The sequence below is a fragment of the Protopterus annectens genome, chromosome 2.part0 (genome assembly GCF_019279795.1).
Source record: "Protopterus annectens isolate FY-2018-M chromosome 2.part0, PAN1.0, whole genome shotgun sequence".
NCBI classification, from domain to species: Eukaryota; Metazoa; Chordata; order Ceratodontiformes; family Protopteridae; genus Protopterus; species Protopterus annectens.
The window spans coordinates 1,057,771,860-1,057,843,948 of NC_056728.1; positions in this window are offsets into that span (position 1 = coordinate 1,057,771,860).

The following is a 72,089-nucleotide window of genomic DNA, read 5'->3' on the forward strand; positions in this document are numbered from 1 at the left end:
TCTTTATAAATAATGATGTCAGCACCCTATAAATACTGCAGGAGAAGAATAAATGCCCAGTAATTCGAATAGCGCACTCCGCTAATGCATTTCTCTCAAGTGTCGTAATATAGTTAGGTAGGGGTTTGAATCCTGCAGATGCTTAGTGTGTATTTGGGTGAAGGGGGTTAGTGTGTGTGCAAATCTGTGTGAAAGCAATGTCCCTTTTGGCAATTAGAAGAACACACTGCATGATGCACATTCCTCTTTCTAAACACTGATGATGTCAGCACCCTATAAGTATAGCAGGAGAAAAGAAGCCTTCCAGTGATGTGAATAGCATGCTCTGCTAATGCGTCTCTCTCAAGTATCAAAATATAGGTAGACAGGGATTTGAATCCTGCAAATGCTCAGTGTGTTTGGATGAGGGGAGTTAGTGTGTGTGCAATTCTATGTGAAAGAAATGTCCCTTTTGGCAATTAGAAGAACACACTACATGATGCACATTCCTCTTTCTAAACACTGATGATGTCAGTACCCTATAAGTATAGCAGGAGAAGGAAAACCCCCCAGTAATGCAAATAGTGCGCTCTGCTAATGCATCTCTCTTAAGTGTCATAACATAGTTAAGTAGGGGTTTGAATCTTGCAAATCCTCAGTGTGTGTTAAGATGAGGGGGGTTAGTGTGTGTGTGTGTGAAAAAAATGTCCCTTTTGGCAATTAGACGAACACACTACATGATGCACATTCCTCTTTCTAAACACTGATGATGTCAGGACCCTATAAGTACAGCAGGAGAAAGGGAACCTCCCAGTAATGCAAATAGTGCGCTCCGCTAATGCGTCTCTCTTAAATGTCATAATATAAGTAGGTAGGGGTTTGAATCCTACAAATGCTCAGTTTGGGTAAGAGAGGTTAGTATGTATGCAATTCTGTGTGAAAAAAATGTCCCTTTTGGCAATTAGAAGAACACACTACATGATGCACATTCCTCTTTCTAAACACTGATGATGTCAGCACCCTATAAGTATAGCAGGAGAAAAGCAACCTCCCAGTAATGCGAATAGCGCGCTCTGCTAATGCATCTCTCTCAAGTGTCATAACCTAGTTAGGTTGGGGTTTGAATTCTGCAAATGCTCAGTGTGTGTTTGGGGGAGGGGGGATATTGTGTGTGCAATTCTGTGTGAACAAAATGTCCCTTTTGGCAATTAGAAGAACACGTTACATGATGCACATTCCTCTTTCTAAACACTGATGATGTCAGCACCCTATATGTATAGCAGGAGAAGGAACCTCCCAGTAATGCAAATAGCACACTCTGCTAATGTGTCTCTCTTCAATGTCGTAACATAGTTAGGTAGGGGTTTGAATCGTACAAATGCCTTGTGTGTTTTTGTCACATAGTTTGTCCATGTGTGTGGGGTGTTGCTCTTAATATTGTATGACATAGATTATATCAGTAATGTCAATGCACACATGAGGTATGTGTGTGCCACATAGACTTATGTACCTGTGACCTTAAATAGTTCCCATGTCTGAAGCCTGCCTCATGTGAATACATGGAATTTGCATTACACACCTTTATGACTGTGGTTTTCTGTGCAGGGGCTGCATTTGGTATGTGAATACACAGTGAGAGTAGTCTATGGTGTCATCTTACCAGTGAGGGATACACTTCTGGTCTGGAGCATATAGTACACATGTTGGTGATGATCAGGTGCAGCATGTTTTCCCCTCTTGTGGGAGTGTTAACAAGTTGTTCCATAGCAATTGAGTGTATGGATTCTAGGAACCTTACACCTAGGGTGTTGGAGCTACAGTCTATGCGTGGGTAAATGAAGCTGTCCAATATATTGTTGTTTGGAGACACCTGCAGATATTCATGTATTCTTAAGTAGGCCAAGTGGGTTACCTGGGTTTAGGAGGGTGGTCCGTAGCAAGCTATGAACTGGAAGTCAGTTTAACCCACTGTTAGTTGCATGTGGATAGTCTGTGATGCGTCACACTGTGGCAACAACCTGGGCATGTGGGTATAGTACATAGTTTCATAGGTTCATAGGTTCATACTAGGCTATCTGCCCTAGGGCATTTATAAGCCAAGCCAGAGTGTGTTTGGCTTTCACCACCCATTTTAGATTAATGTTGTTATGCCCTTTTCTGAGGTTAGTATACTGTGCCTCTGTCTAAGATTGACACAGAAGTGATACACGGGGTACACCTACGATCCCCCATCCACGCATCATGATTCCTCTTGAAGAGAGTCAATGAGGGACTCTGCCTAACCTGGACTGGGATTTTATTCCAGAGTGAAGGGAGCCTCTGGGTTATGAATCTGTCCCTCCAGTATGTCCTATTGATGTCAGTGCTGAGGTTCAAGTCTCTCGAGCGCAAAGCTCGATGGGAGTTTGATTTTCTGAGGTGCAGCATGTCCATTACTTCCGGGTTGGACATGGCATTATACATCTGGCACAGATCGCCTCTGAGCAGGCGGTATGCCACTGAGTATGGAGTTATGTTAACCGGGCAGCATATGGCATCTGTTTGAGCCCTTTGGTCCTCTTGGTGAGGTACTTTTGTGGTCTTTCCAGTTGCTGCAGGTGTCTGGTAAGGTAAATCCCAAAAGGGGCATTGTACTCAATTATGGTCCTGATGAGGGATGAGTACAGAGGCACGATGACCTCCCATGATCTAGATGTGAATCCTGTCATGATTAGGTGGGCTATATAAAATGTTTTTCTAACCACTTTGGCCATGTGGTCGTCAAATGAGAGATTGCTATCAACTTCGGTCCCCATGTCCCTAAATACTTCTTCCGTACGTAATGGATTACCACCTATGTGGTCATTTGTGGCCACTTTGTTTTTGCCTAAGGGGATGACTATACACTTTGTGGAATTTAGCTTGAGGCCATGGCTCTGGCACCAGTTGTCTGTTTCTATGAGGCCCTTTTGGAGGATGGTTGTGTCGGCTGGAGAGTCAATTATAGCACCCAGTTTGCAGTCATCCGCGAACTTGGTCAGCCACAGTCCTTCCATGTTGGCGTGTACCTCCGAGACATATATACCGAACAGGAGAGGTTCCAGGACTAAGCCTTGTGGGACGCCACTTGTAACTGGTTTGGAGTCTGACGTGGCTCCAGCAATTCTAACCATGTGGGTTCTGTCCTTGAGCCAGTTTGCAACCTATCTAGTGACATAGGGGTGTATATTTAAGCTGGTGAGCTTATCTATAATGCCCAAGTGGGGCATTGTATCGAAGGCTTTTGCGAGGTCCAGGTAGGCTGTGTGGATCACTTTCCCCTTGTCAATGGCCTTGGTGACTGTTTCAAAGAAATCAACCAGGTGTAAGAGGCAGGATCTGCCCTTAAAGTCACACTGGGTAGGATCCAGTGTCTGTAGGTCCCCAATATCTTTATGTATGAGGTCCATGATGATCCTTTCCATAGCTTTGCAGACCAAGCTAGTCAGGCTTATGGGGCGATAATTTCCTGGATCCGTTGAGGCACCACCTTTGTGGAGAGGGACCACTGTTGCTGTACACCACTCTTTGGGTACATAACCTGTGGTAAGGCTGAGATTGAACAGTAGTTTTATGTTTGGGTTTAGCTCATCTTGGAGTTCATGTAGGATGCAGCCCAGGACACCGTCTGGTCCCATTGATGATGTGATATTTGCTTTGGAGAGGGCGGCTCTTATCTGAGCATCTGAGATGTCAGGGGGGCAGCACTCTGCTGGGATAGATATTTGCCCTTCTGGTGGGGAGGGGGGGGAGATGTTTGCACTGAACCTGTCAGCTAGGATGTTGGCAATGTCTATGGATTCGCTGTAGTTTTTTGTCATTTTGGACTAATTCTAAGCATATCTGGGAATTCCCACCCAGGTTCCTAACATAACTAAAGAAAGCCTTGTGATTATCCTTAGTGTCCTGTGCATTTCATCTCTCGAAGCTGGCCTTAGACGATTTTATGAGTGCCCGTAGTATTTTGCTAACACTGAACAGAGATGCCTCCCCTTTTTGGGATTTTCCTCTATCATGTAGTAGCTTCCTCCTTCTATTGTATAGTTTGTTTATGGCTGTGGTCCACCAGACAGGACGTCTGCCTTTGTAGGATTGGGTCTTGTTTTTATTTGGGATTGCATGATCCATGCATTCCTGAAGGTGTTCATAGAATGAGTTTATAAAGGATTCTGTGGTCCGGGCCGTATTTTCCATAGGCCCAGGGGCTTTGAAGGATTCCACCTTGGTTTTGAGGGGTGTGGAATTTGCTGTAGAGAAGTTTTACACTGTGGTTTTGTGGGCAGGGGGTGGGGTTGGGATGTGAATATCCAGTGAGATTAGTTTATGGTCTGATCTTACCAGTGAGGGGTACACTTCTGGTCTGGAGCATAGAGTCCCCATGTTGGTGATGAACAGGTCCTGTATATTTCCCCCTCTTGTGGGAGTGGTAACAAGTTGTTCCATAGCATTTGAGTGTATAAATGCTAGGAACCATTGAACTAGGGTGTTGGAGCTAGAGTAATGCTCCCAGTCTATGTTTGGGTAGTTGCAGTCCACCAATATAATGGTGTTTGGAGAGACCTTCATATTTCCAGTGTTCTCAGGAAGGCCAAGTGGGGTTCCTGGGTTTGGGAGGGTGGTGTGTGCCAGGCTATGAACTGGAAGGCAGTTTTACCCACTGTTCGTTGCACATGGATAGTTTCTGATGCTTCGGGCTGTGCCACCAACCTGGAGGTGTGTGTATCTTTGATGAATATTGATACTCCCCCTCCTGTTCTGGTTCGGTGCAAGTTTTGGGGCCGACAAGCATGGTATGAGGTATAACCTGGCAGTGCTGGGGTGCTCTTGGGAGCCTTGAACCAGGATTCTGTTACTGCACAGATATTGATGTTCTCCATGCTAAGAACAGTTTCCAGTGTATGCATCTTGAGGTTTACACTGCTGGCTTTGAGTAACATTACTATTAGCTTCCTATCCCTTGTGATACCTATGGAGGTGGTTTTGTCTTTTGAGCCTTGCCTAAAACAGGCACTATGGGGGTAGCAAGAGCCTTTGCCAATATCCGAAAGCCCAGGGGTGACAGGTGCAAGCCGTCCCTAGCAAAGCATCGTGGCTTGTCGAGCATGTCATCCCAGGCTGACAGGCATTGGATCCCCCTTTGAATGACACCGAAACTTAAACCAATTGTTGAAACTGATCATCTTGTCTTCATATTGTGGCATCATTCTTGGTGAGGGTAAAATGCTACTCAAGGTCAGGGTCATACCAGCCTGGGCCACATGCTCAGAGAGCTCCTCTATGTCTCTTATCATGTAGTCCAGGGAGGTACGTCTCAGGTCATTCACACTGGCATGGACAATGACTGAGTCATATTTGTACATGCCTTGGAGTGACCTGTGTGCTTGTGTTATGTGGTGGATCATAGCGCCTGACAGGCATCTCACCATGACCTTCTCCTTGTTCAGCCTGGTAAGCGGGACGTCAGTGTGCCTGACGATAGAGGCACCTATTACAAGTGTATCAGGTGTGCTGTTTAGCCTTAAGGGCTGTGACTGTTCGGCACACTGGCTTTGTGAGCTATGTGTTGCATGTGATCTGTTCTGGGGTAGCGGTTGCTTGTGTGTCTGCTTTGGAGGTGTCTGCTGCTTAGGCAGATTTTTATTTAGAGACTCCAAGTATGTTTTCGTGTGTTTATGTGTTTGGATTGCTGTCGTGGTAGGTCTATGTGAGACTGGAATTGTAGTGTCTGGTTTCCTTCTCCTCCTGACAGGTTTCGCCAGTACTGAGTTGAGAGAGCTTAGCCTCCAGTTTGGCTATATGGTTGCATCTCTCACATGTGTTGGAATTTGTTGGGAGGAGGAGAGGGTTGTCTGTGTACATGAGGCAGTTGTAACATTGCCTCAAGATTCCCAGATTCACCAGCTGGACCGGAGAGGAGATTGACAACTGACCTTTGGACATGCTAGAATAGTATTGGGAATTCCTTTATAATTGACAACAAAAAGGGCCAATGGGGAACAAGGTACTCAAGGTGAGTTTGTGAGGGTGTAGTGCTTTTAATTTGTTAGTGCTGGCATATATAAATGCTTTAGTGAGCAAGTGCCAGGTAACTCAAATGCAATGTGTTACAGGTAACTTAAATGAAAAGAATGACAAACAGTAACTTTCTTTCATGTGAAACAAGGAAATAAGTACAGTAAGCAATGCAGATGTCACTAGGGATCCACAGAGGTGCTGTAAAGCTGTGTTTCAGGTGGAATTAGTGTTTCAGGGAAATAACAAGCAAACAAGCATACAAACAAACTACATTCAGCAGGCCTGGATCTAGTCTATGCTACAGCAAACAAGGTGTACCAGTTTCAGTAAGAAACAGTTCAAATATGCAGGCACTATAAGCCTTTAGCCAGAAATTCCCAGCTCAGACGGGCAGAGTCCAGCCTCTCCTCCCACAAGAGTGCAGACCATGAACCTTCGTAATGTAAAATAACTGGCCTGAAGCCCAAGTGCTTAAATCAGAACTAATACACATTTAGAATAACAGACACTGAGCCCTCAATCAGCAGTTCCCAACTTAGTAGGATGTAAGCTACCTTTCCTGCCACCACAGTATCCTTGACATTTAATGAGACTCACCCTCATGTCATAGTTAGTTCTGTGTTTTGGGGCTGTCAAGCATGGTATGAGGTGTAACCTGGTAGTGCTAGGGTGCTCTTGGGAGTCTTGAACCTGTTGTCTATTACTGCACAGATATTAACATTCTCCATGCAGAGTAGAGTTTGGACTGCATGCATCTTGCGGTTTACATGTCCATCATTGAGTATCATTACTTCCATTTTCTTATCCCCTGTGCTACCTATGTAGGTGGCCTTCTGTTTTCAGCCTTACCACTAGAATGCAAAGATGTGCAGACATTACACTATGGTAATTAATAGGGGTGTACCAAACAATACAATGACAATCATACTGTTAATGCATCAGACATGCTGGGATATACCCACAATGATATCATTACACTGTACTGTTGACAACATGATAATATTACTACACTTCTATGTAGTCACCTTGTGCATCAGCACCATGTTAAACTGTTCCTGCATCAATGTTACAGATTGCAGGAGGTGGCACAGTTTCATCATATGCACAGGGTGTGTACTTGGTATGCCTGAGTCTGCCACTGATACAACCAATTGACATGTATGTGTGTGTGTGTTAGTGAGGGACAACAGTACAAGATGGGGCAATGTTGATGCGGTGTGTGCGTGTATGTGTTAGCCCTAGGTGTTAGCATTATGCATGTGTGTATGCATGCACACAGTTCCATCTCATGACTGCCATATACAGGTGTTTGTGGACAGCCACAGACTGTACCTGCCAGGTCATACAGATCACTGTCTCTGGCCATGGACACGGTACCTGTGCCTGGCAGGGGTGCTACAGACAGTATCAGGTACTAAGCCGGACTGGGTACTGTCATCAGAAGCAGTTGGTTGATGTCTGGAGACATGTCCCTGCTGGGACTGTCCAGAGCCATGTGCACGTGGTCTCCTATGGCGGTCTGATGGCAGCACAGACCCAGCATTGCTGGGGCTGTTACTGGCACTATGGGAGCGGCCGCGGGTTTGTTGTCGTTCGCGACAAATGCCAGCTGCTGATATTGCTGGCATACATCCACGCCGACACCTCAACTGTCCTGCATTGCCCTGGCTCATGGACATGTAGTTGTGGAACAGATCTAATGTGTCCCCCCAATGTCTGTCAATGACCTCGGTGAAATTACGGATGGCAGCCGCAACGTCACGCATAGTGTCATTCATAGCAGTGAGATGTGCTCTCAGCTCCCTCAGACCCTGTCTGGTGTACCGTTCCATATGTGACTGTGCCTGCATTACAGCCCGGAACATAGCTGAGGTTGAAAGACCTCTGTGGGCACGTCTGACAGGGGCAGTATGACCACAGATGCTCCCACGAGAACCCCTGGACATCTACCTGTGTGGTACCATGTCAGGACTCTGGCCATGGCTGCTGTGAGGGGATGCATGTGCCACTGATACCACATTACCCTGGTCAATGCTCACTGTATGCTGTCCATCACCTAGGGACATTGGTGACAATGGATGTATTGGCAGAATGACTGTGCGCATTGATGGGGTTGACAGCTGTGTACTGTCGATTGACTGACCAACAACAGACCCTGGCCCATCTTCCTGTGCCATTACACAGGTATCATCATTATCACCATCCCCAGCAGTGGATTCAGGTTCACTGCTGCACACCACCAGAGCAACACCAGAACCTGTGAGAGGAAGACAGGAAACACAGTTTACAATGCGTACACATTGTTACCACAGATGCACACGGGCACATACACACATGCGCACATGTGCACATGGGCACATGGGCACATGCACACATGCACACATGCACACATGCACACATGCGCACATGTGCACATGGGCACATGGGCACATGCACACATGCACACATGCACACATGCACACATGGGCACATGCACACATGCATACATGCACACATGCACACTCCTCAGTACATGAGATACAAACACACAGACACAAACACACCTGGAATCAAACACATAGCAATACTCTTTGAGGGTATCATTACTATTATTATCATTAGTATTAAATGTATTATTACACACTCACCAGCATGGATTGGCTGCCTTGCTGTTACACCAGAGGGACCTGCACAAATAAGACATTTATTGTCAGTGGGCACAACTGTGCCATTGATACTGTGAGTATGATACAGTTCAGTAGTACAACAGTTGGCTTTCACAGGTCTACTGCTGATATTGAGAATATCACTCTTGCACAATAATTAACAGGATAACAGCTACAAACACAGTACAGACCTCACACATGCATAAACTACCAGTGTAGAGAACAGTCTACTATAGATATGGCATGTTACCTGCATGCTTCAAGTCCACATGCTGGGTGGCTCCAGCCTCCATCATTACACATGTCTGCAGATGTTGTTGTTGTTGGGCTGGAGCCACAACATTTAGGAGGAGCCCCTCCAGTCTGGTGAGGGGGTGTGTATAGCCACCACACCACCTGTGGCACGCTGTTGCCTGTGGATATCAGACGCCTGCTGATGGACATTTCTAATTAAATCACTGCAGTGATGGCGTACCTGCTCATATGTCCGGTTATGCATGCCTATGTCATTTACCCGACGGACAAGGTCTTGCCACAGAGCAGCCCTCTCCTGCTGGTTCTGGCTGGTGCGGGAAAAGAGTGTTGCAAAATCCCACACCAGGCTCTGGTGTATCTCCTCTTTTCTCCAGAGTACGTGGGGTTGCGCTGGTGCACCATCGCCCTGGAAGGAAAAGAAAAATATGTGAGCAAGTGATATGGCACACATAATACTCTACTGTAGTGATATCACTGAACTGCCATATATAGCATCTGTCTGTCTATTGGGGGTTACACATGTAAATGACCACATATCAGTGCTCAGCCAACAACTGTGTGACAGTGCCTGGCACACTCCATACAACAAACTAGTATACTCCAGCAGTCGGCACACTGTTTGAGGTCCAGTGCACAACCTCACACTGGGGGTTTGCATCAAGGTAATGTATGGGGAACATTGTCAACCCATGCAATGCATGCAATGCACAGTAAAACTTTCACTGGTAATGCACCCTAGTCTTTGTTGCCATAACCCTACCTACACCGCAGTCACATACAGGGAACCACAGCACAACATATGGCAATGTAGTATGTTTGTATCCCAATACCTGACACATCTTTTTCTGGCCTCACACCAAGGACACACACTACCATGACAGACACAAAGTCATGCTGAGCAATCATACCATTACAGACCTTGCACACAGTCAGTGGCACACTCATTTCACCTCACATAGTTGGTATTGCAATGAGTACATGTGTGTGTGCATTGTGTCATAGGTAGGTAGTATGCTATTGGCCCTGGGCCTACAGCAGCATAATGTTATGCTACCCTGCCCCTTGGGACACATGTAATGTGATTGTACTTGCTCCTGTCAAACAGTTACACAGGGTGACTCATATGGCATATTACCTATCTGCATAACATTCAACAGGAGTATAGGGCCCCCTTCAGTCCATACAGGATTATGTTAGTTAATAACATAGAGACTGAACCTCTGTTTATGGCTCTAGGAAGATAATAACTTGTGCTGTTAGGTTTGAGGTATTCTACCATCGAGATGTCATTTATGCACAAGCTACTTATGGTTTTAATGTTTTAATGTATTTTGCTATTTGACATTATTTTAGGAGATGATTCTCTGATATATTTATGTTTTTTAATATATACTCTTTATCTAATGAAGGAATATCTCTTTAAGAGTCTGTGGCTGTTTCGCGCCAAAGATTGTATTTAAACATGTTAGTTAGGTTTATAGTTGGTCTGATGAAGCTATAAGCGAAAGCGCTAACCAACTGCTGTATGTGCACGCAATAAAGATACACATTTTTACTGAATCCTGTGGACTGTTGCCTGTGGTGTTTCGTTCTACATGTTTGGAATTTATGCGAGTTTGGACAGAATTGTTTAAGCCATCCTCTGCTTTGCTCCTAGTAATTTTCGTTACTTGCATTCAACAGGAGTATGTCTGACATCTACTAATGGGGAGCCTTGCTTCTTAATGCTGGGTGGTTTACTCCAGGGTATGGCTTATTTGTGGGTAGGAACCTGTACCTCCACCATGTGCTCTTTACTGTGGTGCCAGAGATGACAGACATAGGTCATTTAGGCTGTGGATATTGTGAGGTGTTACCATGGTTGTTGGACAACTGTTATAGGTGTGACTTAACTATGTATATCCAGCAGTGGTAACCTCTGTGTAGGTAGTATGAAAGGCACTCTATCTGTGGTTTTGTCAGTCACTCTGCATAGGTAATGTGTTTGAGGGCATTATCACTGTTTGTTAGGTATGACTGTGTCCTTCTCCCTTTCTGTAGTTGTCATGGGAGGTACATACCGTGTAGGACATTGTGAGGTGTAGAGGGGTACAGTGACCTACATTTCCCTAGCTGACACACCATTTCTGCTGACACGTACCATGTACAGGTATTACAAGACTAGTGTGCCACTGTGAATATCAAAGGGGAGGTTATTGTACACTTGTTTCCCTTGTTCCCTCCTGACACATCCAGTAGTAGGCAGGCAACCACCTATGTGGTGGTAAGTGGTGTAAGTGTTTTGGAATGGGGTATGGTACTCCAGTATCCACACTGGTGTTCAGTCCATGCCTTTGTTACCAGGCACTTATTGCAATACATCTGCACACATGTGCCTCTCTCAGTATATATATATATATATATATATATATATATATATATATATGTGTATATATATATATATATATATATGTGTATATATATATATATATATATATATATATATATATATATATATATATAGAGAGAGAGAGAGAGAGAGAGAGAGATATTCGTATACATACATATCTGTAGACATTCATATCTGTCTGTATATGTGTATGTATCTATATATATCTATATATGTATTTGTCTATTACATATATATGTATATACATATTCTATCTATCTATCTATATATGTCTATCTATTTATACATCCCTCTCTATCTATGTATACATATATGCATATTATATATATATACATATATAAATATACATACATATACATATATATATATATATATATATATATATATATATATATATATATACCTTTTTATTTACACATACGAATACACACACTAACATACTGCTAAACATCCATTACTGTACAACCTACATTGTACGTTGCACTACAACCTACATTAATATGTGCACATAGCAACCTTCAAATACATATGTATGTCCAGCCTTCACTAACAGTTGCAGTATGTCCCCTGCCCTATGCACATCTTCATATATATATATAGATACAGACTGCTAACACATATGGAGGGTTCACAGTATGTAGACTATTAGATCATTAGTTTACATTACCTTTGTTTGTCACTGCTGTTTGTGATGGCTTGCTGCTTGGTGGCCTGCTGCTGGTTAGCTTGCTGGTTTTTATTGTTTTTTTTTTTTTTTTTGGTGCCTCTCTGTGTCTCTTTTTCTGTTTTTCTCTTTTTCTGTTTTTTTTTCTCTCTCTCTTTCTCTCTCTGTCTCTCCCTCCAGATGTTGCAATGAAAGTATTGCATGTGTGGACTGGGAGTACAGGCTGCTTTTGTAGGTATATGCACATGTGCATGTGATGGCCTCTGCACCAATTGTTAGCCAGCATTTACTAATTGCATGCAGCCTGCTGTGTGGTAATTGCAGTTCTCACTGTGATTTCAGGACAGTGCTATAAAATGTTAGGTTAGGTAGGAGTAGCCCTTTCAGATTTTCAAGGTGGGGACCATGCTGGTATGCAGTGGACACTGCTCTGTGAGTGTAAAGGTTGGTATGTCTCTCATATTTCAGGCTGTGTTGTAGACACTGAAATGCATGTTGTACTGAAACCTGACTATTGCTTCCTCCAGTTTATTCTTCTCAGTGTGTATGTTAACTGACACCTAATAATACTAATACTGTTTAAATGGGAGTATGTGCTTTCCTGTGGGACTTGTGGAGTAACTGGTATACAGCAGTGGCTCTTGCAATTTGTTGCTATGGCTTCACTATTTGGCCTTTACATTCACTCCTTGAATGCCTGCTAGGTGTCTTTACTGGAATGTGTTGCTATGGCTTTCCTATTTTCCATTTACATTCACTCCTTGTAATGCTTGCTATATTTCTTTCAGCAGCAATTCCTTATATGTTTGTTGTGGTTTGGTGGTACTGCATGCAGTCTGGTCTGGCCAAGGTGTGGGGCTTGACACCTACAAGGGTATTTTATTTTGCTGCTGAGCAGTAGTGGAGCCTTGTACTTTGTACTAACAGTTATGGATAGCAGGCACATGCAGCGCTTGTAAACTGCTATACTGTCCTTATTTTATTAGTTGGCTACATCCTTTGATATTTGTGGGTTGTACACCTACATGTGGGTGTGCTTGTGGAAGCTATTCTACAGCTATTCACAGAGTGTGTGACAGCAGACAGAATGATATACCTGTGAGTTTGTGACACATGCAGGCCTCAGATACTCTCAGGGGTATCTTTTATCAGCCTCAGGGAATGGTACATATCAGTGGGATACACCCGTGATATAGTTCAGATATTCTGCAGTTGTGACTGTGGGGTATTTTGAGCATATGTACTACTACACTATTTCTGACATGCAAGTAGTGCATACTTTCAGTAATTGACAGTTACCATTACGTGGGATAAAACACCTTTCTGCCTGCTGTTAGTACATTTCACAGGGAGTCAGTGGGCACAGTTAACATTTGTTTTCAAATCAGGGACATCCCTGTAAATCAGTCACAGTTGCGAGGTCCGGCCTCTTACCTATTCAAATATGGCAGTGTTTATCCTGCTCTGATAGTGTGTGTGGTTTGCAAGGTGCTACTGTCACATTATTACCTACTAGCTACCGAATAGCATGGCTGTTTCTCTTCTCACACTAATGTTATACAAATCCACAAGAATTGCCAGTAAAGATACAAGAAAAGCTTTGTGTAATAGCCTTCCTATATTCCCTTTACATTCAGTCCTACTATTTCATGATATATTGCTTTCAGCACAAAGTTCTTGTATGTCAGTCATGGCTTAGTGGTAAGTCATGCAGACTAGTGTTTCCCAAGGTCCTGGGTTCGAGACTGACAGAAGAATTTTATTTTGCTGCTGAGCAGACTACAGGTCTTGTCATTCAGAGTGACTAAGGCACTTTTAAGCAGTTGTAAGCGGGTAAGCGCTGGTTTGCGTGGAGCTCACGCATGCACACTGTCGCTTAGCTTCGCGCACACACACTTAGCTAAGCGCACACAAGCGCACACCCGCTTACAACTGCTTAAAAGTGCTTACTCTCACGCACACCCACGCTAATTTCTTTGAAATAAAAGAAAATGGGGAGATAGGAAAGTGGTGAAAAAGGGGGCACAAAGAGGGTAGGACAGTAGGAAAACAAGCTCGGGATTTGCAGGAAGGATGTAGGAAAGGCCCATAGCTGCCCATTTCTTTTTCAGCAACAGCTGTGCATATGTCTGTAATTTGGTGTGAAATTTGAAACCTTCTACCCCTGAGAGAGGGGTGAGGACAACAAAATATGTTGTACAGCCAATTGTAATTACCAGTTCACATGTCCAGCAGACATGTCTACAAAATGGGCAGCTATGTATGGGGCGTAATTGTTTTGTGGGAACAGAGTGCCCTTTTTTATTTTTTTTTCAGGTGATAGTGGAATGTGAGGTACAGGAAGTAGGTATATTTGGGGAGGTAGGTAGGGGAGGTTAACAGACAAGACATACAAGACGCATACAGGGGTGGAGTATGACACATGTGGGAGGGAAACAATTGACGTGGACAGATGTTTGGATATCACGAGCCCATGAGCCCACAGATGGCAACAGTGGAACTGAGATCCCCACCCATGGGCAGTTGCCACTGTGCCTTCACAGCCCAGGACAGGGCTGTGCTGGGGGTTGTGTAGGACGGGCAGCAGGCACACCCGTGAGTTGTGCCACCCGAGATTCAAGCTGGCGTAGGGGTTCAAGCACAGAATGCCTGATCTCGCTACGCACCACAGACCGGACACTTGGAGGGTGAATGGACGGTCTCCTCCAGCCACGCTTGCAGAGGGGGGACGAGCCCCATCCCTTGCAGCACTTCCACCCGAAGGTGGCACAGGGCCACCAGACGAGGTTCCGGCCTGGGCACTAGGGCCAGGTGCACTCGCCAGCTGAGGTGGGAGAGGTGGGTCCGCTGGAACCCGCCTTCCCTGTTATCCTATGTTTAGCAATATTTTATGACATTTTGGGTTAGTAACAAACAATACCACTCAAAATTTGTTGTAACAGCATGCATCAGTATTCCCATTAACCAAACACCCATGAATTCCAAACATTGAACAGCAAGCATAACACATGCATATTTTGAACAACAGTACACAATCCAACAGCATGCAGGGCTGATTGATGGCAACAGGCCATCAGGTTTGGATATGTGAACAGGCCACATGCAGCAACATACGTGCAAATATGTTTGAACCAACAGGACAAATGTCCATAGGAATTAATTGTGAATACACATACCTAGTTTGTTGTGGAATTGCATTATTTGTGAATATAGGGAAGGGTGAAGAAATATTTCATTAACAACTTCAACTAACTATACATATGCTGTACATCTCTAGTAGCTGCAGATATATATACCCTACAGGTCTTAGTACAGTTTCCTATATGTAACCTTAGGAATGTTGGTGATGGGACTGTTACTGCTACATTAATATACATTGCATTTTTATTCATACACGTTCATATCTGGCTGTGTTCAGGTACAGCATCCTGCTACATTTGATTTATATGGCTCTAGACAACTGTGGATGTTCATTATTTCATACAACCATACTATCTCCATATTGCAAGGGTACAGCAACATATCCAAATTGTGGGACAGACACATTCCAGCTTCAGTACTTTATTTCAAACATTTCACGGTTTGGTTGTGGCTGTCTCATTCATTTCATTATGTACTGTCTGCAGTATACTTTATTCAGAAGTTATAACAGCTTTCTTGGTCGAGTCATACCTCTTTCTCACACTCTCACTTGTTTTATTTTTACAATTCAAGATGTTACTTTATTCTAGGCGTTATTAACATGTCATACTTGGTTACAACAATCCTTTCCAACAGACTCACTTGTTTCATATGGCAGATTTTCAAAGGGGATGTATTTGACACATGTCTATTGTCTTTAGCTTGTTTACCACTAATTTTCAGGCTGCAGCAGGTTATCTGATATTACAATACAGGTGGGAAATCTCTATTTCAGACTTGTTTAATTTTTATTTCTGGATTACAGGCTGCATCACTTATCTAATCATACAGTACTAGCAGAATGTTTCTTCTAGTGTTATTTGAACTTTATTAATATGTAACTACACTGAACTCTTTTACAAGCTGTCTCAATTATATTGTATAACAATTACAGAAAAATAATTACTAACCTGCCTGGTGGCGCAACCACTCCAGCCTATCACCATAGGCTCGCCGATTCGCAGAACGCACACCTGCAGTTGTAATATAAATGAAGTAATATTGGAACATACATCTCCATAATATCAGCTAGGATAATTCCTTACATACGTAATTACATGGATACTTAGTAGTGGGGCATTGGGCATTTGCCGGGCCTCCTGGATCCAATGGTTCAGTTGGTCCTGCTTTCGTCTCTTCAGGTCCGCATGGTGGTGATGGACCTATTCACCAGTCCTTGGTATGCCTGTGGCACTGGTGAGATCATGTGCCAACCGGTTCCATGCCTCTGCCTTGTACGCTCCCCACAGAACCTGGCTCTGCATGAGTTGAGCCTCATGATCATGGACTAGGAGCCAAACCATATATTTGGACTCCTCAACACCCCACCTCTGTGCTTGGAAGCGACTACCCTCTTCTACACCTGCCATCCTGACTACAAATAGGTTCCACAATCAGTTATGCTGTGTATTCCCACCTATGGGGCTTATATATGCTATTTTTCCCACACTTATCTGTGATTGGCCATTTTGGAATTGTATCAGCCTAAAAAAACCTGCTTTGTCATGCTTCTATTTCCATTCATTCCTATATATATGCTAATACTGCATTTTTCAGTGTATCTGTCATGGCTTAGTGGTTCAGTACTTTGACTATGATGCACAGTATCCTGGGTTCGAGCCTAGGCATTGCTTTCTTTTATTTTACTACTGTCTAGACAGGCTAGGAGGTGTGTCTGTTTAAAGGTGGCTTTGATACAGTTTGCTCAACATTGCCCGCCGGTAAGCCAGTTGACACGTTGTGCATCTCGGCGCAAACGGGTTAGGCTGGTTAACGCGTTATTTGGCTATGAGCACGCATATGACGCTATGAGAAATGTTGCTCAACTACGGGCACACAGTTTCAGCATGTTAAAGCGCTGCTCAACTCCGGGCACTCATATTACACCTGTTTAACCACTGGTCACCTACTGGCAATCATACTCAGCTTGTTAGAGCGCTGCTCAGCTATGGGCACTTATAAAATATATTTTTTTATTGTGTCAGATTTCTTCAAAAAAAACATGGCCCATTTCATTACATTTTACTTAAATTATAGTTATATATATATATATATATATATATATATATATATATATATATATATATATATATATACACATATATGTTGGGATTGTTTCGTGCTTATTTCACTAAAAATAAAAAATGATGTTGTTGGGGCTCGAACCGTGACTAAGTCCTCTTTGGACAATGTCTCTACCGCTACGCTATTGCTATTTGGCTTAATTTGCATATTTAGATCTTATATGCTTTTTCAATGACTGCTAACTGTGGCTGAGCGAAGGGCACACCCGCGCAAACTAGCGCAATTACGGGCAAACATTTTTGAAATTATAAAAAAAAAATTAAACTGTTCAATTTTACGTTTTACATTTCAGTTGGGTTTATAGTCTGTGGGGGCATGTGTGGTGTTGTGTTTCTTGACATTTCCACGGACCCGCTCGTGGGAGTTTCCTTTCGGGACTGTGATTCTTCTGGGGGCGTGTCCCTTTGCAGGACTCGCCGTGCAGACACGCCCCCTACTTTGTTACATGGACCGTGTTAGCCTAGGGTGTGATTCAGCATGCCCTCATGAATATGCATGGCATGCTGACATCACCCCATTTAACTGCAGCCTCCGTGTAAGACTTGCTAACTCTTACAAGGAGGCTTCTTGAATCCTGCCCAGCAACTATTACATTTGTAATATTTTGTAAACAACTTACAATATCTCAGCAACCACTCAAGTTACACACATACTATCAGCAGCATTTTATTTATCTAGCTGAGAGCTTTCATATGAATCTAATGAGTTATGCCTGTGTTACGTGTGTGAAAATTATATCTGTATACATTAATATTTTAAAAACAGCAGTTAATATCTATTTATCTACCCTAGACAGAGGTCAGATATTAATGCATTTGAGTTGGGTATTCTGTAAGCTTTAACATGAAATATTTTAAAACCTTCTACAAATATGAACAATCAATATTTGATGCCTAGAGGTGTCAGTAGGAGTTAACTGCAGATGTACCCACAGGTGTCACTTGGATGTAATGAGTTAAATATGTTTAAAGATAGCACTAGTGTATTTCTGACATCTAATTCCATGTAAACCTTCTCTAATTGTCAATTTAATTTGCCATGTCTTGCCTATAAAGATGGCTCTGTAAGAGCAAAAAGCAAGATATATTATCCATTCCATGTTACATGTTCCTGGTTATACTTGCATCCATACCTCTCAACCTCTTAGAGCAAAACATCTAGACAAAGGACCAAAAATAGGGACACTTTTTAATTATTGCTCTTACAAACTTAGAAAATTGATAGAACAACAGATTTCTTATTAACATGAGTTTTCTGAGGGTTATGAAGTCTGAAACTCAAATATCTGTCATTATTTTCTGACTTCAACCCTCAATGATTTGCCACGTTTTATGAGAAGCAGACCCAAAATATGAGGTAAAAATCTGGACATTCTGCAAAAATCTGTACAGTTAAGAGGTATTCTTGCATCAATAAAGTCTATAGTAAAATATTCTATATCTAATGAAAATTCAATGCCAAACTCCATTCCATTTAAAAATGCAAAAAGCTAGAGAGCTCCTCTTTAGGACCATCCTATATAAGTGGACTGTTATCTAAATAAAATCTCCACATGTTCACAATTTAAAAAAAGTGTTGTTATTCACACTATAGATAAAATTCAATTTCAACATTTTTAGTGTTGTTTTTTTTTTTTTTACTGATTTTGGTGAGAGCCATGGTACTGCAATGTTGCTACTCTTTCATGCACTGGTAGCTACTGATTTTAGTATAAACCTTTCAGACACAACTGCATCATTAAGGTCTCATATCAAACCATATTTGCATTTGACCATTTTACTTAATTACTGAGATCATAGGTGCAAACCACTTATTTAGTTCATGCACACTTTCAATAATGTCAAGACTTTGTATACATTTAAGTTCTGGTTCTGCTTCTACTTTTGACAACATATGAAATGACACCCTCCTGGACATGGTCAAGTCATACTGAAAAATTAAGCATTCAGTAACACCTTAATTTTTCATGCTTCACAATCATGCAAGCCATCTTCACCAAATACGTCTCTACTGACTTTATTTATTTGGCAATAAACCATATCTTGCATAGCACAACTCTGTTGAGTGTGTTATTTCTGTAAGAACCATTCATCACACAAACTAAACTCAGAAATCTTGACTTGGGCCCCTTCTACCCAGCCATGGCTGAAAGTCTACCAAAGCAGTTAGGATTGCCTGCAGTGTTACATATCTATTTTTTATTTATTTAACATTTGTTTACCAGGAAAGTCTGACTGGGATGGAGCCCATTTTCAGCAGAGGCCTGGGGAGAAACACTTCAGGCACATGTCTTTAGAATGTGGGAAGAAACCCACGTGAATGCATGGAGGACATGTGGACTCCACACAGAAGGCACCCCAGCCAAAAATCGAATCGGAGAACCTCTTTCTGTGAATCCACAACTGCGCCACAACTGCAGATACTTTGAGAAACAAGCATATGTAGCCCATAACATCACAGTAACATATGGCTATATATCCATCTAAAAAGGCAAAGGAGTGCCATGAGTAGGAATTCTAACATGGCAGTCGGTTTCTACATTGGATACATTAGTAAGGGAACCTAAGAAAATTGCTTTCTGCACATTATTTTTGGTCTCATCTTCATTTTCAGAAGCAATTCCTATAATCAACTTTGTTTAAGAAGGATAACAACATATCCTAAAATATTATATCTCTTAAACCTTTTATCATGTGCTACAAAATGCTGTAACTCATCATGGATTATAGTCACATCTTGTGCATATTCCAGGGTTACCCACACTCTGTTTCTTAAACATTTGTTTAGTTTGACCATTAACTTTCCAGTTTACCTGACACATCATTTTCCATGTTTAAGTTAGCATTTTGCCTTTCAACTAATTCTTCTATTGTTATTTGTATCTGCCTTTTCGACAGTTAGATTAACTCCAAGTTACAATGTTTGAGACACTTTTACATGAGCAAGCTCAGTCAGAGTATTCTGTCTCTTATAGTCTCCTTCAAATATTTGAACATTTTCACCCTTTGCTTGTACATGTCTGTGAAAATGTGCTATTTCATTTATTATATTACTTTTTGGCACAAAATGGTCATTAAATTTACTAAATACTGACTCATGCGTACCGATCTGGCCCTTTGTAAGGGAAAAGGAAATGTACATGGCCTGTACTTCAAGGGACCAATGGAAAAGAAATACATTTACCTGGCATGCATCTGTTTCTTTATCTAATTCAGTTAATATATGAAATCATATGTGAACCTCTTTTTCCAGAATGGTTCACAAAATGGTTTTGAGAAGCCAAATGATGACTATGTGTTATACTTTGTCACGGTTGAAAAAATTCAATTTTCTGGGGCTGGACAGATTAAATTCAGTAGACCAAGTATTTGTGAGGTAGACTGACTTTAGTGTGGTGCAATTTTATAACTGGAAGGCTTTTTTTTGTACTGTTTTGTTCATAAAGAAAATCCCACAATGTCGGATGCTACTCCTGGTAGCTGTGCCATATTTTTTGTTGGTCAAGTCAGAAATATTAAGATTTACCATTAGTTTCATGAAACGGGTGATGTTTATTAGTAACAACATAAATACACTCTTCAGTATCTTGCAGCAAACTGATTATAACTTAGAAATCAAATTGGTTTATGGACTAGGCCAATGCTTGAAATGGCTATACCACGTAGTTTTAAAAGGGTAATGTCTCTTTTACATATACATAATATGTACAATCATTTTAGTAGGTTTATAGCACTTAGCAACACTGCCTCAGATCTAGAGTAGGAAAAATACTCAAACACTCCATTCATAAACCCTGTGAAGTTAGCTAAAGCTATTTTCGGTAGTAAATATATGCGATTATTGAAGCACTATCAAATCAATGGGAATCAGTGATTCAAACCTAATAAATGAGAGAAATCGATAAATGGAATTCATAGGGTTCAGTTTGTATAATAAGTTAAATGTCTTCTCCTTTTGCAATGGGGAAGTTAGTTCAGGAGTCATGGTTTTGTTACTCATCCTGAAACTCTACTTTAAACCAGCTGTAAGCGATGTTTAATTTATTACCTCTCAAACCCTAATGGGATCCTTATTTGTCACATCTTTATATGTGTGTGTGTGTGTGTGTGTGTGTGTGTGTGTGTGTGTGTGTGTGTGTGTGTGCTGTATATACACACATGAATATATATGTGTGTGTTTGGATATTTCTGTGCACTTATTGAAACAAGTGGATGTGCTCAAACACAGGTGGTAATTATTTGAGCGTGTGTCCATTTGTGCATGTGTGTGTGTGTGTGTGTGTGTGTGTGTGTGTGTGTGTGTGTGTGTGTGTGTGTGTGTGTGTCTGTGTGTGTCTGTGTGTGTGGGTGTGTGACACACACTGAAAGAAAGATTGATGAATAGACAAGTGAAATAGTCCCTCACGGAAGAAATACATCATAAATTATCAACTGGAGTGTTACCCATTATGTTAAGAAGGGTACAGCAGAAATTTAGACTCAAATTACTTCTTTGCTTTCTAATTATTTACTTATTATCATTATTATTTTCATAATAAATCTGTCAAAACATTGAAAGCCATTTTACTTTGAAGACAACAGCAAAAAAAAAAGTCAGCACTTACTAGAACCAAGGTATAAAAACTGCTGTGGTAAAAGGCAAAGCAACAAATGAGGGCCACAGGACAACTAGGTTATGTACAACTAGTAAATTTCAAAGCTAATTTGATAATAACTTCAAATCTAAAAACAGTGTTTTACAGTATATAAAATAATGCTTATAAAACAGAGGTGCATGGTATATAAAATTGTGGCGAAAGATACATGAAAACAGTGGTATAGGGTTTATAAAAACAATGGTACCAGACATGTCAAAAAGGGAGAATGACAGATGGACCAGTAGACAGTTTACTGAATTTACTTTACCAAATCAGTTGGAGGTGCTGCAAACTAGTAAAATTGCTATACTTAATCGGAAGTGCATGGGTCTCCCTGATGGCTGATCAAAGTGTTTCCTTTCCTTATGAATGCATTCAGGAAAACCATGTTTCAAAAATCAGGTTTAGTGATCTTTGTTTTGTTAGGTTATGGTCACCTGCAGTGGACTGTGCCAAAGGTTTGACAAAATGAAAATGGTCATTAATATCCGCCAAATAATGGAGCAGTAAAATAAATAGTCACATAAGGGACCAGTTGGCATAATGGTTAAGGTTTGATCTTGACCTCAGGTCAGTGCCTGCTTGGAGTTTACATGTTATCTCTCTGCCTCTGGGGGATTCCTCCCACCTCTGAAAAACATGCTGAGCATTTTTATCTCAAATTCTATAAAGAATGGAGATATGGGCAGCAGCACAGACTGTACGTGATGCCCTATGTAGGAAAAGTTGTATAAATCAACTGCTTTGAGCAGCTACTGTGGTGTGCAGTATCCTCTTGATAGGAGAACACAGATATCACAAAATGAATGCTGTAGCAGGGATAGCCATTCACCTGTGTAAAATATGTCTCTAGGGGATTTGGTCCTGCTGTCTAATGTAACCAAGTGGGCACGGGTATTTCACAGTGATAAGTGGGTTGAATACCTGGCTTACTCAGATCTATGCCAGGGACCCATGCTAAAGGTGGGACAAGTATATGTGCCCCTATTGGCCAGTGTGCACCTGCCATAAAGCTCAGCAGCCCTGGGTCAATAGTATACTGGATGGCTGGTGTCCAGCTCAGCTTGGATTACCTGAATAGCTCTGTTGAGTGAAAACTAGACAAAACACCAATAAACCTGACAAACATGAACTAAGAATTGCTACACTCAATGTAGATTCACTGACAGGATGCAGCTTGGAAATGGATGACATGATGTTAAGAAGGCTGGACATCCTATGTATCCAGGAGACAAACTGGAAGGGCTTAGGATCCAGAGTCTACAACTCAAGAGAAGGACAGGATAGAAGTGGTGTGGGAATTGTTGTGAGGGAAAGGCTTTAGAAGACAGTGAGTGATGTCATCAGAATTAATGACAGACTCATGGCAACCAGATTCCAGCCTAATGATAGGGCAGTATTCATAATATCTGAACCTGCCCCACAGTAGGGCTGTGACTTTAAGGAAAAGGGTGCATTCAGACAGCAGTTGCAGGACCTACTAGATAAAGGAGGACAACATGATTTGGTGTTGATAATGAGTGACCTGAATGTATATGGTGGGAAAGAATGAAGAGGATATGAGAACGGCCTGGGTCCACATGGCTGGGGCAACAAGGATAAAGATGAAGAGGCCATTCTAGACTTCTCTCTGACAAATGGCTTGATAGTAGTCAGCACATGGTACAGAAAGAAAAACAGTAAGGCAGTCACAAGATCACATACAAGAGTGGCTGAGATGCAACTCGGGTAGACTTCTTCCTAGTAAGGAAATGGCGCTAAGGGCTCTGGGGTAAAATCAGTGATTGCAAAGTCATCACCAATGAAACAGTCATCCCACAGCATAAACCACTGGCTGCCACAATCAGCTGCAGACAGTGGACATAGAAGTCTCTAAGGTCAGCAGAGACCATACTGAAAACCTGGAAGTTGACTGCAGAGAAAGCACAACAGTTCAATGAATTACGCAGGGCTCTAGCACCTCAAGAAGAAGAAGAAGGAATACGTGTAATTGATGAAAAATGGCAGCACCTTTAAACAGCATGTGCAAGGACTACAGAACAGATATGCGGCCGAGACAGGTATGGAAATTAGGTACATAAGGACAGCTGGTGGTGGAATGCAGATGTCCAATAAGTCATCAAAAGAAAGGAGTGTCGAAAATAGTGGGAGATAGAAAAGATGTACCAGGATAGCAAGGGACACTGGTTGGCTGCAAAGAATCTAAACAAGGAGTTGTAATAGTAAAGAACAAAGTGTCAGAGGCACTCTACCATCTTCTGCAATGTAATTTCAGTAGATGGCACAAATAAACTATAATCAGGTTGCAAGTCAAAGACAGAAAGATAAAGAAAATAGATACCTTTCATAATGGAATGCCAGCTACAAATTGCTCACCAGTCTACAGACATCAAAGTCAGATTGAAGATGTACCTCCAGCAACGTCTGAATGAAGAAAACCACACAGAAACTGTACTGCCCCAGACACAGCCCACAGTAAGAGAAGAGGAGGACTCCACCATAGAAGAAATAAGAACAGCACTAAGGAAAATGAAGTCAGGGAAAGCAGCAGGCTCAGATGAGGTCACAGAAGATATGATAAAGATGCTGGGTGAGGTAGGGAAGAAATGGCTCCTGAGGGTACTCAGCAGTGTAGAGAGAAAGAAGTATACCAGATGACTGGATAATAAGCATACTCATGCCAGTGTACAAGAGCAAAAGTGACATCCACAAATGCGGGCAGTACAGAGGCATCAAACTCCTATTACATTGCATGGAAGTTCTGGAGAGGGTGATTCATAAATCATGAGCTGAGCAGTTTGGATTCATATCAAGATGCAACAAAATTGACCCGATGCTTGGAGTGAGACAGATAGTTAAGAAGAAGCTTGAAATGAGGAGAGAGTTCAACTGGGCATGCCTAGACTTGGAAAAAGCATATGGCAAAGTCCCAAGAAAGCTGATTTGGGCAGTCTTCCAGTAATTCAAAGTTCCAGAAACATTGGTAGAATTAGTGCAAGCTACATACATGGACCAAATGACTCATCTCTGAGCCCACTGCTGTTCAAACTGATGATAGACTACCTTACCAAATAGGTTAGAGGGGAGAGACCAACAAAGTTGCTGTATGCAGATGATGTAGCATTACTGGCATACTCAGTGCAAAAACTTCAGGAAAGGGCAGGGGGATAGAATGCAAACCTGAAGGCACATGGGATGAAACTGAGAACAGATAAGACAGTTGTAATGGCAGCAAAAGGTGATGTTCAAAAGAAGCTGAGGATTGAGACAGAAGGGAAAATAGTGGAATAAGTTAACAGCTTGAAGTATCTGGCAGGTGTGGATGAGCAGAAGGGAAGTCTGAATGAGGAGGTCAGAGCTAGACTCAGAGGGGCTGCAGCCAACTAGCACATAGTGTCTGGTCTGGTATATGACAGAAGAATACCAAAGAAGCTGAAAAGTAAGGTGTACAAAACAGTGGCATGACCAATACATGTATTGTACAGAAACCTGGGCAGTAAAGACAGAGCAGCTTAGGAAGCCAGAGGGGATGGAGATGACGTGCCTGAGCTGGGTGGTAGGATGTACACTGTGGGACAGATGAAGAAATGCTCAAAAACAACAGATTATGGTGGTTCTGGCACATATGCAGAAAAGCAGAAGACAATCTGGTGAAGAAGTTTTTGTACAGACAGGAAGAAGGCAAGAGGAAACAAAGGCATCTAGCAAAGAAGTAGATGGATTGTGTGACAGATGACCTGTGACAGTCAGGCATAAGTGTCAAAGAATGCAGAAGAGTGACATTGAAAAGAGAGAGATGGCAACAGTTGACAAGACACCCCAACTCCATATAAAAAATGAGAAAAAGGGGGTTGATGATGATGATGTTGATGAATAAAATTACTATTGCAATGTATGAACATGAAACACAAAATCATAACAAGGACGTAAGGAAATACAAATTAGATGGAGAAATTATGTATGGTAAAAACAACGCTGATCAGTTGACTAAGTTATTGTGTCACTGTATGATAGAAAAATAGTTTAAAAGCAGACAACATTAGATTAAAAGAATGAAAAATATGCTGTCGGAACCAACCAAATAAATGGCAATACTGATATATGTATCATACAGTAAAGTGGGTGACAATAGACATGTTCTGCCATTTATCAAATAACTGCATTAGCCATTGTGCAGTGAAATGGAAACAGATCATATTATTGAATATCTAAATACTAAATCCCATGTGACTCAATCCAATCATTTAAAAATGTCAATATGACAAAGTTCAAGTTTTTTCAATATTTTCAATGTAAATGATGACTAATTGCATTCATTTTTCATTTTACCAGCAATCAATCAGTATATGTAGAACATACATATTGTACTGTAAAATGTTAGACTGAATTTTATAACGTCAGTTTCTAACATAATAGGTATAGATTTGAAAATGCTATTAATTGCAGTTCTCTAATACATTACATAAAGCAGTGTTAAAGATCTGACATTTATTTTGCTTATACTACCTATTGTAAGAATATGAATATAGTAAATGATCAGTCACATGCAGCATTGATTAATGGTGGACTTGTCTATACAAGGTAAAACTAGCATGATGTGACAGTACATCAACAATGTGTTATAAGCAAACCACTAGAGTATAATTTTATATGTGCATTTTATCTAGTGTTCATTGTGGAACTAAGCACATATTTTGCAGGGCAGCAAACAGCTTTGCACACTTCTGTGGGTTCCATTAGTCCACTATTTCTATATACTAATATCAAGATCACACAAGATCACACAACAAAGGAAAGTATACAAACCTTCATCTTTGTGACACTGATTTCCAAACATTAAATGCTTTTTTTGAGTGAGGTGCAGTTCTTTCCTAGAGGGTAATGGGGTTTGCCCTCCTGCTAACTTCTTAAATTTTTAACATCTTTTATTGCTTTTGATGTAATCACACTTTGCTGAAGTAACATTGGTGTTTCTGAAATTTGGTAAAATAATAGTCAACAAAATGCCATGGACCAAGTGAAACAGATGAACTTAGTTTATGTTTATGTTTATTTATTTTAACTTTATAAATAATGCAGCCTAGTTGGAATGCAGGTATTATTTTATAGGTTAACCATGAACACAAGAAATGGAACACACTTATTCAGGATTACTCAGCAGACAAGAGAAGCCCATCCTGCAGCCTACAATATTAATTATAATAGTATGCTATTCGCAGCTGTCTCTGACATTCCAAAAACAGTAGATACATTTCATCTGGCAAAGAGCTAGGGCAGGATTCATGAAGCCTCCGTGTAAGAGTTACAAGGCTTACACGGAAGCTGCAGTTAAACGGTGTGACATCAGCATGCCATGCATATTCATGAGGGCATGCTGACTCATACCCAAGGCTAACACTGTCCGTGTAAGAAAGTAGGGGGGCATGTCCGTAGGGCGAGCCCTGCAAACGGACACGCCCCCAGAAGAGTAACAGTCCCGAAAGTAAACCCCCATGACAGAGTCCGCGTAAATGTCAATAAGCACAACACAACACATGCCCCCACAGACTATAAACATAAAATGTAAGAATGAATATGTTATATATTTTTTTATAAGTTTGAAAGATGTTTGCCTGTGAGTGCACTCGTTTGCGCGGGTGTGCCCATCGCTTAGCCACAGTTAGCAGTCAGTGGAAAACCATATAAGATCTAAATATGCAAAGCAAGCCAAGAAGCAATAACGTAGTGGTAGAGATGTCGGCTGAAGAGGAGGCAGTCATGGTTTGAGCCCCCACAACATCAATTTTTATTTTTAGTGAAATAAGCACGAAACAATTCCCTGACATATATGTACATGTATAAAATTATTTTTTATGTAAAATGTAAAGAAATGGGCCATGTATTATGAAGAAATGTGTGATAATAAAAAAAAAAAAAACAAATTTCAGAAGTGCCTATAGCTGAGCTACACTCTAACAAGCTGAGTATATCTGCTCGTAGGTGAGCAGTGGTTTAACAGGTGTAAAATGAGTGCCCGTAGGTGAGCAGTGGTTTAACAGGCGTAAAATGAGTGCCCGGGGTTGAGCAGAGGTCTAATACGCTAAAACTGTGTGCCCGTAGCTGAGCTGTGCGTAATATGCATGCTGGCAGCCAAACGGCGCGTAAACCAGCGTGACCTGTTTGCGCGGAGCTGCGCACCGCGCCAACAAGCTAACCGACGGGCAACGTTGAGCAAGCTGCATCAAAACTGCCTTTACACAGACACACCTCCTAGCCTGTGTAGACAGTTATAAAATATAAAAAGCAATGGCCAGGCTCGAACTCAGGATACCATGCACCATAGTCAAAGTACTGAACCACTAAGCCATGACAGTTGCTCTTAGAAATGCAGTAATAGCATATATATAGGAATGAATGGAAAGAGAAGCATGACAAAGCAGGTTTTGTGAAGCTGATACATTTCCAAAATGGCCAATCACAGATAAGTGCGGGAAAAACGGCATATATAAGCCCCATAGGTGGGAATACACAGCATAACTGATTGTGGAACCGATTTGCAGTCAGGATGGCAGGTGTAGGAGAGGGTAGTTGCTTCCGAGCACAGAGGTGGGGCATTGAGGAGTCCAAATATATGGTTTGGCTCCTCGTCCACGATCATGAGGCCCAACTCATGCAGGGCCAGGTCCTGTGGGGAGCATACAAGGCTGAGGCGTGGGACCGGTTGGCACATGATCTCACCAGTGCCACAGGAATACCAAGGACAGGTGAACAGGTCCGTCACCACCATGCGGACCTGAAGAGACGGAAGCAGGACCAACTGAACCATTGGATCCAGGAGGCCCGGCAAATGCCCAATGCCCCACTACTGAGTAAGTTACATGTAATTATTTATGTAGAAAGTTAACCTAGCTGATATTATGGAGATGTGTATTCCAATATTACTTCATTTATATTGCAGCTGCAGGTGTCCGTTCCGCGAATCGTCGAGCCTATGCCGATAGGCTTGTGCGGTTGCTCCACCAGGCAGGTTAGTAATTCTCTCCTTGTAACTGTTAAAAAATATAAGTATGACAGCTTGCAAAAGAGTGCAGTGTAGTCACCTATGAATATAAAGTGCAAATAACAGTGTAAGAGAGATTCTGCTAGTACTGTGTGATTACATAAGTGTGATGCAGCCTGTAATCCAAAAATAAAAATGAAACAAGTCTGAAATAAAGACGTTACACGTGTAATATAATAGTACATAACCTGCAGCAGGCTGAAAATTACAGCTACACAAGCTGAGTAAAACACATGTGTGAAATATATCCCCGTTTAAATTCTGAAAACATGACACAAGTGAGACTGTTGGAAAGGATTGCTATAACCAAGTAAAACATGTCAATAAAGCCTAGAATTAAGTACCATCCTGAATTGTAAAAATAAAACAAGTGAGAGTTTGAGAAAGAGGTATGAATCCACCAATAAAGTTGTAATAACTCCTGAATAAAGTATACCGCAGTCAGTACAGAATGAAATGAATGTGACAGGTACAACTAAACAGCGAAATGTGTGGAATAAAGTACTGAAGTTGGAATGTGTGTCCCACAATTTGGATATGTTGCTGTCAGTTTGCATTATTCAGATAGTATGGTTGTATGAAATACCAAATGTCCACAGTTGTCTAGAGCCATATAAAGCAAATGTAGCAGGATGCTGTAGCTGAACAGAGTCAGATATGAATGTGTATGAATAAAAATGAAATGTATATTAATGTAGCAGTAACATTCCTATCCCCAACATGCATAAGTTTACACATAGGAAACTGTAGTCAGACCTGTAGTGTGTATATATCTGCAGCTAGTAGAAATGTACAGCATATGTATAGGTATTTGAAGTTGTTAATGAAATATTTCTTCACCCTACCCTATAACCACAAATAATCCATTCCACATGAAATGGGCATGTGTATTCACAATTAACTCCCCTGGACATTTGTCCTGTTGGTTCTTACATATTTGCATGTACGTTGATGCATGTGCCCTGTTCATACATCCAAACCTGATGGCCTGTTGTCATCAATCAACCCTGCATGTTGTTAGATTGTGTATTGTTGTTCAAATTATGCATGTGTTATGCTTGCTGTTCAATTGCTTGAATTTATGGGTGTTTGGTTAATGGGAATACTAATGCATGCTGTTACAACTAATTGTGAATGGTATTTTACGTTACTAACCCAAACTGTCATTAAATAATGCAAAACATAGGACGACAGGGAAGGCGGGTTCTAGTGGACCCACCTCTCCCACCTCAGCTGGCGAGTGCACCTGGCAGTAGTGCCCAGGTCGGACCCTCCTCCGGTGGCCCTGTGCCACCTGCATGTGGAAGTGCTGCAGGGGATGGGGCTCGTCCCCCCACTGCAAGCGTGACCAGAGGAGAGCATCCACTCACTTTCCGTAGTGTCCGGACTGTGGTGTGTAGGGAGATCAGGCACACTGTGCTTGGGCTCCTATGCCAGCTTGAGGCACGGGTGGCACAACTCATGGGTATGCCTGCTGCCCGTCCTACACAGTCCCCAGCACAGCCCCATCCTGGGCAGTGAAGGCACAGTGGCAACTGCCCATGGGTCAGGATCTCAGTTCCACTGTTGCCATCTGTGGGCTCATGGGCTCAAGATATCCAAACATCCATCCGCGTCAATTGTGTAACCCCCCACATGTGTCATACAGCACCCCTGTATGTGTCTTGCTTGTCTTGTCTGTTAACCTCCCCTACCTACCTCCCCAGCTATACTGACTTCCTGTACCTGACATACCACTCCCACCTGAAAAAAAAAAAAGGTCACTCTGTACCCACAAAAAAATTACGCCCTATACATAGCTGCCCATTTTGCACACATGTCTGCTGGACATGTAAACTGGCAATTACAATTGGCTGTACAACAAATATTGTTTCAAATTTCACACCAAATTACAAACATATGCACAGCTGTTGCTGACGAAGAAATGGGCAGCTATGGGCCTTTCCTACATCCGTCCTGCAAAACCCGAGCTTGTTTTCCTACTGTCCTACCCTCTCTGTGCCCCCTTTTTCACCACTTTCCTATCTCCCCATTTTCTTTTCTTTAAAAGAAAATAGCGCGGGTGTGCGCGAGAGTGAGCACTTTTAAGCAGTAGTAAGCAGGAGTGCATCTCTGTGCGCTTAGCTAAGAGTGTGTGCGCTAAGCTAAGCGGCAGTGTGCATGCGTGACCTCCACGCAAACCAGTGCTAACCCACTTACAACTGCTTAAAAGTGCCTTAGTCACTCTGAATGACAAGGCCTGTAGTTTTCTCAGCAGCAAAATAAAATACCTCCGTAAGTCTCGAACCCAGGAAACACTAGTCTGCATGACTTACCACTAAGCCATGACTATACACGAGCACTGTGCTGAAAGAAATATATCATAAAATAGTAGGAATTAATGTAAAGGGAATATAGCAAGTCTAGTACACAAAGCATGTCATGTATATTTACTGTCAAATCTAGTGGATTTGTAAAATAGTACTGTGTGATGAGAAACAGCCATGCTAGTTGGTAGCTAGTAGGTAATAATGTCACAGTAGCATCTGGCAAGCCACACACATACTCAGAGCAGGATAAACACAGCCATAGTTGAATAGTTAAGAGACCAGACATAGCAACTGTGACTGAGTTACAGGGATGTCCCTGATGTGAAAACAAATGTCAACTGTGCCCCACTGACACCCTGTGAAATGTACTAACAGTAGGCCATAAGGTGTTACTACACATGCAATGGTAGCTATGAATTAATGTAAGTATGCACCACTTGCACATCACAAATGGTGTAGTAATACCTATGCTCGAAATAACCCACAGTCACAACTGCAGAATATCAGAATATTTCATTGGAGTATCCCACTGATATGTACCATTCCATGAGGCTGATAAAAGATGCACCTGAGAGTATCTGCTGCTCAGCAGCATGATCAAATACCCTTGTAAGTGTCAAGGCCCACACCATGGCCAGACCACACTGCATGCAATAACACCCTACCACAACAAACACATAGGGAATTTCTGCCCAAACAGATATAGCAAGCATTACAAGCTGTGAATGTAAATGGAAAATAGGAAAGCCATAGCAACACATTACAGGAAAGACACCTAGCAGGCATACAAGGAGTGAATGTAAAGGGCAAATATTGAAGCCATAGCAACAGATTGCAAGAGCCACTGCTAGATACCAGTTACACCACAATCCCCACAGGAAAGCACACACACCCATATACACAGTATTACTAATCGTAGGTGTCAGTTTGTATACACACGGAGAAGAGGACACTGGAGGAAGGAATACTCAGCTTACAGAACAACATGCATTGCAGTGTCTACAACACAGCCTGAAATATGAGAGACATACCAACCCTTACACTCAGAGAACAGTGTCCACAGCAAACCAGCATGGTCCCCACCCTGATAATCTGAAAGGGCTAAGCCTACCTATCACACCTTTTTATAGCACTGTCCTGAAATCACAGTGAGAACTGCAATCACTACACAACAGGCTGCATGCAATTAGTAAATGCTGGCTAACAATTGGTGCAGAGGCTATCACATGGACATGTGCAGATATCTACAAAAGCATCCTGTACTCCCAGTCCACACATGCAATACTTTCATTGCACCCTCTGGAGGTGGAGACAGAGAGAGAGAGAGAGAGAGAAAGAGAAAGAGAAAGAGAAAGAGAAAGAGAAAGAAAGAAAAAAATTAAAAAAAAACAGTAACAACAAAACAAACAAGTTGACAGCAGGCCAAGTAACTGCAAGCCTATGCAAACAGCTGCAACAAACACAGGTAATGTAAAGTACTAATATAATAGTCTACATACTGTGAACCCTCCAGATGTATTATTGGTCTGTATCTATGTATATGAAGATGTGCATAGGGCCAAGGACATACTGAAACTGTTACTGAAGGCTCTACATACATTTGTATGTGAAGGTAGCTATGTGCACATAGCAATGTAGGTTGTAGTGCAATGTACAAGTAGGTTGCGCAGTAATGGATGTTCAGCAGTACGTTACTGTGTGTATACATATGTGGACCTAAAAAGGAGTATATATATATATATATATATATATATATATATATATATATATATATATATATATATATATATATATATATATATATATATATATATATATATATATATATATATATATATATATATATATATCATGTGTATATATGTATATCGAGATATGTATGTATATATATATATATATCTATATATATATATATATATATATATATATATAATATGCATATATGTATACATAGATAGAGAGGGATGTAGAAATACATAGACATATATAGTTTCACAGTGTCATAGTTTAGTACTAGGCTATCTGCAGACAGTGTACAGAATAGATTTAGAAAACTGTGCCTCTGTATAGTAGTGACACAGTGAAGACCCCCTTACATACTAGCATTAGTTTACTGTGCCTCTGTCTAGTAGTAGCACAGAGATGACCCCGGCATAAACCTATGATCTCCCATCCACTCGTCAAGAATTCACATGAAGAGAGTCAGTGAGGGTCTCTGCCTAACATGAACTGGGATTCTATTCCAGAATATGGGAAGCATCTGAGTTATGGATCTGTCCCTACAGCATGTCCTATTCATATTTGTGCTGAGGTTTAAATCTGTAGCTCTTGTGGTTCTGATGGATTTGGATTTTACGAGGTGGAACATGTCCATCAATTCCTTTTTGGACATGGCCTTGTATGTCAGGCACAGATCACCTCTAAGTAGGTGGTATGCTATGGAATAGAGCTGGAGTTTCTTTATTCTGGCAGCATATGACATTTGCTGGAGACCCTTGATCCTCTTGGTGAGGTACTCATGGGGTCCCCCTAGCTGTTGCAAGTGCCAGGTGAGGTACATACCAAATGGGGCATAGTACACATTCATGGGCCTGATAAGGGAGGAGTATAGGGGTACAATGACCTCCTTTGATCTGAATGTGAATCCCTTCATGATGAGGTGGGCAAGGTAGGAAGTCTATCCAACCACTTTGGCAACGTGGGTGTCAAATGAGAGGTCAGTATCGATTTGTGTCCCCAGATCTCTGATTACTTTGTCTGTACTCAGTGGGTCACTGTCTATGTGATAATATGTGGGTACTTTGTCTTTCCCAAAGGGTATGACGATACATTATTTGGCATTCAATTTAAGGCCATGACTCCGGCACCAGTTGTCCGTTTCAGTGAGGCCTTTCTGTAGGATGTATGTGTCAGTTGGTGTATCGACTATGGTGCCTAGTATGCAGTCATCTTTGAACATTGTCAGCCACTACCCTCCCATGTTTGCTTCCACATCTGAGAAATAAATGCTGAACATGAGGGGTCCCAGGACAGAGCCCTGTGGGACACCACTTGTGATTGGCTCTGAGTCTAACATGGCACCAGTGATTTTAACTTTATGGTTTCTATCCGTTAGCCAGTTTGCAACCCATCTTGTGACATATGGATTTACATTTAAGCTGTTGAGCATGTCTATGATGCCAGAGTGGGGTATTGTGTTGAAAGCTTTAGTCAAGTCCAGGTAGGCTGTATGGACTGCTGTGCCCTCGTCAATGGCTAAAGTGACTGTTTTGAAAAGGTCAACCAAGTTCAAAAGGCAGGATCTGCCCTTTACAAACCCGAACTGGGTGGGATCAAGTGTCTGTAAGTCCCCAATGTCTCTGTGTATGAGTTCCATAATGAGTCTTTCCATAGCGTTGCAGACCAGGCTGGTTAAGCTTATGGGGCGGTAGTTACCAGGGTCTGTAGAGGTGCCTCCTTTGTGGAGTGGGACTACTGTTGCTGTATGCCAGTGTCCAGGTACATATGCTGTAGTAAGGCTATGGTTACATAGCATTTTATGTGCGGGTTTAGCTCCTCTTGGAGTTCACGTAGCACGCAACCCGGGATACCGTCTGGTCCCATTGATGCTGTGTTTATAGCTTTGCTAAGGGTGGTTCTCAGCTGGACATCTGAGATGACAGGGAGGTTACATTCAGCTGGGATAAGTAATTCCTCTTTTGGGGGTGAGGGAGGGGAGAAATCTGCACTGAACCTGTCTGCCAGAATGTTGGCAATATCTGTGTGTTCAGTGTAGTTTTTGTCACTGTGAACTAACTGTGAACATATCTGAGGGTTTCCACCCAGGTGTCTAACATAGCAGAAGAAGGCCTTGTCATTATCTGTAGTGTCCATAGTGATTTTCCTCTCAAAGTTGGCCTTGCATGTTTGTATGAGAGAACATAGCTTTCTACTAGTGCTGATCAGAGATGCCTTATCCTTATGGAATTCTGCTCTGTCATGCAGTAGCTACCTTCTTTTGTTATACAATTTGTTCATGGCTGGGGTCCATCAGACAGGATGCCTGCCCTTGGTGGAGAGGGTCTTGGTTTTATTTGGGATTGCATGATCCATGCATACTTGGAGTTGTCCGTAGAAAGCATTTGTGAAGGAGTCTGCATTGTGGGATGTGGTTTCCACTGGCCCAGTGGGCTTAAAGGATACCAACTCAGTTGTAAGAAGTGTAAAGTCGGCTTTTTAGAGGTTTCTCACTGTAGTCTTTTGTGTTGTGGGGGGAGGTGGGATATGTAAATCCAGGGTAATTAGTTTGTGGTCAGATGTGACTAGTGAGGGGTATACTTCCGGTGTGTAGCACATTGTCCCCATGTTTGTGATGATCAGGCCTAGTATATTATCTCCCCTTGTGGGAGAGGTGACTAGCTGTTCCATTGCATTTGAATTAATGAATTCTGGGAACCTTTGGGCTAGGGTGTTTGGGCTAGAATAATGCACCCAGTGTATGTTAGGGTAGTTGAAGTCTCCCAATATGATGGTGTTTGGTGGGACATTCATATCCTCCAATGTCTTCAGGAAGTCTGAATGTGGTTCCTGAGATTGTGAGGGTGGTCTGTAACATGCTACCAGTTGTATAGCAGGTTTGCCTACAGTTATTTGCACCTGGATGGTCTCTGATGCTTTATGTGTTGCCACTAACCTGGAGGTATGGGTGTCCTTGATGAATATGGACACTCCCCCTCCCTTTTTGTTTTGGCCCGAGTTTTGGGCCCAAAAAGCATGATACGAGGTATAGCCTGGTACCGCTGGTGTGCTCTCAGGAGCCTTGAACCAGGTTTCACTTACTGCACAGACATCGAGATTGATAGAATATGTATGTACAGATATATGTAATACACACATGCATATATAGATATATGTAGATACATATACATATACAGACAGATCTGACTGACAACAGATATGTCTGTATATGACTATCTCTCTCTCTCTGTCCCACCCCTCTCACTCTCTCTCCCTCTGTCTTGCTCTCTCTCTCCCCTCTCCCCACATCTATATGTATATATCTATATCTATATATATATATATATATATATATATATATATATATATATATATATATATATATATATATATATATATATATATATATAAATATATATATATATATATATATATATATATATATATATATATATATACAGATATATACATACATATATTTATATATATATATATATATATATATATATATATATATATATATATATATATATATATATATATATATATATATATATATACATATATATATATATATATATATATACTGAGAGGCACATGTGTGCAGATGTATTGCAACAGGTGCCTGGTGACAAAGGCATGGAGTGAACACCAGTGTGGATACTGGAGTACCTTACCCCATTCCAAAACACTGACACCAGTAACCACTACATATGTGCATGCCTGCCCACCACTGCATGTGTCAGGGGGGAACAGGGGCAACAAGTGTACAATAGGATCCCCATTGATATACACAGGGGCACACTAGTCCTGTAATACCTGTACATGGAATGTGTCAGCGGACACGGTGTGTTAGCTATGGACATGTAGGTCACTGTACCCCTCTACACCCCACAATGTCATACACGGTATGTACCTCCCATGACAGCTACAGATATGGAGAAGGACACAGACATACGCAAGTAACTGTGTCAATGCACTCAAACACATTACCTATGCAGAGTGACTGACAAGACCACAGAGCGCACATAGACTACCTACATAGAGGTTACCACTGCTGGATATACATAGTTAGGTCACACCCATGACAGCTGTCCAACAACTATGGTAACACCTCCAACATCCACAACCCAAATTACCTATGTCTGTCATCCATGTCACCGCAGTATAAAGCACATGGTGGAGGTACAGGTCCCTACCCACAGATACGACATACCCTGGAGTAAACCATACAGAATTACGAAGCAATGCTCCCCATGAGTAGATGTCAGATATACCCCTGCTGAATGCTATGCAGATAGGTAATATGCCATATGAGTCACCCTGTGTAACTGTTGGTAAGGAGCAGGTACGATCATAACACATGTGTCACTAGGGGCAGGGTAGCATAACAGAATGCTGCTGTAGGCCCAGGGCCAATAGCATACTACCTGCCTAAGACACAGTGCACACCAATGAACCCATTGCAAACCAAATATATGAGGTGGAATGAGTGTGCCAGTGACTGGGTGCATGTTATGTACTGGTGTGATTGCTCACCATGACTGTCTGTCTGTCATGGTAGTGTGTGTCCTTGGTGTGAGGCCAGAGACAGATGTGTGAGGTATTGCGATCAACACATACTACATTGCCATATGCTGTGCTGTGTTACCCTGTATATGCCTGTGGTGTAGGTAGGGTTATGGCAAGTAAGAGTAGTGTGTATTACCAGTGAAATATGTAACGTGCATTGCATGCAGTGCATGAGTTGATAATGTTCCCCATACAGTACCTTGATACAAATCCCCAGTGTGAGGTTGTGCATTGGACCTGAACCAGTGTGCTGACTGCTGCGGTATACTAGTCTGTCATATGGAGTGTGTCAGGTACTGTTGCACAGTTGTCGGCTGAGCACTGATATCTGGTCATTTACATGTGTATCCCCCAATAGTCAGACACATGCTATATATGGTGGTTAAGTTATATGACTACAGTCGAGTATTATGTGTATTATGTGTGCCATAGTTTGCTGACAGATATTGCTGACATATTTTCCTTCTCCTTTTCAGGGCTATGGTTCACCAGCAAAACCCTGTGTACTCTGCTGCGTAGGAGGAAGAGATACACCAGAGCCTGGTGCGAGATTTCGCAATTCTCTTTTCCCGCACCAGCCAGAACCAGCAGGAGAGGGCCGCACTGTGGCAAGACCTGGTCTGTCGGATAAATGACATAGGCACACATAACTGGACATATGAGCAGGTGCGCCATCACTGCAGTGATTTAATTAGAAATGTCCGTCAGCGTGCGTCAGATATCCACAGGCAGCAACTTACCACAGGTGGTGGGGTGGCTAGACATCCCCACTCACCAGACTGGAGGGACTACTCCTAAGTGTTGTGGCTCCAGCCCAACAGCAACAGCAGCAGCATACATGTGTAATGATGGAGGCTGGAGCCACCCAGCAGCAGGACACGGAGCGTGCAGGTAACATGCCATGTGTATAGTTGACCGTTCTGTACACTGTTAGTTTATGCATGTGTGAGGTGTGTCCTCGGTTTGTAACTGTAATCTTGGTAATTATTGTGCAAGAGTGATATTCTCAATATCAGCAGTAGACCTGTGGAAGCTAGCTGTTGCACTACTGAATTGTATCATACTCACAGTATCAATGGCACAGTTGTGCCCACTGACAATAACTGTCTCATTTCTGCAGGTCCCTCTGGTGTAACAGCAAGTCAGCCTATCCATGCTGGTGAGTGTGTAATAACATTTCCTTCAATATTCTTGATACTAATAGTAATAATAGGCTGAAGCAGTAGTGCTATGTGTTTGATTGCAGGTGTGGTTATGTCTGTGTGTTGATATCTCATATACTGAGGAGTGTGCATGTGTGCATGTGTGCATGTGCCCATGTGTGCATGTGTGCATTTGCACATGTGTGCATGTGCCCATGTGTGCAGGTGTGCATGTGTGCATGTGCCCATGTGCCCATGTGTGCATGTGTGCATGTGTGCATGTGTGTATCTGTGGTGACATTGTGTACACATTGTAAACTGTGTTTCCTGTCTTACTCCCACAGGTTCTGGTGCTGTTCTGGTGTTGTGCAGCAGGGAACCTGAATCAACTGCTGTGGATAGTGATAATGATGATACCTGTGTAATGGAACAAGGAGGTGTGCCAGGGTCCGTCATCGGTCGGCCAATTGACCGTACACAGCTGTCGACCCCATCAATGTGCACAGTCATCCTGCCAATACATCCTTTGTCACCAATCTCCCTAGGTGATGGACAGGATACAGTGGGCATTGACCAGGGTAATGTGGTATCGGTGGCGCATGCATCCCCACACAGCAGCCATGGCCAGGGTCCTGACATGGTACCACACAGGCAGATGTCCAGGGGTTCTCGTGGGAGCATCCGTGGGCATACCACCCCTGTCAGACATGCCCACAGAGGTCTTTCAACCTCAGCTATGTTTCGGGCTGTAATGCAGGCACAGTCACGTATGGAATGGTACAACAGACAGGGTCTGAGGGAGCTGAGAGCATGTCGCACAGCTATGAGTGACAGTATGAGTGATGTTGCGGCTGCCATCCGTAACTTCACCGAGGTCATTGACAGACATTGGGGGGACACATTAGATCTGTTCCACAACTACATGTCCATGAGCCAGGGCAATGGTGGACAGTTGAGGCGTTGACAACAGCAGCAGCTGGCAGCCATCACGGATGACAGGCCCACGGCCTGCTCCCATAGTGCCAGCAGCAGCCCCAGCAATGCTGGGTCTGTGCTGTCATCAGACCGCCCCAGGAGACCACGTGCATATGGCTCTGGACAGTCCCAACAGGGACCTGTCTCCAGTCACCAACCACCTGCTTCTAATGACAGTACCCAGTCTGGCCTAGTACCTGATACGGTCCGTAGCACCCCTGCCAGGCACAGGTACCGTGCCCATGGCCACAGACAGTGATCTGTATGACCTGGTAGGTACAGTCTGTGGCTGTATATGGCAGCCATGAGGTGTGACTGTGGGCATGCATACACATATGCAAATTGATAACACCTAGCGCTACCGCATACACGCACACACTGCATCAACATTGCCCCATCATGTACTGCTGTCCCTCACCAACACACACACACAGACATGTCAATTTGTTGTATCAGTGGCAGACTCAGGCATACCAAGTACACACCCTCTGCATATGATAAAACTGTGCCACCTCCTGTAATCTGTAACATCAGTGCAGGAACAGGTTAACATGGTGCTGATGCACAGGGTGACTACATAGAAGTGTTGTAATAGTATAATGTTGACAACAGTACAGTGTAATGATATCATTGTGGGTATATCCCAGCATGCCTGATGCAGTTACAGTATGAATGTCATTGTATTGTTTTGTACATCCATAGTAATTACCATAGTGTACTGTCTGCACATCTTTGCATACTAGTGGTGAGGCTGTCAAGGGATGGCCACCTACATAGGTAGCACAGGGGATACAAAAATGTAGATATTGATACTCAATGATGGTCATGTCAACTGCGAGTTGCATGCTGTCCACACTCGACTCTGCAATGAGGATGTTTGAGGATGTTGATATCTGTGCAGTAATACACAACAGGTTCAAGACTCACAAGAGCACACTAGCATTACAAGGTCACACCTCATACCATGCATGACAGCCCCAAAACACAGAACTAACTATGACAGGAGGGAGAGTCTCCATACATGTCAAGGATACTGTGATGCCAGGACAGGTAGCATACATCATACTAAGTCTGGAACTGCTAAGTGAGGGCTCAGTGTCTGTTATTTGAAATGTGTATTATTACAGGTATGATCACTTGGGTATCAGGGCAGTTATTCAACATTACGAAGGTACATGGTCTATACACTTGTGGGGGGTGGGGCTGGACCCAGCCCGTCTGACCTGTGAATGTCTGGGTACAGGCTTATAGTGCCTGCATATATGCACTGTTACCTACTGGAAATCTTACACCTTGTTTCTTGCAGCATAGTCTACATACAGGCCTGCTGACTGTAGCTTTGTTTGTATGCATGTTTGCTTGTTATGTTCCTGAAACAGATTCCACCTGCAGTGCAGATTTACAGTGCCTCTGTGGATCCCTAGTGACATCTGTATTGCTTACTGTACTGATGTCCATGTCTCACTTGACAGAACATCACTGTTTGTCCTGTTTGCATGTAGGTTGCCTGTAACACATTGCATATGACTTACCTCACATTTGCTCAAGACAGCATTCATATATGCCAGCAGTAACAAATCAGGAGCACTACACCCTCACATACTCACCTTGAGTACCTTGTTCCCCATTGGTCCTATGTGTCGTTAATTAGTATGGGATTCACAATGCGATGGTAGCATGTCCAAAGGTCACTTGTCAATCTACTCTCTGGTCCAGTTGGTGAATCTGTGAGTCATGTGGCAATGTTACAGCTGCCTCATGTACACAGACAACCCTCTCCCCTTCCCATACACTTACAACACATGTGAGAGATGCAACCACATAGACAAACTGGGGGCTAATCTCTCTTAACTCAGTACTGGCATACCCTGTCAGGTGGAGTGGGATACTACAGTGAATACAGTACCAGTCTCACATAGACCTGCCACAACCGCAATCCAAACACAGAAACACACAGGTACATTTTTGGACTCTTAGAATAGCATCCTGCCTGAGCAGCTGACACCTGCAAAGCAGACACACAAGCAAACATTAAGCCAGAGCAGAGCATGTGCAACACATAGCTCACAAAGCCTGTGTGCCAAACAGTCACAGGCCATACGGCTTGACAACACAACTGCTACAGTTGTAATAGGTACCTCTATCATCAGGTACACTGAGGTCCTGCTTACCAGGCTGAACAAGGTGAAGGTCACTATGATCCACCACATAACACAAGCATACAGGTCACTCCAAGGCATGTAGAAATATGACTCAGTCATTGTCTGTGCCAGTGTGTATGACCTGTGATGCACCTCCCTGGACTACATGTTAGGGGACATAGAGAGGCTCTCTGAGCTTGTGGCACAGGCTGGTATGACCCTGACCTTGAGTAGCATCTTATCCTCACCAAGAATGCTGCCACAATATGTAGACAGGATGATCAATTTCTACAATTACCGTATGTTTTGGTGACATTCAAAGGGGATCCAATGCCTGTCAGCGTGGGATTACATGCTGGACAAGCCACATTGCTTTGCTAGGGACAGCTTGCACCTGTCACCCATGGGCCATTGTATATTGGCAGAGGCTCTTGCTACACACATAGTGCCTTTGTATGCAAGGCTGACATTACATAGTCACCTACATAGGTATCACACGGGATAGGACACTAATAGTAATGCTACTCAACAGCAGCAGTGTAAACCTCAAGATGCATGCAGTGGAAACCGTCCTTAGCATGGGGTACAGCAATATCTGTCCAGTAACAGACTCCTGGTACAAGGATCCCAGGTGCACACCATCACTGTCAGGTCATACCTCATACCATGCTTGTTGTCCCCTACACATGCACCAAACCAGAACAGGGAGGATGTATCCAAAGGCACCTCAGATACCCACACCTCCAGGTTGGTGGCACAGCACAAAGCATCACAGCCTATCCATGTGCAACTAACAGTGGGTTAGACTGCCTTCAGGTTCATAGCCTGGCACACACCACCCTCCCATACCCAGGAAACCCACTTGGCCTTTCTGACAACACTGGGAATATGATGGTCTCTACAAACACCATTATATGGGTGGACTGCAACTACCCAAACATAGAGTATGAGCATTACTCTAGCTCCAAGACCCTATCTGAAGGGTTCCTCATTGCTATGGAACAACTTATTACCACTCCCACAAGAGGTGAAAACATGCTGCACCTGTTCATCACCAACATGTGGACTATATGCTCCAGACCAGTCATGTATCCCTCGCTGGTGGGATGACACCATCTACAACTCACACTGTATATTCACATACCACGTGCAGCTCCTGCACAGAACACCACAGTCATACAGTTGTCTAATGCATATTCCATGTATTCACATGAGGCAGGCTTCGGACATGGCAACTATTGAAGTTCACAGGTACATATGTGTAGGTGGCACAGACATACACCATGTGTGCATTGACATTACTGATCTAATGTATGTCGTGCAATATTGGGAACAACACCCCAGACACATGGACAAACTGTGTGACAAAAACACACATGGTGTTTATAGGATACAAACCCCTACCTAACTATGTTATGTCACTTGTGAGAGACACAGTAGCAGAGTGTGCTATTTGCATTACTGGGAGGCTTGCTTTCTCCTGCTGTACTTATAGGGTGCTGACATCATCAGTGTTTAGACAGTGGAATATGCAGCATGTGTTGTGTTGTACTAGTTGCCAAAAGGGACATTTCTCTTACACATAGAATTGTACACACACTACTCCCCCCCACCCAATCACACACACACACTGAGCACTTGCAGGATTCAAACCCCTACTTAACTATGTTATGACACTTGTGAGAGACGCAGTAACAGAGCACGCTATTTGCATTATTGGGAACCTTGCTTTCTCCTGCTGTACTTATAGGGTGCTGACATCATCAGTGTTTAGACAGTGGAATATGCAGTATGTGTTGTGTTGTACTAGTTGCCAAAAGGGACATTTCTCTTACACGTAGAATTGCACACATAGTACTCCCCCCATACACTGAGCACTTGCAAGATTCAAACCCCTACTTACCTATATTATGACACTTGTGAGAGACGCAGTAGCAGAGTGCGCTATTTGCATTATTGAGAGCCTGGCTTTCTCCTGCTGTACTTATAGGGTTCTGACATCATCAGTGTTTAGACAGTGGAATATGCAGCATGTGTTGTGTTGTACTATTTGCCAAAAGGGACATTTCTCTTACACGTAGAATTGCACACACACTACTCCCCCCCACACACACACTGAGCACTTGCAAGATTCAAATCCCTACCTAGCTATATTATGACACTTATGGGAGACACAGTAGCTGAGCGCACTATTCAAATTATTGGGTTTCATTTGTGCTCCTGACATATGTATAGTGTGCTGACATCATTATGTATGAAGAGGTATGTACATCTGTTACTATCCATCAGTACAGGGGAGAGCATATCTATGCATTAACTTTGCACAGGCACAGTGGCCTACTGTACTGCGGAGGCAGACGCCAAATACACTGTGGCTAGCCTTCTGTATTCCCTAGGGACAACAGCCTAGTATTGCACTCTATGGCCATATGTTTATCTGTCAGATGCAAGTATCTGTTGCTCATATACTGTTTGTGGGTCTTTATTGCCATAGCTTTCCCTATCTCTATGAACAACTTGTGTACTGTGGAAGATGTTTGCATATGAGTGGGATCCAGTACTTTACTTATGTCTCTGTTGTAATTTCACTGTGTGCACTGGGCAGATTTCTGTATTGTGGGAGGTTCCTGTGTTAACACATACAAATGCCAGATATGTGTGTGCAACTGCTGAACTGTGACATGGCCTAAGTGTGTGAGCATGCCCAGTTCATAGTTTCTATGGCTTCTTGACTGACACGTCTCATTTATCTAAGTGTGTGAGCATGTCCAGTGTGAACTTTCCTTATGTTGGGATTTGTGGTCCACCACATTTGTGTTTGTGTGTGGACGTCATCTATATTTCACATGTACAGTTGAGTGTTGGACATCAGGTTGCGTTCTTACTGCCCAACTGCTTTGTGTCTGAACCTAACAGGCATTATGCTGTGCATGCAGGGTTGCCATGGGATAGTTTGCATATAGTTGTCCACATCCTTTCCTACTGACCAAACAGTGTATTGTCGTATAGTGTACTGGTTCAGTACTTTCACTGTGGTGGACAGTATCATCGGTTTTAGTCCTATCACTGCTTGTAATATTTATAGTGAGCACACCAGACTGGTTGAGGGCCAGTTGTGCAGATATGACCATGTTGCATTTTGTTCAGATATGGACAGCATAGTACATGATTGTCCGACATTGTTAAAGTATTCCACAACTTGTGTGGACAGTGACAAACAATGGCCATGTGCCCTAGTCCATTTGTAATGCTAGTCAGAGAGTTTTTGTCCTTCAACACACATTTACTGGTGTTTGCCATGACATATGTCAAGGTTAGTGTGCTGTGCCTCTGTCTACCCGTGACATACAGGTGATATCCAGGGTACACCTACCATCTCCAATCCAGTTATCATGATTCCTCTGGATGACAGTCAATGAGGGACTCCCTGGATAACCTGTACTGGGAGTTTATTCGTGAGTGGAGTGAGCTTCTGGGTTATGGACCAATCGGTACAGCATGTCCTGTTTATGTCTGTGCTGGGGTTCAGGCCTGTCAGCTGCATAGGTCACCAGCATTCAGATTTTACATGGTGCCAAATGTCCATTGATACCAGCCTGGTCATGGCTTTATACATCAGGCACAGTTCACCTCCAGCCAGGCGGTATGGCACTGTGTGGAGCTGCAGTTTGTTTAATCAGGCGACACATGGCATCTCTTACAGCTCTGCAATCCTCCTGGTGAGGTATTTGTGGGGTCTTTCCAGTTGATGCAGGTGTCTGCTTAATCAGGCGACACATGGCATCTGTTACAGCTCTGCAATCCTCCTGGTGGGGTATTTGTGGGGTCTTTCCAGTTGATGCAGGTGAGTGCTAAAGTACATCCCTCAAGGGCCATTGTACACAATTGTGAGGCTGCTGATGGATGACTGGAGAGGAACATTGACCTACCCTGACCTAGCTGTGCTTACCTTCATGATTAGGTGGGTATATGGTATGTTTCTGTAACCACTACAGACACATGTTTGTCACATGCAGGATATCTATCACCTTGTGCCCCCAGGTCTCTTATTGCTCCTGATGTACTTACTGGCTTAACACCTATGTGGTAAATTCTGGCTATGTGGCTATGTACTGTGTTTCCACAGGGGATGACTATACACTATTCTGCATTTAGCTTGTTGACATGGCTGTGGCACCACTTGTCTGTTTCTATGTGTGCCTTTTGTAGGTTGCTTGTGTCAGCTGGAGGGTCCGATATGGTGGGCAGTTTGTAGTCTTCTGCGAACCTGTTCAGACAGAGTCCTTCCATGTTGGCCTGTACCTATGTGACATATACAGCATACAAGAGAGGTCCCAGGACCATGCCTTGTGGGATGCCAGTTGTACCTGGTTTGCAGTCTGACATGGCTGCAGCATGTCTGACCAGGTCAGTTCTGTCCTTGAGTTGGTTTGCAACCTATCTACTTGGATAGGGGTTTATAGTTAGGCTGGTGAGCTTATCTGTACTGACCAACTAGGGTATTGTATGGAAGGGTTTAGCAAGGTCCAGATAGTCTGTGTGATCCACATTCCCCACATCAATGGCCTTGGTGCACATTTCACATGAGTCAGACATGTGTAAGGGGCAGGATCTGCCCTATGAAAGCCACACTGGGTAGGGTCCAATGTCTGTAGGTACCCAATTTCGTTATTCCTGGGATCCATGATCATCCTCTCCATTACTTTGCCAACCTAGATAGTCAGGGTTGAGGGGTGATAGTTTGCAGTATCCATTCGGGTACCACCTTTGTGGTGAGGGACCACTGTTGCTGTACACTGCTCTTTGGGTATATATCCTGTGGTAAGACTGATAGTGGGCTGTAGTGCTATTTGGTGCTCCATTCTTCTTACAGTACTTGTTGGACACAACCCAGGACACCATCTGGTATCACTGATGTTGTGTGGTGTGCTTTGTAGATGCTGGCTATTACCTCAGCATCTGCAATGTCAGGGGGCCAGCACTCTGCTGGGATATATATTTGGCAGTAAGGTGCTGGTGGGGAGTTTGCAAAGAATCTGTTAGGTTGGATGTTGGCAATGTGTGTGGGTTTGGTGTATTGTTTGTGATATTTGAGTACTGCAGAGAATATCTGTGGATTATCACCATGGTTCCTACCATCAGGTAGGACAGCTGTGTGATAATCTTTTGTGTCCTGCACAATTTGTATCGTCATAGGTTCATAAGTTCATACTAGGCTATCTGCCCTGGCGATGTTTGGGCATGGACAGACTGTGTGTGAGTTTCAACACCCCTTGCAATGTGCATATTATGCCCATTTAGGGTTTACTTTACTAGATGTGACACAGGGATGGCCCCCAGTGTACACCTACTATCTCCCATGCACTTCACCAGATTTCTCTTGTTGAGTATGAGTGTGGAGATCAGCCTATCATGGACTGGAATTCAATTCCAGAGTGTAAGGAGCCTCTGGGTTATGGATCTGTCCCTCCAGCACATCCTATTTATCTATGTGTGGTGGTTCAGATATCTCACTGTGGTGTCTCTGCTGAATTTGAGGTTTCTGCAGTGGAGCATGTCCATTCATTCTGGACTGGACATGGCCTTGTACATCAGGCATACATCGCCTCTGACTAGGCAGTATGCTTGTGAATTGGGCTGTGGTTTCTTCAGCCAGGCTGCAGATGTCAAATGATTGGACCCTTTATCCTGTTGGTGCGGTACATTTCGGGTCTTTCTAACTGCTGCAGGTGTAAGGTAAGGTACATCCGAACTGGGGCATTGTCATCACGTATGGGCCTGATAAGGGAAGAGTATGGGGGCACAGTGACCTCTCTTGATCTACATGTGCATCCTTTCATATTAAGGGGGCAATATAGCATGTCTTCCTGGCCACCTTGGCAATGTGAGTGTCACATGATGGGTTACCGTCCACTTGTGTCCCTAGGTCCCTGATTACTTCTTCCGTACATAATGGATTGCCACCTATGTCATACTTTGTGTGTGCCTTGTTTGGTATTTGTTGAGACATTCATACTCTGCAGTGTCTTCAGGAAGGCTGGCTGGGGTTCCTGGGTTTGTGAGTGTGGTCTGTCGCAGGCTGTAAAGAGGGACGCAGTTTGAGCCACTGTTACTTGCCCGTGGATAGTCCATGCTGCTTCTTGCTGTGGTACCAACCTGTGGGTGTGGTTATCCTTGACAATTACTCCTATTGTAGTGTGTTCCATGTTTTGGAGTTGTAGAGCATGGTATGAGGCATAACCTGGTAGTATTAGGGTGCTCTTCTGGGCCTTGACCCAGGTTTTTGTTACAGAATAGATATTACCATTCTCCATGCTGTGGTGGGTTTGGTCTGCATGCACCTTGCAGGTTAGACTTCTGGCATTGGGTAGCATTACGTCCAGGATGTTATCCCTTGTGCTATCTATGGTGGTAGGTTTGTGTTTCCAGCCTTACCTATTCAAGGCACAGTGGGGGTGACAACAGCCTTTGCCAGTATCCACACAGCCAGGTGTGCTGGTTGCTTGTCATCCCTAGCAGGTGGGGCATCATGTCTTGCTCAGCATGTTATCCCAGGCTGTCAGCCATTTGTTCCCCCTTGCTAAGAGCAATACTTCAGTCAATTATTGTACTTGATCTTGTTGTCTTCATAGTATGGCATCATGCTTGGTAAGGGTGAGATGTTAGGCAGGGTCTTCATGTTTGCATGTACTAGATGGTGTTACATTGCTTAACACATGGAAAACATGCCTCAGGTGGTACTGCAGGGCTGCCTCTGTTGGATGCACATACTACACTCCCTGTACATGTTTGAGAGCAGGTTGTGTCATGTTAGGCGTCCCTGTTACTATTTGAGTGAGTCAGAGAGGGGTATCATTCCTAGGGTTCCTACTGAGCCATTGTATGTGCTATGTGTTGCCTCTTTGCCAAGGCCAGGGCATACTGGACATGCCTCCTTCTGCCTATTGGTGCAGGCTCAGGTTGTTTCTTCTCCGAGTCACGCTCTGGCTGTGATGGCCTTGGCAATGGTGGGGGGCTGTTTGGCCCGGCCCTATGCTGGTCCTGCTGCAGCTGTTTTCACAGAATCATATTATGTAGCATAGCACATACCATGGCAATTTGGGTACATGTAGTTGGTGAGTACTGCAAGGCTCCACCAGATGTGTCCAGGCACCAGAACCATGACTTGAGCAGCCCAAACACACGCTCTATTACATTTCGTGTTTGTGCGTGTGCCTCATTATGGTGTTCTTGTTCAGGTGTGTGTGCGTTTCTGATGGGTGTCATCAGCCACGGCTCCAGTGCATATCCAGCATCCCCCACTAGGTGATCATGTGGGATGTCCCCATTGGCAAATGTCTGGTACAGCTGCGTCAAATGCCAGATATGGGAATCATGGTAGCTCCCAGGGCAGCCAGCACACACATTCATTATTATGCCCTGGGCATCACACACGACCTGGCAGTTGATGGAGGGGAAGCCCTTGCGGTTAATGTAGGCCCTACCCTGCTCACCGGCTGGTGCTTTGATGCGTATGTGCGTGCACTCTATTGCACCCACTACCTCAGGGTATTCTGCTATTTGATGGAAGAAACGCATATTGCTGGCCAATACCTCACGGGAATTGGGGAAATATACATGCTCACCGACATGTGCTGACATGGCATCCAGGAACTGGTGCAGTACCCTGGAGACTGATGCCTGTGATATCCCCATCATATCACCAGTTGGTCTCTGGAACGTACCTGTTGCTAGTATTCTTAGGCCAACACATACCTTGGTTTCCACTGGGATGGGTTCCCCTCTGTTGGTTCTGTGTGTGAGGCGTGGCCTGCACAGCTCAACAATTTGCTGCAGGAGGTCTCTGTCCACTCTACAGCGCTCCACTATCTCCAGCTCTTGTAACCCCTGGTAGGTGACCCTGGGCCTGTACACTCTTCTCCGTCTCCTCACTGTTGGTTGTCTGGCAGCATTTGCATTGTCACCACCCTCAGCAAGTCTCCTGTGTCTCCTTATAACAGCTATGGCAGTCCCTAGCATGTTTGGTCTGAGTGCAGCTTTTTCAGTTTTCACTTCTACTAGCCTACTCCTGTCTTGCAGTGTCTCTTGAGAGAAACATACTGCAATGCTGTTTGCAGTGTTTTAAGTGCTGGGCTGGGCTAGTATTCTGCCTGTGTAATTGCCTGCTTCTAATTGTTTTCACCTGCTAGCTCTAACAGTATTCCCTGCTAGCTTCCTACTATTTCTTCTGCTTCCTTTTTCCTCTCTGTTTCCTCAGGGGGGCGCAGCATGCATACCAGTGGAAACACGCTCACAGTGGCTACCACGCGTGCACACATGCTTACGCGGACTAGAATCTGCTTATTCGGGTTAAAATGCATGCACACCAGTGCAAACAGGTTTCTAGATCTTTACACAGGCTCCTACATGCTTACTCTGCCTTACACGCGTGCCCTCTGTCTTACTCGTGCCTCCCAGCGCGCACACGCATGCATGCACGCACAGCAAGAAACTTTGGTGTTGGCCAGAGTGTACACCTTCCATTTCTTGACTTTCCCATGCTTATCTGTTGACACTCCTCTTTCTATGCTGTGTGATTGACATCTTTCACATACCACTTTGCTCCAATTAGCTTGATTTCTTCCTGACATTCCCCCCTGAGATGTCACCTATCTCCTACTCTGTTACTCCCCCTTATCTAACTCTTACACTACACGGAATGTGCTCATTTGCTATGTGACAGTGTGGTTCACTATCCTACCACTCATTTACATAGGATTGCCTACTAATGCTTAGTTACACGTCTTACACTCAGCTTCCACCCTTAGCAACCACTAAACGGTGGCCATGTTGTTTTCGGTCTGCTAGTCCCTGCATTGCATATCCATGCATTACATAAAACCCACATTTGTGGGTTTCAAACCTTTATTTTTATGTCTTATTTAGCGCCATCCGTTTGCATGGGGCTGCGCTGCGTTTAAACATCGCCGATCGCCGAAAAAAAAAAATATTTTATTTCATGTTTGCATTGGGTTACCGTGCCAATGGCCACATATTTGACCATTGGCATGCTGCCTGCTACATATGCACACTTTATTTGGAGCTGACATAGCTCCATGGTGTTAGTTGCAGTAACGTACTCAAGTTGTCAACTGAGTACATTTCTGCACCAAACACGACTCTTACACCGGCTGGTTTTAGCTTCGTGGATTGCTAATCTACCTCATTTGCGTGCCTTTTGGCTGCAAGTGAGGTAATTATCATATCCATGCCCTGCCCATGTAAGAGACATTTTAGCTGGTGTCTTACACGGGATTTCGGGCTGTTCCTGGATCGCGATGGCTGTATGGAGTCTTACAAGACTCTTAGACTCCGTGCAAGCCATCGTGAATCCTGCCCCTAGTCTTTTCCACTGTCTGGGAAAAATTGCTCCTCAGATGTAGCTACAAAAATATACTGTCTTGTAAGATGCTGGAGAGTACAGGCGTGCATATTTGCACTACACAGTAGCAGCTCTTTTGTTGGACCTTTCTAAATAAGCTAATATTGTTCTAGTATTGTTTGCTTCACAATGGGAACTTGCTTTTTCCGTCGGAAAGCTTGTCCACAAACCTAAACAAGAAATAAACGTGGAAATGTAAGCTAGTCTGTTTTGTGATGGTCATCTTTAATTTCTAAGATACATATCTGAAAAATAAGCTTTTAAAAAACACTAAAAGTAAACTACAGACACAATAGACCTGGCATCTAAACTAATATCCCAACAGAAGTAAAGGTAAAGCAATTCTTGCTTGTCACTGAATCACCTGTCAATACCATAGTACTGCTACAACACATCAGAAAGACTTTAGTAGTGATATGTATGGCACTAATTTTTCTAACCCCCCTTAACTGATATTGTATGAAATGAGTACTAACTAAAGCCAAGGTGTCTAGAATAAGATAATACTATTTAAATGGCAAGCAGCTCATGTTAAATGAAAACTTCAATGCTCAAGGATCAAAGACATGATCCTGTAATGATGTCTTCAAATTAACATTAATCTGTGTAATAAGTTATGTTTTGCCAGTTTTAAAATAGATTTTACTACTGCTAACTACCCTATGTGTAAAACAATTAATATGGTCAAAGACCTTTTCAGCAGCATCCTAAAACTAACATTGGGCCTTATTCACCTTTACTGCCTGTAATTCCGCTCTTATTATGTTATCTCGAGTTTGACATCCATGTATAATACCAGCTTGATTGCCATGACTAAGAAGATGAATAACACTCATTATGTGTTTTGACCAGGTACTCATGTAGGATTTAACATCAGCATTCACTGAAATAATATGCTTGACCTTTATAGTCCAATGGAGTATCCTTTATAGATTTTAGTATCAATGACACAGACGAGTATTTCCAAGACCTCGGTGAACTACTGTTACAATCGCAAAGGTGTGAATTAAGCACATTGAGCAAATGCATCCTATTTTCTTGATCCATTATCTAAAGTAAAGCTGCCAAAAGGTTATAAGGGCCAGGAATATCAGCTGATTTTAAAGATTTAAGTGCATTTCAGTCTCTGACATATTTAAAGACTTTTGTAAATATGCTAGATGCAGCTTAGCATAAGTTTTGGTTAAGAAACTATTAATTGATGGAACTATTAAATTCTCCCCTACATATGCCTCTGGATGAGTAGTAAAAGTCTGAAAATTGTCTGGAACCAAGTGCTCAGTCTTACCCAGTACTGGACATTATCTATCAGAAACTATTCTGATTAAATTCTGAAATTTTCTCTATGGTGTATCCATTTAACCATTTATAGGATAACCAAATAATATCAAAGTTTCACAATTTCCTGAACAGTGGACATATTATAAGACAAAAACTGGTGAGATCTTTTTTGCGAGATTTCAATAAAAGCCTTCTTTTTCCCCTTTGTTTACAATATACTTAAATTAGGATTTAAATGAACTAGTGCATTCATTCGTCTAATATAGCAACAAGTTTCTAGTCTAGTTTTTTACCAAAGAAAATCAAAGTGGCGTAAAAGCACGCTGAACGCCAATGAGTCAGGAAATCAACCTGCAAACACCGCCGATGTAAAAATCTGCCAAAGCGTCTCAAGTAAAAGTACCAAAAAGTACAATTCTGTATTCACAGACTCCACGGCCAAATGATAAAAAAATTTTTATTCCACAAGAAACAATCCAGGTTAAGCGCTTTCACACACTAAATCGTGTGCTTCCTCAGAACAATACTTCCCAATTCGTACACTGCTTAAATAGCTGAATTGGCGCTAAAAAGATTTAAAGCTATATTGCCATTTGTATACAAAAGTCAGAAACCTATAAATATATATATACAAAAATATAACTTAGCATGATATACATAAATTTCATAAATTTGATGAAACAATGTATAAACTATGTGCTCCTAATATACATATCAACTACATAATATACAACAATACCAAGAAATCTCTTTTGGAGAACAATTTAAAAAGAAATGTGACTAGCAATACGGGCAGTACTAAGAAATGTGGTGCATGCAACCAGTGCCAATATATTACAGAAGAAAAGGAGATAGTATTAGGAAATTACAATAAGACTAAATTAACTACAAAGAAGGGAAATTGCAACACTAAATATTTAGTATATTTGGCCAAATGTATTGCCTGTCCATCCTATTATATAGGAAAAACTGAACAGCAGTTTAAGAAAAGGATATATGCACACACATATTCTATTAGAAAAAAAGATGAGAAAAACACCTTAGCAAAGCACACAATAAACAAAGGAGTTGAGCATGAGTTCAGGTTTTGTATATTAGAAGTAATTAAGGTTAATCCTAGAGGGGGTAACATCAAAGGGCATCTAGCATTCAGGGAATGCTATTGGCAAATTATGACCGATGCAACTACATACCCAGGAATAAATGAGTACATATCAGTTAAACCTATTTTAGAATTATGAGTAAGGTATGCATTTGTTTTTTGAGCGTTGTATAGCACTTAACATGTTACCACTATTATTATTATTATGTTTACAATTAGCATTATTAATTTTGTATTCTAATGATTATTATTATTCATTTATGTATTTATTTATTTATTTATACATATAGGTATTATTTTTATGAAACATTTTTAGACAGAACGTTTTTAATGTATTTATCATTCAGTAAACAATTTTTAAGGGGGTTAGACAGAGCAAACAATATATATAAAAAAATTTTTAAGAAGACACACAGTACATAAGTAGGTATGCATTATATAGCAAAAATCAATTTTATAATTAATCTTGAACATAACTTTGCACATAGTATGACATACACTGGTATTGTTGTATATTATGTACTTGATATGTATATTAGGAGTACATAGTTTATGCATTGTTTCATCAAATTTATGAAATTTATGTATATCATGCTAAGTTATATTTTTGTATATATATATTTATAGGTTTCTGACTTTTGTATACAAATGGCAATACAGCTTTAAATCTTTTTAGCGCAATTCAGCTATTTAAGCAGTGTACGAATTGGGAAGTATTGTTCTGAGGAAGCACACGATTTAGTGTGTGAAAGCGCTTAACCTGGATTGTTTCTTGTGGAATAAACAAATTTTTATCATTTGGCCGTGGAGTCTGTGAATACAGAATTGTACTTTTTGGTACTTTTACTCGAGAAGCTTTGGCAGATTTTTACATCGGCGGTGTTTGCAGGTTGATTTCCTGACTCATTGGCGTTCAGCGTGCTTTTACGCCACTTTGATTTTCTTTGGTAGTATACGCTTGTTTTTCTGTAGTCTAGTTTTTTAGATCTGCATTAAGAAACCCCTTAAAAGCATTCCATCTATTTTGAACAGACACTTCTTGTGTGCCATGAAGGTCCACCAAAATTGAGATGTATCCTTGGTCAGGAAACACAGGTAACTTAGTATAAAAAGCAGGTAGATGCCACAGCTGTGGTAGTCATGCCCCGGGAAGATTGAAAGTCACAAGGATAAATAACAATGATCTTACTAAGGCAAAACATTAACTATCAAGTCCCTAAGAGATGACTTCATTGAGTAATAAGCAATAACTCTATCTATCCTAGCTGTAGACATATGGGCACTTAGACAGAGGTATAGAAGATATTTGATTGTAAACCTCTATCCCCTCTCCACAAAAAATCGTTAAGGCCCAAATCACTGCAAAATCACAATGGACATGTATCAGATTCAGTATTTTCTTATCAGCACCTATATAACACAACAATGCATGAAATCTAAAATGTTATGACACCTTCATTAAGTTACATATGGAAAATCTGAGCATAAGGAACAAAAAGGGATAGTTAATGGCCTACCTGCCCACTAAGCATGAACAACTGAGATAATTCCTTCCCTATCTGCCAGAGATTTTTTCCACTGTAAACTTTTGGCAATGAGCACCAAGTAAAACAGCAATACAACCAATGAGCACCAAGTAAAACAGCAATACAACCAATGAGCACCAAGTAAAACAGCAATACAACCGCATGTGGGAAGTTTTAAAAATTCGGTGGAATCCTGAACTAATACCATAGTATAGAAAATGTTAAACGTTACTATCATAGATATGGACAAGTCATCTCATCAGCAGAAGTAATGGTCAGAACTATGAGTAATGAGATAATTTATTTTGGCATATCTTTATTTTTTGTTTTAAAATTGGAAGAACTCTTATTAAAAAATCCCACCCTCTGAGCACATATATAATACAATTATAGTAAGGAAATAATTAAGATCATAGGATTATAGGAGGTTACTAGGCTAATGGCCCTAGGTTCATCCCATTTTCCCAAGGGTGTCTCGTTCAAGCAGACATTAAAATCAGCCCCTTTTGCCCCTCTCCAAGAGGGACACAGGTGGAAGCCCTGGGGTGAATTTCCAGTTACCCATCCATTCATCCAAACTGCTCTTAAATAGGGCCAACAAGGGGCTTTGCTTAACATGAATAGGAAGCTTGTTCCAAAGTGGGGCAACCTCCATGAGACAAATCTGTCTCTAAAGCAAGTTCTGTTGATGTCACATATCAGGTTAAGGTCCCTAGAGTGAGTGACATGTGTGTCTTTTCACTTTCAAATTTGCAGCATTTCCATTAAAGCTGGGTCAGAGATTGCTCTATATGCAAGACAGAGTTTGCCTCTGAGCAGCCTGCACAACACAGAGTAAACTGAAAATGATTTCAGTCTTTCCACATAAGACAGCTCTTGAAGACCCTGAATTTTCTATGTAAGGAACCTTTGTGGTCTCTCCAGTTGCTGAAGGTCTTTGGAAAGGAACATAACCAAAGAGAGCATTGTACTCTGTTATTGGCCTGATGAGACAAGAGTACAAGGGGGTTATAACCTCTTTTTTTTCTGGAGGAAATGTTCTTACTTATGAGATTAGCAATATAAAATGCCCCTTTGGAGACATGGTGATCAAAGTTAAGATTGCTGTCCACTTGTGTGCCCAGATTGTGTGCTTAGGGTATTGCTATTGATGTGGTAATTTGCAGGAACATTACCCTTGCTAAAGTAGATGATAATGCATTTTTTGTGTTAACTTTAAGACCATGACTTTGGCGTCATCATTAATCTGCATAAGACCTTCTTGCGGAATGTTGACATCACTAGGGGTTTCAATGATTGCTCCCAGTTTGCAGTCATCAGCAAACTTTGTCAGCCAAAGTCCTTTAGTTTTAGCCTGTATTTTGGAGAAGTAGATTCCAAACAGTAGGGGTCTCACAACTGATCCCTGTAGAAAACCACTGGTTACAGGTCTGCTGGAGGAGATCGAGTCCCCTATTTTGACTGTTTGAGTTCTATCAGTGAGACAGTTTGCAAACCACCTGACAGTATATGGGTTGATACCTAGCTGGGTGAGTTTATCAATGATGCCTGAGTGGGGGATTGTGTCAAAGGCCTTGGTTAAGTCTAGGTAGGCCATATGCACAGATTCGCCCTTGTCTAGGGCTTGGTGACTATCTCAAAGAAGTCCACCTAGTTTAATAGGCATGATCTCACCTTGACAAAGCCAAATTGGGTGAGGTCGAGCATTTGGAGATTTCCTATATCTTTGTTAATAAGGTCCATGATGATTTGTTCCATGGCCTTGCAGAAAAGGCTGGGTAAGCTAATGGGTCTATAGTTCCCAGGGTCCATGGATGGGTCCTTGGTTCCCAAGGTCCATGGATGCATCTCCTTTGTGCAAAGGGATGACAGTAGCTGTTTTCCATTCTGCTAGGATGAAGCCAGTGCTTAGTCTGTGATTGAAAAGCCTGCTCAATAGTGATGCTAATTCATATTTTAACCCATGTAGAACACAGCCCAGAATGTTGCCTGGTCCCATAGAGGCTGTGTTTTTGGTCTTGGAGAGGACATTTAACACCTGTTCCTAACAGATACTAGGCAGGAACAGGTGTTAGGGATGCTTTGGGGTATAGGTGGCAGGGACAGGAGAGTGATGTTTTCACTGAACCAGTCAGCCAGCAGGTTTGCAATATCCACAGGTTCTATATATGTAGTAGGATTAACTAAGAGTTCAGCGCAAATCTGGGCCTTAGTTTTGAGGGTATGTATGTAACTAAAGAATGCATTGTGGTTATCCTTAGTTAGAGATGCTAATTTTGATTTGTAGTCAGCTTTGGAGGACTTCACTAGGAGTCTTATTTGCTTGTTTAAGTTGAGGAGGGAATGTTTCCAATTTTGAGACTGTTCCTTCCTACTCTTAGACAGCAATTTATTTCTCCTATTGTACAGCCTATAAATGGCAGTTGTCCAACAGGCAGTTTTGTTTTTCCTTTAAGATCTTACTTTGGTTCTGTCAGGTACAGCAGAGTCAACAGAATTGTACAGGTGCTTGTAAAGCATAGGCATCTGTTCTATCAGTGGGGAAGGGCTAAGAAGGTATTTATGCTGTTACATAAGAGGTTGCAATTGGCCTTGGAGAAGTTTTTTAGTCTAGTTGTTGCTAAGGGAGGGTCTTGTGTTATAGTTACTTCTAGTGAGACTGATTTGTGGTCGTATCTCACCAGGGATGGGCACACACTGGGTGTGGTGAAGTGGTCCCCCGTGTTGCTGAGCACCAGGTCCATGATGTTTGAGCCTCTTGTGGGTGTGTCAACCAGCTGGTGTATGGCATTGTACTTGATGAAGTCCAGGAACCTTTGAGCAAGTGGGTTGGAACACATATAATTTACCCAGTCTCTGGATGGGCAATTAAAGTCAATCAAAAGCAGAGTGGTTGGTTGTATCTTGATTAAATAATGTAGATCCAAGTATGCTGAGTGGATGTTGTCCTGCTTCATGGAGGGGATCCTATAGCTGGCAATAACCTTAACTCATTCCCTCCAGTAGAGCTCTTTTGAGTGTGTACCTTTAACCCCTAGTAGGCGTGGCTTCAGCATTTAAAAATTGAAGTTATGACCTTACATTTTTAACAAATACCCATTGACAGAGGTCATATATCAATACAATTGTGTTTGCTATCATGTATGCTTCAAGATAAAATTTTCCAATACCTTGTATGTAACATGGTTTTGGAATTATTAATGCAAATATGAACAGGCAATATTTGACGCCTAGAGGAGCAGTAGGGTGTAACTGCAGAAACGCCTGGAGACATCACTCGGCTGTAATGAGTTGAGGGGTCTTACCTACAGCCAATTGCACCTGAAGTAATACAAGGGAATAGTGCTGTTTAACCAATCTAGTGGTGTATTTATCATTAATGAATATTGATTCAGCACCTCTTTTAGTTCTCACACCTTCAGTTTGTGGTCTGAACGTGTGGAAGGAAATGTAACCTGGTGTTGCTGAGGTGCTCTCCACAGTCTTAAACCAGGTATTGACTGCACAAAAGTCAGCATCTTCCAGGGTGAGGAGTGCTTTCAATGAGTGCAGTTTCTGGTTTAGACTCCTAGCATTAAGCAGCATAACCTTGTGGTTATTTATAGGGGGGATTTTTATGTTGGGAATTTGTTCTTGTGACATTGATGAAAATGGCACTATGGGGATGGCAAGAGCCTTTGCAAGTAACTGAAATCCCAGGGTTGACAGATGGAGATAATCTCTAGCAAAGCATCAAAATCTGTTGACCATGTCATCCCAGGCTGACAGATGCTGGATCCCCTTTGAATGACACCAGAAACTATACCAATTGTTGAAGTCAATCATTTTTTGGTTTTTTGCTTGTATTGAGGTATCATCCTAGGCGAAGGTAAAATGCTGCTTAAGGCTAGGGACATACCTGCCTGAGATGCATAATCTGAGAGCTCAGTCATGTCTCTCTTCATGTAGTCCAGTGAGGTACATCTCAAGTCGTTCACACCAACATGGACCTTGATGGGGCCATAACAGTGCCTGTTGTTATAAGACTTGAGTGCGTGTGTGATATGGTAGATTCTGGCACCTGACAGTTGACTGTGTTCTTTTCTTTATCCAAGCTGGTGAGAGGGACATCTGTGTGTCTCATAACTGAGTCACCTATGACTAAGATGTTTGCTTTTGTGTTATGCCTTAGGGGCTTGGCTGGTGAGGCACTGGTGTGTGATATATTATGTGTACTATGTTCTGCAGAGGAAGTATTATGCGAGGCGTGTTTGTGTTTGGGAGGCCTCTGATGTTTAGGTAAGCTTCCTGTAAGGACCTTCGCATATGTCGATTTGTGTGCTGTTGGTTTGGTAGGTGCAGGAGATGAGGTATGCATGCTGACAACTTGCTTAGTATCAGATGGATTGACTGGTGAGCGAGAGAGCCTGGATTCTGGGTGTTGATATAGCTGCACCTCTCACATAATGAATTTGTCTGGACTAGAAGAAGTGAGCTGTAAGTGTACATAAGAAAATTACTACATTGTCTCAGAATGCCTGTGTCAACCAGGCCGACTGGAGAAACTGTGGGAAATTGTCCATCCATAATGCTAGGTAAGTTGATGTGGTCAGAAAACAGGAAGAGGACAGGAAGGAACAGGTAAAGCAGAGGACAGGAGAAGTGGACAAAAAATATAAAGAGCTAGTAGAAGAATCTGGGTTGGTACCTCAGGAGCTTCCCTGACTATATCACCTGCCAGTGAGGGACAATTGTGAGAACTCACCGATGGAGCACCAGCAGAGTACTAAGGGAAAGTTTGCAGACAAAAGCATTTGTGTCTGCTATCACCAACGGTGCCCACTGCTGCGTGTTAGTGCACTATGCACAAATTTTATTGTATGTAGCAAATGAGCACAAACTGATCTAAACAAATTAACAAATAAAAAGCTCAAAACTGAGCCCTGTTCCAACAGCCTTCAAGCAGATGAGTTCTAACTGCACAATCCTGCCACTAGGGTGTGCACTTATTGACAACATATCACTAAAATGAACAGAAATTAGATCTTAATTAGATCTTAAGTGAGACATCATGCTATATATAAGCATGGATTCTTGCTGCACTCCCATATAGCAACAGAAAATAACTAGCCAGTGTGACAATCGCTTAGGTTCATAGGTTCATAGGTGTATACTAGACTAACGACCACTAGGACCCTTAAAAGTCTAGCTGTGCAACCCCAATGTGACCCACAAATTTGATTTATATAGGAGGTGAGTTACTGACTGCATCTGTCCATCAGAGACATAGGAGCCAGACCAAGGGTAAATTTCCAATTATCCATCCATTGGTCCAAGTTGTGCTTAAATAAGGATAGGACGTAACTCTACTTCCTATGGATAAGAGCCTGTTCCAGAGAATGTGGATTCTCTGAGAAACATATCTGTCTCTCCAACATGTCCTATTTATGTCACAAGCAAAATTTAGATATTTTAATCTAGTAGTGCTGATGCTGTTTGTTTTGTGGATATTCAAAAGCTTCAACAAAACAGGGATGAGAAATAGCTTGTATACCAGGCAAAGATCACATCTCAGAAGTCTGTACGATACCGAGTAAAGAAAGGGACTTTGACATGAACAGCATAGGAAATTGTGTTTCCTCCTTGTTTTCTGATTGAAAGGAACCCTTGTACATGTTCCATTTGCTGTATGTGGCAGTGTGCACAGTTGTGGGTCTAATGAGGGCTGATTACAGTGGTATGATGACATCGCTGGACCTATATGCCATGACTTTGCTTATACGATTAGCAACATAGAAGGATGCTCTTACTATCTTGAGCACATGTTGGTTAGTCTAGGTTCCTATCATCTCAGATTCCTGACTACTGAATCAACTTTTAAGGGTGTTTTATTGATGATGTTGTTACCCGGGAAGGCAGACTTCCCAAAAGGTACTGAAATTAATTTCTTGGCACTGAATTTTAAGACATGGCTTTGGCACCAATAGTTTGTTTGTATTAGATCTTCCTGAAGGGTGTTCTCATCTTTGGGGGATTCAATGACTGCTCCCAGTTTGCACTCATCTGCAAAACTGGTTAGCCAAAGACCGCTGACACTGACTTTGACATCCAGGAAGTAGATGGCAAAGAGGGATGGGCCCAGCAGAAGGCTGTGGATGACTCCATTGGTGACTAGACTGTTTGTGGAGGTGGCCTTAATGATTCTAAACTCCTGGGTTTTATCAGTTATTCAGATAGATTTCTAGAGTGTTATAAAAGGGTTTATACCTACTTCCATAAGTTTGTTAACAATGACCGAGTGAGGAATTGCATCAAATGCTTTAGTCAGATCTAGGTAGACAGTGAGCACAATTTTCCCCTAATCCTTTGCCTAAGTGACCTTTTCAAAGAAGTCCACCAGATTCCATAAGCATGACCTCCCTTTGACAAAGCTAAACTGGGATGGGTCCAGTATCTGGAGATCTGTATCCTTGTTGATAATTTCCATGATAATTCTTTACATGACTTTGCAAATAAGACTTGTCAGACTAATGGGTCTGCAGTTACCAGGATCTGTTGAAACTCCTCTCTTATGAAGAAGGATGACTGTCACAGTCCACCATTCTTGTGGGAGAAAGCCTGATTTAAGACTATAGTTACATAATTGGTATACTACAGACTGCTAGGATGTGGTCTGTATCTGGCATATGAGGCATCCTCTGACCCATTACTGATGGATTTACTTCAAATCAGCAAGTTAAATGGCATCAGAAATACTAAGTCTAGGGATCTAAACCTCTTCTGCAACATCAACAGAATGGTGTGAATGGATGGGTATATTTTGCAGAGGATACTGCTACTATGGAACAGACTCCTTTTCCACATAAAACAAAGTTCATCCCTGCCCATTTTCAACTACAACTTAGATCTATGGATGAGAAATAGAAAATTTACCTCAGGACTGCCAGCTGTATTACTAATGTACAAATTCACCCCCTAAATGCTTTTTTCTCATGCACAGGTCCCCTCAAATTATCTATGGCATGATCCCAGTTATTCCCATTAGGAGTAATGTATAATTATTGATCACGGGATGGGTAAGGCCAATTTATAACCAAATGGGGCGGTTATGTTCAGCACAAAAAGGGAAATTGACTAAACTTAATATGACCTGCAAGGGTAGCTTGCCTAATACTTACTTATGAATCTATGAATCTATAATGATTCCAAGGGTCCTGATAAGTCATATTTTAGACTATTCAGGAGGCATCCTGGGATGTTATTGGGGCCCACTGGGGCTGTGTTCTTGATTTTGTAAGTGCAGACAATCCAAGCTCCCTAGTTATAGTTGGAAGGGTTATATTTGAGGGTATATTTGGGGAACGGTTAGGGTGAGAAGGGGGTAAAGTTGGAAATGAATCTGTCCACTAACAGGTTTGTTACATCTTCAGGCACAGTGAATGTGGCACCATTAACCACCAATTCAGCACATTGTTGTGTACCGCGCTTGAGACCTCTGACATAGTTATGGAAAGGCTTATGGTTATCATTCACCTGGGAGGCTATCTCAATCTCAAAGTTGGCTTTGCTTGATCTAATTAGCCATCTTAGTTGCCTATTTACTTTGATGAGACAGTTTCAATGTTTATGGGAATTACCCTTCCTGATTTTTGCCATATTTATTTTCCTTTTTATGTATATTCTGTTTAATTTGGGAAGGCACCAAGGCAGTCTGTTTCCTGGGCTAGTCCTGAGCCTATGTCTGGTAGACACAACAGCCTCTATGCAGCCATTGATCAGGCTGTACAGAGTTTCTGAGAGCAATTCAGTATAGGCTATTGTGTTTTCTGGGTTTTGGGGATCATAGAATTTTGATAAACCATCACTTAATAAAAGGTAATCTGCCTCGGATTAGTTCCTAACTCATACTGGTTCTTATAAGATTACAGAGTTGACTTTGATTTCAAAGGAGACAGCTTTATTGTCGGACCTTACCAGGGAGGAAAAGACATGGAGATGTGGGGGTGCATCATTCTTCCAAATATCTAAGCACAAGGTCCATTATGTTGGAGCCTCTAGTGAGCATATTCATTATTTGGTCAATTGTGTTTGCATTTACAAAGTCCAGGAAATTCTGTGCCCATAGATATGAGGCTGTGCAGGATTCTTGTCTGTAGAGGGGTAATTAAAGTTTCCCATTAGTAGGGTGTTAGGGTGGATGATACATGTCTCCAGTAGGTCGAAGTATGCATTGTGAGCTTCTTGGAACATGGAGGGTGACCTAAAGCTGTTTAGGATATTTTACAGGATTTTGTCTGTGGTGATCTGCACATGGAGGAACTCCAGCATGTCATCCTGTTTGACTTCACTAGAGCTATGCTCGTAACTGGTGTATATTGAAACACATCCTCCTTTAGGCATTGTGCAGCTACTGGTCTAAATGTATGGAAGGCACTAAACCCTTGCAATGCTGGGGTACCCTCTGCCACTTTAAACATTGGCTTGGTAACTGCACAGATGTTTATATTCTCAAGGGTGAGGAGAGCTTGAAGGAAGTATTGTTTTTTGTTTAGGCCCCTGGCATTGTGCAGTAATACCTTGCCATTCAGATCATTTGATATTGCTATGTCGGTAGGGTTGTCAATTTAGCATTGGCTGAAAAAGGCAACAGAAGAGTGGATAAAGTTTTATCCAGTACTGAAAAGCCTAGAGGGGACAGGTGTAGACTATCCTTGCTAAGCTGACAAATATTGGATCCCCTTCAGAATTGCACCAGAAAGACAGTCAGTTGTTGAACTCAATCATTTCTTGCTCATATTGTGGTATCTTCCACAATGATAGTAATATGCAACTCAGTGCTAGGCTGATACTAGCCTGAGACGCATTGTCTGAAAGCTCCATAATGTCTTTCTTCATGTAGTCTAGGGAGGTACATCCCAGGTCATTTGCACCTACAATGGCTATGATGGAATCATATTGGTACCAGGAGCATCAGTATATTTTACAATACAGTCCCTTATGACAAGATTCCTGGGAAGTGTGTTAGCTTGCCATAGGGGCTTAGTCTTTGGGGCTCTACTGAGAGTGACTGTATGTGTGCTGTTAGGTGTTGTTTTTTTCTGAGTGCCTTTGGCCTTGCTGAGGCATAGCTTAAACAACAGGTGGTCTAGGCGATCTTTGTTGTTTAGAAATATGCTTTTAAATGCCTTAGCATACATTAGTCTATGTGTGTGTTGTGTGTTATGTGAGATGGAGAATAGAAAAACTTGAGAAAAGCTACTCTGAATTACTGATTTCAATGATTACCCAACATTTTCTAGTTAATCAAACTGATACACAGAAGGGGACCCTCTTTTGAGTATGGCAAGCAGGCTGTAGGAATATATAATTTAGTTATATGATCAGTGCTAAATGATTTCTGATATACTTGTTGAGGGTGTAGTATGTCCTTGCAAGCAATCTGTTAAATCACATTACTGTAGCCAATGTGTCTTTCATTTTTTTTAGCAATTAGACACTAGAAGGGTAGCATGGAGGCAGCTATCTTTTTCTTTGATGACAGGCTAGGTTTGAAAGCAAAATGCAGTTATAAGATCACTGGAAAACAATCACTGAAATGGTTTGCTGTGATCATTATTGTGGTCATTGTTTCTTTTAAAATTTTCACAATCAAATATTAGGGATGTGCAAAGAATGTAGCTTTCTTTTATGGAGCAAGTTCTGTGTGAAGGCCCAGGCAATTACATTATCAGGGCTGAATGAGCATTTTACTTATTTGGATGGCAAGGTATATACCCAACAGCTACAAATCTGCATACATTATAGTGGTCATTATGTCTTTATGTTCTTTCGCAATTAGGCAAGAACTGTACCAAATGGTAGCTTTGGTATGTGATATATATATATATATATATATATATATATATATATATATATATATATATATATATGTGTGTGTGTGTGTGTGTGTGTGTGTAATAAATGACCACTACAGTGAGTAGTCTCTATCACAAGAAGGTCATTCCACTGGGAAATAGTGTATGTAAAATAAGATGAAAAAAGAGCTTGCTGTAGTTCTGAAAGGAAACGAGGGTATAAATGATATCTACAGTATTTAGATTGTTATTTTATTATTATTATTATTATTATTAGAATTTCAAACTTTTGCAATACAAATGTCTTTAGATCCACTTCACAACATATCTGCACTTTGTTTTCTTTTTTTCTTATGGGAAGAAAACATAATACATAAAACTATAACAATATTTTTATTTTATAATATAACAATTAAATCCATGATTTATCTGTCCACAAATAGATTTTTTCCAGCATTTGAAATCTTAATGCAGGCAAAAATGAAAAATGTAAAAACAATATTTGGAAATGTGATTTGACACTGAAAAATTCAACATGCAACTGTTCTCATGTCCCTGCAGCTAAAAGGCATATCCTATCCCTATTTTATAAAACAATGCCTTTATTTTCTGTCAAAGAATTATTAGGAAATATCTAACTGTTACAGAGATACAATCCTGCACTCATGTTATCCATCCATATGCTCATTTGAATGCCTCAGGTTACCAAATTACATTATTCACAGTTACCAGTAGGTGTCAGGATATGACATCTGCTTTGAGTGGCAGAGTGCAGCTTGTATCCAGATTATCTTCATTGCATTTTGATTAGAAGTACATATAGATAGATAGATAGATAGATAGATAGATAGATAGATAGATAGATATTCATACATAACACACACATTTTCTCTAATTGTCAAGATTCATCAGCTGTAACGTGCCATAAGTAAAACTGAGTGGTCTGAAGCAACCAACTTGGTGGGGTCAGATTAAGGGTTGAACTTTACTGAAATACTTGAGAGTAGAATTGCAATCATAGGTACACAGGTACATGATTTAACTGAATATATTACTAGAGTTCCATGATCATTTTAATATTAACTCTCAAGAAAGAATTAATATATAGCTTTTTATATGTACATACAAAGTACAGATTCACAGGCCTTCCACTGTCATAGTGTGACACTTTGCATTACATTTAGTGTGACACTTTGCATTATGTTTGGTTTCCACTAGGATATTATATGAGTTATTCTCAGGAAACATATTGCACATTGGTCCAGAATATATTTTTACTAATTTGTCATTAAAGCAAAACTGCAGATTTTACATATTTATTCCATCATAAAAATTGATTTTCTTTCAGTAGTAACATGCCATAGCTCAGCACCATGGTCTGAAGTGTCGCTCATTTTATGTGCATTAAGAAGATGATGAGGGTTGGGTATTTATTTAAGTAGTTTATTGCAAACACATCAGGATGGATGGCAGGAACATTAAACTTAATCTATCTAACTAACTGACTGACTCCATACTTGCATGCTCTCAGACTGGCTGCTCACTCAAAATGGCACTCTTGCTTGCATGTATTCAGTACTTTTATTCACGTGCTAGCTCACTGGAAAGCTTCTTAAAGGCATATCACACACTCTGATCTACATTCTCCCTCTTTAATGAGCTGTCTCATATAAACAATGAAATTTTTGAAAGGCATGCAATTATATAAACAATTATACAAACATTTTTCATTTTTGCACTTTAAGTTACTAATTGTTGCAAATTGTTTCTGTAGGCTACACACTAAAGTGTGCTAGCCGATTTACAGCATTTACTGTTTGTTTTTTTCCTTGTCTCTGTAATAAAACAAAAAAATATCTCTTGTTTTCCCGCCTTACTGAACTAGAGTAGTCCAGTTTCAGAGTTGCTGATCCCTGGGCTTTGTTTTTAGTTCCTGTTACTGATCCATTGCCTTATTAGGAAGGAGGGAAGTTTCTTTGCTTACCAGTGGGAGTGGGAAGCACTGAGCGGCCTTTTTGTCTGATTTGGTGAAGTTTCAGCCAGAAACTAGTAGTCCATTGGTCGTTTTGGGCCAATTCCTAGCTCCCTTCAGCCCCCTGCTATAAAACACGCTAAACGCGCGTAAGCGCGATTTAGCATGGAGTTACCACTGTTGCACACAAGAGCAGCGGCGGTTAAACAAGGTTAAACTATTTGGGCCATCTAAATTCCACTCTTCCAATTTTCCCTTAGAACTACCTTCCTCGAGCTGTACTGCTGATCTAACCAGCATATCCTATAACTGAAAAGTTCATCTCTACTTGATTCCCAAGTAGACTATTCTCTATCTGTAAAGCCTAGCACTTACTCCTACAGTACTTGCACCTTGATAAAGCACTCTTATTATAGATAGTACCCCACCAGCCTGAAACCCACTTCACCCGGAGTCCTTTGAAAGTCTCTTTATCTACTACTTCTAGTATGTCGTGGGATCAGTTGCTAGTGTCCTCTCCAGCTCAACTGGTGAACCTGGGAATATTGAGGCAATGTTACAATTGCCTCATGTACACTGAACAATCCTCTCCTTCTCCCACAAAACACAAATACATGCAAGAGATGCAACTATACGGCCAAACTGGAGGCTGAGCTCTCTCAACATAGGACTGGCAAGACCAGACAGGAGGAGAAGGTAACCACACACAATACATACCCAGTCACACATGGTACCATCACAACTTCAAATCATACACATACTCACACAAAGACATACTCGGAGGCTCTGATCAAAATTTACCAAAACAGCAGAGGCCACCAAAGCAGACACCCAAACAACTACCACCTCACGACCCAACACATGCAACACATAGACCACACAGTCAGAGTGTCAAACAGTCACAGCCCTTAAGGCCAAACAAAATGCCAGACACACTTGTCATTGGTGATTCCATAGTCAGACACACTGACGTCCCGCTCACCAGACTGAGTAAAGAGAAGGTCACAGTAAGCTGCCTGTCGGGCGCTAGAATCCGCCACATAACACAAGCACTCAGGTCTCTCAACAGCAGGTACAAGTACGACTCAGTCATTGTCCACGCTGGTGTCCACGACCTGAGACGTACTTACCTGGACTACACGAAAGGGACACCGAGGAGCTCTCTGATTATGTAGCCCAGGCAGGTATGACCCTGACCTTGAGCAGTATCCTACCTTCACCTAGAATGATGCCACAATACAGTGATAAGATGATCAGCTTTAATAATTGGCTTAAATTCTGGTGTCATTCAAAGGGGATCAATGTCTGTCTGCCTGGGATGACATGCTGGACAAGCCACGCTGCTTCGCAAGGGACGGCTTGCACCTGTCACCCTGGGCTTCGGATATTGGCAAAGGCTCTTGCCACCCCATAGTGCCTTTTTAGGCAAGGCTCAAATTCTAAACCTACCACCCTAGAACACCAAAAGGAAAAAACTAAGGGTAATGCTGCTCAATGCCAGAAGTCTCAATCTCAAGATGCACGCACTCGAGGCCCTTCTCAATATGGAGAACATCGATGTCTGTGCTGTGACAGAAACCTGGTTCAAGGCTCCTGAGAGCACCCCAGCACTAACAGGTTTCACCTCATATCATGCGTTCCGGCCCCAAAATACGGACAACACCAAGAAAGGAGGGGGGGGTGTCCATATTCATAAAGGACACCCACACCTCAAGGTTGGTGGCAACGCACGATGCATCGGAGACCATCCAGGTGCAATTAACCATAGGCAAGACTGCTCTGCAATTTGTAGCATGTTACAGGCCACCCTCTCAAACTCAGGAACCTCACATGGCCTTCCTGAAAACATTGGAGGGGATAAATGTATCTCCAAACACCATCATACTAGGTGACTTCAACTACCCTAATATAGACTGGGAACACTACTCAAGCCCGAACACTCTAACCCAAAGATTCCTGGAGTTCATAAACTCAAATGCCATGGAACAACTAGTCACCATCCCCACAAGAGGAGAAAACATACTTGATCTCATCATCATGAACATGGGATCAAAATGTTCAACACCGGAAGTATACCCCTCACTGGTGAGATCAGATCATAAACTAATCTCGCTGGAGGTCCTCATCCCGCCCCACCTGAAACAAAAAGACCACAGTGAAAAACTTCTCAAAAGCCGATTTCACACTTCTAAAAACTAGTGTGGTCTCCTTTAAGGCCCCTGAGCCAGTGGTAAACATTACTCAAACCGCTGAATCACTTACAAATGCCTTCTACCAGCACCTACAGGACTGCATGGATCAGGCAATCCCAAACAAAACTAAGACTCTCTGTACCAAAGGCAAGCATCCAGTCTGGTGGACCCCAGCCATAAACAAGCTCTACAACAAAAGGAGGAAGCTACTACAAGATAGAGCAAAATCCTTGAAAGGTAAGACACCTTTGATCATTATAAGTAAAAACTAAGAGCTCTCATAAAATCATCCAAGGCAAATTTTGAGAGAAAAATCGCCAAGGACTCTAAAGAGAATCATAAGGCCTTCTTTAGCTATGTTAGAAACCTAGGAGGAAACTCCCAGATATGCTCAGAATTAGTTCAAAATGATGTGAAAATTACTGAACCTACACACATTGCCAACATACTGGCTGACTGGTTCAGTGCAAACTTCTCTCCTCCCCAAAAGGAGAGATATCTATTCCAGAGGATTGTAGCCCCCCCAAACATCTCTAACGCCCAGGTGAGAACTGCCCTCACTAAGGCAAAAAACACAGCATCCATGGGACCGGATGGTGTCCCCGGCTGTGTGCTTCATGAACTCAATGAGGAATTAAACCCACAGTTAGGACAGCTGTTTAATCTTAGCCTCACCTCAGGATACGTACCCAAGGAGTGGCGCGGCGACTGTGGTCCCACTTCATAAGGGCGGTGCCTCCACAGACCCTGGAAATTACCGCCCCATTAGCTTGACAAGCCTTATCTGCAAAGCCATGGAGAGGATCATAATGGAACTCATAAATAAAGACATAGAGAACTTGCAGACTTTGGATCCAACCCAGTTTGGCTTTGTCAAAGGCAGATCCTGCCTCTTAAACTTGGTTGACTTTTCGAGACTGTCACCAAGGCCATTGATGAGGAAAGGCAGTCCATACAGCCTACCTCGACCTGGCAAAGGCCTTGACACAATACCCCACTCAGGTATCATCGAAAAACTCATCAGCTTGAATGTAAACCCATACATCACAAGATGGGTTGCAAACTGGCTAAGTGACAGAACCCACAGGGTCAGAGTTGCTGGAGCCATGTCAGACTCAAAGCCTGTCACAAGTGGTGTCCCACAGGGCTCAGTCCTGGGTCCACTCTTGTTCGGCATCTACTTTTCTGAAGTACAAGCAAACACAGGAGGGTTATGGCTGACAAAGTTTGCAGATGACTGCAAACTGGGCGCCATAGTCGAAAACACATCTGACACAGATATCCTCCAGAAGGGCCTCACAGAAATGGATAACTGGTGCCAGAGCCATGGCCTGAAGTTAAACGTCAAAAAATGCATAGTCATACCCTTCGGGAAAAACAAGGTTACCCCTAGCTACCATATAGGTGGCAATCCACTGAGCACAGAAAAAGTCATCAGGGATCTGGGGACCCAGGTTGACAGTAGCCTTTCGTTTGACACTCATGTTGCTAAAGTAGTTAGGAAAACCTTCTATATCGCCCACCTGATCATGAAGGGATTCACATCTAGATCAAGGGAGGTCATCGTCCCCCTGTACTCATCACTCATTAGACCTATGATTGAGTACAATGCCCCGTTCGGAATGTATCTGACCAGACACCTGCTGCAGCTTGAAAGGTCCCAAAAGTTCCTCACCAAAAGGATAAAGGGTCTCAAAAATATGTCTTATGCTGCCCGACTGAAAGAACTCCAGCTCTATTCAGTCTCATACCGCTTGCTCAGAGGTGACCTGTGCCTGACATATAAGGCCATGTCAAACCCAGATTTGATGAATATGCTTCACCTCAAAAATCTAGATTCCTCAGAACCACAAGGGCGGAGACTTAAACCTTGACACAGTTATAAATAGAACGTGCTGGAGGGACAGATTCATCACCCAGAGACTCCCTATGCTGTGGAACAAAATCCCGGTACATGTGAGGCAGAGCACCTCTCTGGCCTTGTTCAAGAGGAATCTTGACCAATGGATGGGAGATTGCAGATATTCCCCAGGGATTACTTCAGTGTCACTGCTTGACAGAGGCACAGCAAAATGATAGGCATAGTTTTTATTCAAACTAAAGGGGTGGCGAAAGCCACATAACTATGGGCTAGGCTTATAAATGCCCTTGGGCAGATAGCCTAGTATGAACCTATGAACCTATGAACCTATAAAGAAAAACAACAGTACAGTCATGTCCAGATTGCCGTGTATCTGGAACTAGGTTTTGAGATGTGACTTGATCTCATGACATAATAGTTAGGACTGGGTTTAACAACAGGGACAATCACTGGGGATTGTTCTGCTTGAGGACTCTCAGGGATTTTCTCAGGAATGGGGATTGCTGACGCACTGTCCTCTGGAACAGGAACATTGGACAAGTCACTCTGAGAACTAGAGTCTTTGTCACAAGCAAGATGCTGTAACACTGGTTCGGACACTGGTAATAAATGCTTCTGATTTCATCTGTATTGCATTTATTGTGATTCCACAATGTATGATCTAAGCTCTTGACTCAAGCTTTTCACAAATCCAATGTGATCAAAACCTTTTGATGTCTGCATCCTTACTATCTCCCCTTTTTGTAAATAATAGAGCAGTTTGCTGGTTTTATTATAGTAAGACGTCTGGGACAAACACTTCTTCAACAGGTGGGCTTTTACTCCTTTGATGTTTTTAGCACATGGAAACTATAAATTACTACTGATTGGTAATGTGGTTCTGGTTTGTCTCATCATAAGTCTCTGGGCAGGTGAGCCAAGATGTTTATCATGAGGAATGTTTCTGAGATTTAACAAGTCTATAAAAATATTGGTATTGTCATGTCTGGATTTCTCTAACAGCTGCTTTGCACTTTGAACTGTATGCTCAGCCAAGTGTTTGGACCAAGGGTATTCAGGACTACTCATAATATGAACAAAGTACCACGTTTCTGCAAATTTCTTGAACTGCTGACTTGTAAATTGTGCACCATTGTCAGAA